The sequence below is a fragment of the Alosa sapidissima genome, chromosome 1, assembly GCF_018492685.1.
Source record: "Alosa sapidissima isolate fAloSap1 chromosome 1, fAloSap1.pri, whole genome shotgun sequence".
NCBI lineage: Eukaryota > Metazoa > Chordata > Actinopteri > Clupeiformes > Clupeidae > Alosa > Alosa sapidissima.
This window is the reverse complement of record NC_055957.1, coordinates 31,974,300-32,043,902: the sequence shown is the minus strand read 5'-3', so window position 1 is coordinate 32,043,902 and position 69,603 is coordinate 31,974,300. Positions and strand designations below refer to the sequence as shown.

At 42.1% G+C, this 69,603-nt stretch overlaps 7 protein-coding genes and 1 pseudogene across 14 annotated transcripts in view; 2 read left to right on the top strand and 6 right to left on the bottom strand.

Annotated features, from left to right (window-relative positions):
• The window catches only part of march6 (membrane-associated ring finger (C3HC4) 6), a 27,533-nt gene extending 26,766 nt beyond the window's left edge, over positions 1-767 (bottom strand). For all 4 annotated transcript variants that reach the window (XM_042057997.1, XM_042057925.1, XM_042057759.1 and 1 more), the window contains exon 1: positions 353-767. In XM_042057997.1, coding sequence (XP_041913931.1) covers positions 353-371 — 19 coding nt within the window. In that variant the 5' untranslated portion in view covers positions 372-767. The remainder of the gene's footprint in view (positions 1-352) is intronic.
• Positions 768-939: 172 nt separating this feature from the next.
• Positions 940-2,401, bottom strand: atpsckmt (fATP synthase c subunit lysine N-methyltransferase). Of its 2 annotated transcripts, XM_042058252.1 has the most exons (4): positions 1,779-2,399; positions 1,491-1,628; positions 1,330-1,380; positions 940-1,220 (listed from the first exon to the last, which is right to left on the bottom strand). In XM_042058252.1, exons 1-4 carry the CDS (start codon positions 2,058-2,060, stop codon positions 1,035-1,037), a joined length of 657 nt encoding a protein of 218 aa, XP_041914186.1. In that variant the 5' UTR covers positions 2,061-2,399; the 3' UTR covers positions 940-1,034. The 2 variants fall into 2 exon arrangements, with proteins under 2 accessions (XP_041914186.1, XP_041914194.1); XM_042058260.1 differs by lacking the exon at positions 1,330-1,380 and having other exon boundaries at positions 1,779-2,401.
• Positions 2,402-5,555: 3,154 nt separating this feature from the next.
• LOC121678481 (neuropilin and tolloid-like protein 1) lies at positions 5,556-14,308 on the bottom strand. 2 transcript variants are annotated; one of them, XM_042058116.1, is made up of 9 exons: positions 14,013-14,308; positions 13,466-13,519; positions 13,042-13,176; positions 12,701-12,949; positions 10,560-10,601; positions 10,350-10,477; positions 9,631-9,859; positions 7,384-7,497; positions 5,556-6,477 (listed from the first exon to the last, which is right to left on the bottom strand). In XM_042058116.1, the coding sequence occupies exons 1-9, from the start codon at positions 14,035-14,037 to the stop codon at positions 5,873-5,875; spliced, it is 1,581 nt and encodes a 526-aa protein (XP_041914050.1). In that variant the 5' UTR covers positions 14,038-14,308; the 3' UTR covers positions 5,556-5,872. The 2 variants fall into 2 exon arrangements, with proteins under 2 accessions (XP_041914050.1, XP_041914124.1); XM_042058190.1 differs by having other exon boundaries at positions 5,556-6,378.
• A 3,890-nt stretch (positions 14,309-18,198) lies between these two features.
• cbln2a (cerebellin 2a precursor) lies at positions 18,199-19,793 on the top strand. Its single transcript, XM_042058272.1, has 3 exons — positions 18,199-18,606; positions 18,834-18,953; positions 19,064-19,793. The coding sequence occupies exons 1-3, from the start codon at positions 18,316-18,318 to the stop codon at positions 19,259-19,261; spliced, it is 609 nt and encodes a 202-aa protein (XP_041914206.1). The 5' UTR covers positions 18,199-18,315; the 3' UTR covers positions 19,262-19,793.
• A 10,129-nt stretch (positions 19,794-29,922) lies between these two features.
• Positions 29,923-35,947, bottom strand: socs6b (suppressor of cytokine signaling 6b). Its single transcript, XM_042103804.1, has 2 exons — positions 35,539-35,947; positions 29,923-34,645 (listed from the first exon to the last, which is right to left on the bottom strand). The coding sequence occupies exon 2, from the start codon at positions 34,526-34,528 to the stop codon at positions 32,957-32,959; it is 1,572 nt and encodes a 523-aa protein (XP_041959738.1). The 5' UTR covers positions 34,529-34,645; positions 35,539-35,947; the 3' UTR covers positions 29,923-32,956.
• On the top strand, positions 35,933-38,248 carry LOC121689844 (annotated as a pseudogene).
• Positions 38,249-49,606: 11,358 nt separating this feature from the next.
• crispld1b (cysteine-rich secretory protein LCCL domain containing 1b) lies at positions 49,607-58,723 on the bottom strand. Of its 2 annotated transcripts, none has more exons than XM_042095447.1 (15): positions 58,453-58,723; positions 57,314-57,618; positions 54,988-55,106; positions 54,421-54,553; positions 54,088-54,203; positions 53,832-53,932; positions 53,482-53,643; positions 52,664-52,724; positions 52,448-52,514; positions 51,829-51,959; positions 51,663-51,706; positions 51,450-51,522; positions 50,629-50,698; positions 50,373-50,506; positions 49,607-50,127 (listed from the first exon to the last, which is right to left on the bottom strand). In XM_042095447.1, exons 2-15 carry the CDS (start codon positions 57,569-57,571, stop codon positions 50,076-50,078), a joined length of 1,521 nt encoding a protein of 506 aa, XP_041951381.1. In that variant the 5' UTR covers positions 57,572-57,618; positions 58,453-58,723; the 3' UTR covers positions 49,607-50,075. The 2 variants fall into 2 exon arrangements, with proteins under 2 accessions (XP_041951381.1, XP_041951373.1); XM_042095439.1 differs by having other exon boundaries at positions 57,314-57,602; positions 58,453-58,722.
• Positions 58,724-62,215: 3,492 nt separating this feature from the next.
• On the bottom strand, positions 62,216-66,470 carry pi15b (peptidase inhibitor 15b). 2 transcript variants are annotated; one of them, XM_042100237.1, is made up of 7 exons: positions 66,300-66,470; positions 65,818-66,125; positions 64,571-64,689; positions 63,897-64,029; positions 63,693-63,808; positions 63,480-63,580; positions 62,216-63,115 (listed from the first exon to the last, which is right to left on the bottom strand). In XM_042100237.1, exons 2-7 carry the CDS (start codon positions 66,091-66,093, stop codon positions 63,072-63,074), a joined length of 789 nt encoding a protein of 262 aa, XP_041956171.1. In that variant the 5' UTR covers positions 66,094-66,125; positions 66,300-66,470; the 3' UTR covers positions 62,216-63,071. The 2 variants fall into 2 exon arrangements, with proteins under 2 accessions (XP_041956171.1, XP_041956179.1); XM_042100245.1 differs by having other exon boundaries at positions 62,216-63,580; positions 65,818-66,470.
• Positions 66,471-69,603: the final 3,133 nt, after the last annotated feature.

Below are 69,603 nucleotides of genomic sequence, written 5' to 3'. Positions count from 1 at the left end.
TACTGGCGATTGTGGAGATTCATCGTCTTACAATTTCCAGCAAATGAGGATGACAGAAAGCCTTCAATGAGCTGTTGTCAGTTTGGGTAGATTTGTTATGTTAGATCACATAATAGGCATGCTAGTTAGCACGCTATCGAAGCACACTTGCAGTGATAGTCAGAGTTCGATAGCTAGCAAGATGTCCAACAGCCTTCAGCCAGTATTACCCACCACATACACACACTTCTAGCGTTGCATTAAAGGACTTTTGAATAGTGTAAAACATAAAAAAACGTAACAATATGAAGTGGAAAAAATATTTCTGCTTGATGTGTTATTCAAGTGGTTAGGGTTTATTCGGGTAAATTACCTTCTTCGGCAGTGTCCATCTTGAATGGTGACGCACTGTCCTTCCAGTCAACACATAGCGTGTTAGCTAAGCTAACTAGCTAACGACGTCTGACACAGATCAAGAAAATAATGCAATCGGAAAGAAAAGAAAATATCTATACATTTCGGAGTAGGTGTTTCAGCGCAACACCTGGTACGTTTCAGTATGCTTTAACTCATTTCAGTTTTTTGTGAATATGAATCAAATGGACGAATTACAATCACTATAGTTTGTGAACTAATGTAACGGCTAGGCTTTCAGTGTTGAATGCTGTGTGTTTGGCAAGAGCCGTGCACTTGCATTTGCGTCAGATGTTCGCGCAAGCGCATGAAGTCACGCTAAGTGGTTCCAAGACAAAAACAAAAGATAAGTCGGGTCATAATTTCTAGAATATTATGCAATGTCACAACCTTACCGTATCCATGTTTTGCAAAGCTGTACCTTAAACAATGAGCGATTATCATTTAAATATATTATGGCTTTAAGAATATGGACCAAAATGAAAGGTCTAGGCCCATCATCGCCTTGCAAAATCCTTTATCAGTAGAAATATATTAATACGTGTATTGTTTTTTACACATTTATTAGACTTTACAAACAATTTTGAATTCACACAACTAGCAGAATACATTCCGCCAAGAAATAGAAAGCCCAGGTCAGTTTACTTTTCAGTTGCCTGGTTTATCTGTGCTTGGGATTGAAATGTCTTTGCATTATACACCCACACAGAGTCTATCCCCTCGCCGACTGAGTCATCAGGAACCCATGAGGGGAAAGGGAAGCGGCAGGCAACCACCCTGGCAGAGTTTTGCAGTTCCTTCCCCAACTTGTCTTCAAGCTGCTCCATCTGTGACAAATGACAGAGATAATGTCATTTATAAGACATTATAAACAAAATGGGTAGGTTAGAGCAAGTACATAATTGATTGATGACCCAGAGGCCAAATTATGCTTACCATCTGTGGAACTCCAAAAACCACAACATTGGAATACTGAGCAAAACTAACCTGGTAAAGAAGATACACTATCAGTATTACTGTAGATACTATCTTTCCTCGTGTATTTTCAGTTCACTTATTTGCTTCTGTTGAAATATAATCTTGATTAATCTGTTTACCTTCCATAGATCTGATATGTAGAATGAGGTAGAGTGATGAACCCCTTCCCTCCATGCTTTGTAACGTGAATACCAAACCAGCCATGGGTTGAGCTCAAATCCTACAGCTCTAAAGCCCTTTTTGGCAGCTGCAATCACCTACAAACAACAAATTAGGTGTGCATTAGTGAGTGCTGCATCACATTTGTGAGTAAGAACCTAATTAAACGTGAGCAAATAGGAATCCGAGGAATATACTGCCTTTCGTTAACATCGTTACAACAAGAAACACCGCTATCATGTACTTACTATTCTTCCATCTCCACTCCCGATGTCCACAAGTGAGCCTGATCTGCATCGAAGCACCTTCAGCACATTTTCAACCTGAACCGAAGTTGCCGGAACATATGGGAGGCATATTTTTCTTAGGGCTGGGGCAACAAATGGTCCTGCCACAGCATAGAGGGCAACCAGTGACCCTCCAACAACACAAGTCGCGATTATACCCAAGCGCTTCCCAATGCTGTTGCCTTTTACTGCACCGTTTATTGTTTCTTCCACCGCACTCTCATGAGCGTTGTAATTAGACATAACGTTGACTTAATGGTAAACTTATCATACCTTGTCCTATCCTCCGTCCTGCCCGAATGTTCAACACATGCTATATAAAATCGGAGGTTAGCGCCACTAAGATATGATAAGAAAATGACAACTAATAGCCATGTCGCAGTGGATTTTTGCCTTACGCGCTGGTGTTTTAATGGTGTGGATTTTATTCCAAATGGGCAGTGAGCCCCATTTAAAATAACATCTAAATGGCTAGATATTACACAGAGGACAAATTCATTCAGTAGCACCAGAGCCCGTCTACGGACATTCTCTGGTAACACACCGACGTTGTGGCTGACGCACCGATTTTGTCCGTCAGAAAAAATCCCCCGACTCTGTAGCCATGATTATTTTCGTTCCGCGAAACAGAACCTGAAGTAGGCTATGCTGGCAGATTGACCTAAGAGTTTATAATTAATGCCGTATTACGGGCTAATCAACACACACTAATAACAGTGTAATTCTACATATGGGCAATTGAAGGATTCTGTCTGTCTATCTATATCTATCTATCTAGCTACTGTATACCTACCTAACGTATTTGGACACCAGGGGCCTCATGTACAAAGACTTGCGTGGATTTCATACTAAAACATTGCGTACGCGCAAACCTAAAAAGTAGTGTACGCACAAAAAAATCCTGATGTATGAAACTGTGCGTACGCAGCATTCCACGCAGCTTTTCTTTGTACATCCCAATTAACGTGAAATTAAGCGTACATGCACGAGCATTAGGCCTACACTCCTCCCTCAATCACACTCATTTTTAATATGCTCACTAGAAGGACATTTGAGAGCGCAGACCTCTGCGAAGACAAAATGGCCTATCCCGCAATATTAATAACAATGAAAACTCATCTGTGAATCCATTCATACTCAAACCTGTTGCAATTTGCAAAGTTTAATAATTGAAATCATCAAATGAATAAAAAAGTTTAGCCTATTTCCAGCGAATGCGAGGTAGAAGTGCTTATCTGACGAAATGGCAAGAATCTTATGTCTTTATCATCTGTAATTAATTAATAACAGAACAAAAAGAGTAGTGGCAGAGCGTGGCAGTGGCTAGGCTGAGACCGTGGCAGAATTATTGGTCAGTCTGCAAGTAGGTGACAGGGTTCGCATAACTGGGTTTGCATTTGGACCATGACAACATAACTGCATTTATTAAAAAATCATTAAATAAATCGTGTCCAAGTACCACGCATCGTGCACCCGAATGGAATGAACTCAGTTGATCCAGGCCACCTCGCCACAACATTACGATTTCTGGATCATATCCCTATATTTGCACACAAGTGTGACAATAATGCAAATGCTTACTCAAGGAAAGTCAAAGTAGCCATGCAGTCAATCAGGGAAATATCTTATATTCGCACTTATTAGTCAGCCTTTCTATTCACATGCATGATCCTGGCCCATATGTATTTCTTTTAAAATGAAAACTATCGGAGATATGAAGGGGAAACACTCGGCAAATGTTAAGGCATGGGCAAATGCGTGAAGCCGACCCCATTTTTCACAGGTTTTGTGGAAAGCTCTTCAGAATCTGAAATGTTTGATAACCAGTCATCAACAATCGTGTAACCAAATATCGGTGCTGTGTAGGCTGTTTCACATTCCCTTTTAATTCTTATCCTCTAATAAGTCTACAGTTGTCATCATAGATAGGTTGTTGCATAACTTAGTAGAATTTGCGCATGTTGCATGTCCAAATTTAGAAACATAGGCCTATTTTCGAAGTGTTATCATTTTTAATAACCCACGTTTCACAATATACTGTGCAAATAAAGGCCTAGACTCGCGATCATATAATGTTGTTGCGCTGCATTGCCTCTAAGTGTCGCCAACTGACGATACACATTAGAAATTTGCGTACGCCAGACATGAAGTTTGCGTGGAGAACCGCACATTCTCACGTTCAAGTCAGTCTTTGTACATCCGGACGTGAGCGTGAGAAATGGCGTACGCAGCATTTTTGTGCGTACGCAAGCTTTGTACATGAGGCCCCAGGCCATTACACTTACAGGAACTTAAATGACATCCCATTCCAAGTTTGTAGGCATAGGACAACAGCTTCCACTCCTATCACTCCAACTTCAACTGGGAAGGCTTTCCACACGATATTGGACTGTGTCTGGGATGTTTTGCTCATTCATCCAGAAGAGGATTTGTGAGATCAGACACTGATGTTGGATGAGAAGGCCTCACAATCTCTTAGTTCATCCCAAAGTTGATCCAAAAATGATCCACTATTTCACAATTGTTTGTGAATACAGGCTGCGTGACGAGGTGCTTAATTTGATACATCTGTGGCAATGGTTCTGAATGAACACAGAGATTGGTTTGGAGCCTATGTAAACTTACATGTGCATCCATGACTGAAGAAAGTAGCTACAAGTCCCAAAATCTCCACAAGGGGGCACAACGCCCCCATAGCTTGGCAGATTGGCCTTAAACTGATAGTGTATTACCAGAGACTTTATAGAGGACCAAATGACTGTCATTATCTGACTGCAGGAATATTAACAAAAGATCTCATTATAATGCGGTAGGCCTATTTATTAATGACTGATGAAAAATGTTACAATTTGCAATGACTCAGCCATTTTAAGATGGTTGGTATTATATGAGACAGTGACCATGCAATGAGAGGTATGCATTGTCATATATAATAACAACATGGGGATGAAGGCCATTAACAAATCCAAGATTTTTTCAAAATTTTATATAAAAAACACAATAACAACAAACATGCATGAGTCACATCAAATGAAAGGGACAAAAAGAGAGACAATATGTCAATAATTCATTAACTTCAGAGCTCAACATAAATGTAATAATAATAATAATAATAATAATAACACAAGTAAATCAGCTTGACAGTGAAAGCATACATGGCTAAACAATAAAATAAAATAATGCAATAATGTAAACATAATGAAATCATATATTTTACTGTATCTACAATACTGAATGGCTGTAACCCTATTACCTCAACCTATTTATGCACTGATATAGTTTTTATATTACCTTGTCTACATTATACATTACTCTCTTATTTGTCCATATTTAGACCTTATTCTTGCACTGTTGCACTGTTGTACTACTGCTGGACTACTTTTTGCACCTTCACCATGACACTCACTCTCTTAGAGCACCTTACCATGCACACAGAATTACAGGCCCAGTCCCGGCCCTGTCACTGCAAGCGCCTCATGCTTGATCATCCTTAAGCACACTGTGGATTTTTTTAATTTCATTTATATAGTATATTTAGTATTTATTTTTTAGTTTTCTTATCTTCTACTGTCTCTATTGTACAGTGGAGTCTTGTTATATGTACTTATATTTACTCTTTCTGCTGTAAGTGCATGTTGTGTGTGATGTCTGTACTACTGAGACCTTGAATTTCCCCTTGGGGATCAATAAAGTATCTATCTATCTATCTATCTATCTATCTATCTATCTATCTATCTATCTATCTATCTATCTCCAACCCTGACTTAGTGTCATGGAATATCCACAAGCATAGTATAACCATCTCTCTCTACTGATATGCTCATGTTCTCTACACATGACATGACATGATTTTATGGAAGGCGATGACGAAACAAAATAAATGAATCAAATGCTGGTATAACAAAAAGAGAAACATAAAGCACCACATTATAAATAAATGAATCAAATGCTAGTACATAAAGAAAAGAGAAACATAAAAACACCACATTCACAACTGGGGTTTCCATGCAAGTCCCCACACACCACCTGTCAAACACAGCGTGCCACCACAGGCCTCAGAAATCGTTGGATACTGACCGGTGCACAGCTCTCTCCAGTCTCGCCCTGCCGTGGCTGGGCCCTTCGTCCAGCTCGTCGTCCTCTGGGTCACAGTCCTCGGCGCCGTCGTGCGAGTAGCTGTGCTTCATGACTAGGATGCTGCGGCGGCCGCTGGGCGTGGTGATGGTGTGGTGCAGGGGGGGGTGGAGGGGCAGGTGAGGGAGCATGGCCTGGCTGTCAGCGTGGGCGGCGGCAGCGGCAGCCTCGCGCAGGCTCAGGTCAGTGCGGCTGCCGTGGGCGCTGGAGGCATGCGAGCCACAGTGGTGGTCGCGGATGCACTTGGACGAGGAGCGGCGCAGCTTCTGGAAGTCCTGTGGCAGCTCGTCCATCTCAGCGGAGTTGTCACGGCGCAGTGTGCACAGTTCGTAGTGTGGCGGCTCGAAAGCCTCGTGGAACAGGTTGGGGTCAAAATCATCCTGGCGCACAATGTACTTTTTGCGTGGCTGCTTCATCTGGATAATGCCTGACACAATGAGAAGGATGACCACTACACCACATGTCAAGCCGATGATGGTAACGTTCACATGGTCCAGTTGGTCCAGGACACTTGGTTTCTTCTTTTCTAGAAGAGACCAAGATGAACCCACTTACTAGTGATAGTAAACTCCTTACAACTGGCTTAACAAATCATGGGCAAAACAACAAACAATTTGGAGAGTGGGTGTCCACTCCAAAGAAAAGTTTTCTGCAGGTGCCAGACAATAATGTCAGACAGTGGAAGAAGTGTGGTCTGCACACTGCAATTGCTCCAAAAATATCAACTTTATTACTTTAAAAACATAGCAACGTTTCAATCACCCTGGATCTTCGTCAGGCATGTTGACCTATATTTCTTATGACAAAAGACGTATTTGTGTTAAGATTTCAAATATTCAAAAAACACAAAACCTTTTAGAGCTTTTTAGAGGTCAAATAAAATGTGTCAAGGGGTCCTTCGGAGTGAAAGTGGCCTTTGATGTTGCCTAAGTGTACTATTTTCAGGAATGTGTGACAGTTCAAAGTTACAATTGGACAAAAAGTGAGGACACAACTGTGAACATGTCATTAGGAAAACATTCTTGCTCATATGGCATATTTTATAATGTTGCTTTCATGGAAAAAGTCTCTTTTTAATCAGTTTATATCATTGTTTTATTTATAAATTATGGAACCCTTCTCTGTTTCAGTCGTAGTTAAGAAGTGCAAAGTGTCATAAATTGGATATCATAATGACCATATGAAATGAGGAAGAGGTGTTACATACACACTATCTTCATATTATTTACAGAGTTAATTATTAAACCCGATAACTGTTACAATGTTTTGTCCTGTTTCTCAAAAACTTGGGATATAGGCTAGTCCAATCACTCACAATCTTAAAAGGCATTGCTCTATACATGTATATGATCCATCGATAATGTCTATAATGTGCTTAGTCCAACATGGACGTCATACAATCAAGAATGGTTTATTCAAACGGAAAAGTTACCTTTGCAGCCATTTTCATCCCATGGGTAGACACAGTTCTGTATTCCATTGCAGACAAGGGTGTTATTGATGCACATGTTACTGTGGCAGAAAAATGTGTCTCCTTCACACGGCGCTGGAAAAGGAAGAGTATTGGTGGTTAATTAAGTGTCATTTCAGGTCAAAACGGTGCAATAATTTCCCCAGTAGTGCTAAAACTGTTAGGCACAACAAAAGTTTCAAGCTACAGTGCAAATAAAAGACTTGAGACCAATAATAAATGCTTCAACATACAATACCTATAACCAGAGGATGATGGTGTGTACCAGAGAGATAGTAGATAATCTCCTATTACCACAAATGTGAGCAAAAAACTCTATTCTCTACATTTGCTACCTTTTATGGTTTTAAACATAATTGTACTTCAATTGTAAGTGCAGGTCAGGCATATTAGGTTTGTTTAGGATCGACACACCCATTATTTAGAGGAGTCTCTCTGGAATCTGCAAATTAGGAAATAGTTTTTCCCTTTAGATACCTTGTGAATATAGGCGCTTGTCTCCAATTACCACAAATGTGAGCATATTAAACTTCATTCTCTACATTTGCTACCTTTTGTGGTTTTAAACATCTTTGTGTAAATGGTAAGTGTGAGTCGGGCATGTTGGGTTTATGAGGACAGGAGGCACTCTCGGAAGAGCTTGTCCAACTACTATAGTCTGAGCAAATTAGGGTTGAAGGTGGAAGTAAATACAGCAAAAGGATATTTGGTATCAATCGAACCGTAATTTAATGTAGATTAAGAGTTTCAGGTGCCTAAAGCACAGATTTGTACCAGAAAAAAGATATACAGCTTTGAATGGACCATGGTATAATGATTATTGGGCCAAAATCGTATATTATCACATATAGATATTAGATCAGATTGATATCTCCCATACTGGTAAAAGGATCTTTACCAAACTTGGTGTACTTACTCACCATAAGTTCTTGATGAAATTAGTAGGTGTTTAATGTCTTGGGGTCAAAGGTCCAAATACTGCATGTGAGTTATTTGTGTGTCCCCTTGTAACCTTGACATTTGACCTTAAGACCTAAATTGTCTTGCCAGCTCTTTGACAACTTATAGTGGGTAAGTAGACCAAGTTTGATGAATATCTTTCAATTGGCTTAGGAGATATCAGCTAATATCAAGATGTACTAACATTCGTTTTTGGCCCAAAAATCATTGTACCATGCTCCATTCAAAGCCCTTTTTATTTTTTTCAGTACAAATCTGCGCTGTAGGCACCACAAATTCTTAATCTACAGAAAATTACGATTCAAATGATACCAAATATACTTTTGCTGTATTTACTTCCACTTTTGACTCTTTTCTATGCTAATTCGCTCAGACTACTAGCATTCATCATGTCGTCAAATGGACTACATTAAATAGGAACTTATACATCACAACAAAAAAAGGCAGTAACACCTCTAGGCCCATATTCACCAAGCATTTTATTTACTGCTCCTAGTCACGATTAATGTTGGCTATTAACATCTCATGTCATGAGCAATGGTTACTTGATCCACATTAACCCTTCATTCTGCCAATTCAAACCAAGCCAGTCAACATGGTTCTCAGGTCGTGGCAATAAAGAACAGAGGTCACACCTAGGTCACATCTCAGCAGAGAGACAAGAATTAATACTTAATACGGACCCGTGTCCAACCTATGTGGAGAGTCACCAAGATCTTGCTCACGATATAAGCCACCATTCATATGTGGTTCCTTGATACAGTCTTCTTCATCATAAATACTACAGACCTTTAACAACTTGAACCTATACTCTCACACCAAGGTGATCACTGATACAATGAGAAATGCATGTCCATATTTTTATATAGACTTTGACTTTGCATCACTCCTATCTACTCAATTCCAACTACACAAGTAGTACAACCAGCAGATTTGGAGGTCAAAACGGTGACTTCCTTGTGACTTGTCTGCGTTCATCTCCAAATGGTTGTTGGTGATTTCACACTTCCTCACCTGCTCTTGCAGGACTGTGTTATAATTTTCCAAAAATGCCTACTGCTGCCACTTCACAATTGGTGACTGAAAAGCCATTCAATCTAAAAGGCCCATACTGTCATCTGGTTAACAACCATATTTGTTGTGGAATCACATAATTCGATTGATTGATTGATTGATTGATTGACTGACTACCAGCTTTGGATGGGAATGTCTGCCATATCAATATAGCAAATAACAGCACCAACTCACGTTCTTGAAAGGTGGTGAAAAGGATGCGAAAGCGACTCTTTCGACTCCTCTCATCGGCCCATAACCGCACAACGCCAACCTCAGTGTTTAGCATCACGTCAATTGCCACAGTGCTGCAGAACTTGTTCTTCAGGTGCTCCACTGAGCTACTTCCATCATACACAGCCACAAAGTTACGCTTGCACTCATTCGAGTTCTGCATCTCATATTCCAGGAAGCGCAAGAAGATCTGTGGGGCAGATATAAAAAACAAACCAACAAAAAAAATAATCTTTTCAAAAATAATAACTTTGCAATGTGTTTTTTTATGTTCCTGTATGGATTGGTTGTCCTCAAAACCTAAAATAAAGCACACCAAATTAAATGATAACAAAAAAAATCTAAAACGGAACAGCTAAGGGGGATTTTAGGCACTCTGCTTTACGTCGTGCCTAACAACACCCCTTAGCTATTCTAAAATCACTGGAAACTACATTCTCTTGGGGCTTATTGCTAATAGATAATATAAGTCTTTTAGAAATCTTTGTAATTTTGTTTAAATAATACTACTTGCACTGAAGGACTGTATATACCTGATTCTGCCAGTCCATGTATGTCAGTGTACAAGCATTATATTCATCTATGCCAAATGTGCGAGCCATCAGTAACAAAGGATACAGTAACACATTGAGAGGTAGGGGACAGTTACAGTGAGTTATGTAAGAGCATGCTGAACTGACCTTAGAGTTGGGTGGGGCCCGTATAAACCACCTACAATCCACAGCTTGTGTGTCTAAGGCTTTGGACTCCTTGGATACCTGGATAGATTCCACAATGCCCTCTGGCCCCCCCATCTCAAAGTCACAGTCTGCAAAAAGAAAGATTCTGTGAGTTGGGAATGTTGTCTGTGTGTGACTCAGATGGCCATGTGAATTAAAAATGAAACCTACTAGGTAAGGGTGGCAAGGTTCCCATGTCTTTGAAATCAGGATCTGTAAAAAGAGGACACTTTTAAATTTCATGGCAAAATAGCAGATGTTTTCCGGTGATAATCAGGATGAGTATAAGTATAAGTATACTCTTTTGATCCCGTAAGGGAAATTTGGTCTCTGCATTTATCCCAATCCGTGAATTAGTGAAACACACACAGTGAGGTGAAGCACACACTAATCCCAGCGCAGTGAGCTGCCTGCAACAACAGCGGCGCTCGGGGAGCAGTGAGGGGTTAGGTGCCTTGCTCAAGGGAACTTCAGCCGTGCCTGCTGGTCGGGCTGAGTGGTGAGCATGCCTAGTGCAGGAGAAGCACAACACTCTTGTTAGCTGAGCTAGTGCAGGAGAAGCACAACACTCTTGTTAGCTGAGCTAGTGCAGGAGAAGCACCACACTCTTAGGTGAGCTACAGTAGTGCAGGAGAAGCACAACACTCTTGTTAGGTGAGCTAGTGCAGGAGAAGCACAACACTCTTGTTAACTCTCTGTAACACTCTGTAACAGAAGGAGGATGACGTGATTAAAAATCATAGATGTGACAAGATTAACCACTGGGACAGAATTGGGAGCTGCATGATTATTTGCAGCCTTTGTGATTGCATTCATTCTAATTGTGATCTTGATTAAAAATTAATTGTGCTACCCTAATGAATAACACAAGCACAAATGTGTTATGACCATATTTATCTACAGTGAAAGTACTTGCCTTTACAGTGTATTCCACAATGTGTAATAGATTTCTGTTGAAATGATGTTACTACTCTTAATGTTATTTCACAAACCCGAGAGCTGTTCATGAGAGTTATTTGGTAACTACCTTTGACCTTATCACTATCCTCAACATTGGTGCAATCATCCACTTTCTCCTAATAACTGCAACATGGAGGATTAGAGATTCTCCTGAAGCCTCACAATTGAGATTGTATGTGGATTAATAATCCTTGTACCAGCTTCATACAGATTAAACCGCTTCATCCTAGACATGCAAGACAAGATCATTGACTTCAATTCCTCTTCATGATGTGGAATAGTCATTCATTAGTGAATTTCCGTTTGTTATTAATTAAAATGGCTATGTGAAGTCTGATGTGCAATAAAAAATATATATTTCTAAAAAGAAGTGGATAAATGCTTTGAGGTTTCAATCTAAAAATCATTCACGAATCCTTTCTAATCCTCTCATGTTTTCTTACCTCTGGTTCAGCTCAAAGTGGATTATTCTCAGGGCTGCAGGGATTGGGAGCTTGCATGGTTGTGGAATTTTGAGTTTAGGTAAATTCTAGTGTTTGTCATTTCAAACATTCTGCCAAACACTTTATTATTATAATTATTATTGTTGATGCTATTGACATTGTTATTATTATTATTATTATTATTATTACTACTACTAGGATTGTTGTTATTGTTGTTGTTGTTGTTGCTGCTGCTGTTTCTCTTGCTCTTGTTGAGTCATTACTCTCCAGTAAAATTCTGAAATGACTATGTTTTTATTCCAATGTTTTGGTGTCCGATGGTGTGCCTGTGTGACGAAGAGCTGAGCAGCATTAAACTAGCACGAGGAACTGACTTCATTCCACATCTCTAGTGCACACTGGCATAACCAGCCTTTCCTTCCTCCAGTGTGCTGACCGGTGGGTGAGATGAAGCCACTGTAGCCAGTAAGAGAAATGTGAGCGTGCTAAATGGTGCACAGAGAGTGGACATAGAGTTCTCTCCCAAAGACAAGCTTTCATTAAGTGGGATGAAGAGAGATGACGCTGACCTCCCCCTCAGCTGGTGCACGTGTGCCTGCACTACAAATGCAGACCCTGCACACCAGAGTCCAACACACACACACACACACACACACACACACACACAGAGAGAGAGAGAGACACACACACACACACACACACACACACACACACACACACACACACACACACACACACATACACACACACTAACAGAGACACACACATGGTGGAGGTCTGCAAAACACTACTACATCAGGCCTATGCCATTCATCAGCACAACATGGAGCTTTTAAACTGTAATTTAAAGATCACTTTTTCCAGATGACCAATGCAGACGTTACTTTTATAAGTCACCTGCTGACTTACCTTGGGTGAAGTTGTATCTTGCAGAAAATCCAATTGCCTCCAGTTCGCTGTCAGCAACAAATTTTATCCAAAGGTAGCGTCCTGAGGATCTGACATACATGGGGCTCTCCTGTCCACAGTAGCGGCCGATAATAGGGGAGAAACTGAATGGTCCATCCCGTATTTCAATGTGATCAAATTTACATTCCCAAGAAGGTTCTATAGAATATTTGTCATCAAAGAATAGGTCGATACATTGCCTTGGTGAAGCTAAAAACAAAAAGGCAGATAAGAAATCAGCACATCACACTGCAATGAAGTTGCATTACTATAATTAAGAGGGTTGGAAAGAAGTAGCCTACCCTCAATGATGTAGACACACTCCCTCTCCGCTGGGTACTTCTCTGGGTAGTTGGGGGAGGTGAACTGGCCTCCATCAGCCTCTTTGACCCAGGTGCCACACAGACCCGCTGGAGTCACCCCAGAATTATTTTTCACTGCAACAGACATCAAACTCTCAGCTCTCACGATATTACTATAAAATGCTGTCCTTATGAGCCAGCATGACAGTTAAAGACAAACTTTGTGTTATGTTTTACTTTTTTTTTTTAAACTTCGTGTTTATGTGTTACTTTAACTTCGACTAGTGGCACCAGAGACTACATTAACAGTATGTTCATTTCCATTCACCCATGCAGTAAAGGTGAGAAATACTTCATGTATTAATGAAGGCCAGCAGTTGATTATTTTAGTGAGATGTATGCAGAACTAGAAACATTAGCTTACCCGCAGCTCTTTTTGTCTTTCCAGTAAAGCCCAGTTTGATCAGGCTGACAATCACTAACATTGCAGAGGAAGAGAAGGGTATGTTATGAACTAGGCTAGTAATGTAACAATTACCTAAATAGAACATTTTAATTTGGAAGTTGTTTACTTCCCTGAGCGTTGAAAGAAAAAATCATACTAAGTTCTAGATGGCTCCTCGCTCATCTAGATTTAAATCTGGATATAAATTCAAGTATTCTGTTAACTATGACCTCCACCAAAATATAACCATCTGCGTTTCAGGCAAAACATGATTATTTTTCGGATTACGTCTGAAACTGTATTTTCAATCTTGTGACAAGGGAATTGCTAGCATGTACTGGACATGTACGCCTTGTAAAATAATCGAAATAAATAAATATTTTTTGCGCATATAAAGTTAAATGAACGCCAGTCAGTTTTCACAAAGAATCGCATTGCTTTGTCGAGGTTGATAGTGTAGGCTAATAATATTATATATAGGTCTAATATACTATATTATGCATGTGGTCATGAGAAATTAACTTACCAATCAACAGTTTGAGCCTGTACATGATCTCTCTCGGCAAAGGTTCCCCACCTTGGCTGTTTCCATGAAACTTTGGCAAAAAAATACGTCACTGGTGAATCCAGACATTTACTTTTCCATTTTGCGCTGCAAACGTAACAGCTTGAAAGCTGAAAGACATGGGAGAAAAAAAATCAACGAAGTGAAAGGTACCACTCTATAAAATCGACTGACGAGGAGTGTCGGTATGGTTGTCTGATCTCCATGCCTGTGGAAACCTGTGGTAGGGAAGAGCGGATTAACAAATCCGTCATCATACCGCCTTCGCGCCGCCCTTGAGAGCCTGTCCAGGACAACAGGAAGAAACGAGATGGGCGAGTGGTCAGTTCTGCAATTAGAGCGAATGAGTGGCTCTTGCTTTTGCATGCCGTAATGACCCTCGTGTTGGAGATGCATAAGAATGTAAGAGTTCAAATGGGAGTCTGCCCACTCCTCCCAAAACTCCAGTGGGAGAGTTTTGAGAGTGAGCAAGGAAATCTACAGTGTTGAGGAAACTGTTATCTTAATCTGTATTGCATATGGTCAGCAAAAACTCAGACTGATGTTTTTAATTAGCCTATTTCCATTTGCACCTTTTGACCTCTTTTGTTCTCCAAGAAAGAATTCAAAGGAGCTGACATTTGATATCATGGATCAAAGATCATCAAAGATCTACTCACTCATTCTGATTTAAGACAGAACAAAGTGTGTGATGCTGTGTCCATGTGTGGTGGTGAAGAGACATATACCTTTGACTTTGCAGTCTCTTCCTGACATGGGAATTTTTCAGATTAGAGATGGGTAAACAATCAGGTCATGCAGAACAGCTGAGAGAGAAAGAGAAAGGTATCTGGTCCCAGATGTCCATCTGCAGCACAGAGGGTGCTGTAATTTAGTCTGAGATTAGACTGACCACCCTATGTTACATCATATGTCAGATCTGAAAAGATACCCATGTGGATGTTTACATGAATGCATCCGCTGTATTCTCTCATATGTACTGATCAACTTCCAATGCTGCCTGCTATGGGGTGTCAAGCCATTTCCATACATTGCATTTATTTCACGCATGTATTGATATAGGGAAATCAAATCAACATCTGCACAATGTAACCTAAAAAATCCAGTCTTGAGGTGGACTGAGGTGGAGCGTGTCACCAGCTTCAAGTTTCTGGGTGTCCACATCTCTGAGGACCTCTCTTGGACCCTCAACACCTCTACTCTGATCAAGAAGGCTCACCAGTGTCTCTTCTTCCTGAGGAGACGGTTCACCTGTCTCCTCAGATTCTGGTGAACTTCATGGATTGAGAGCACCATCGAGAGCATCCTCACAAACTGTGTCACAGTTTGGTATGGCAACTGCTCTGCCTACGACTGAAAAGCACTGCAGAGGATGGTAAAAACTGCCCAGCGCATCACCGGTTCCTCACTCCACTCCATCGAGGCCATCCAGGGCAAGCGATGCTTGCGTAAGGCACTCAGAATCATTAAAGATTACCCAACCCCAACCACAGACTGTTCACCCCACTCCCCTCCTGGAGGCGTTACAGGTCTCTCTGCGCCCGAACCAGCATCTTTCCTGTGGCTGTCACCCTACTGAACTCTAGCTCTGCATCCCGGTGACAACCAACCAACTAAGCCTCCAACCCCCTGCCCCGCAAATCAAAGGAATACGTCGCCCTCCAGTTGGTGGGTCAGCAGTGATGTCCAGTCACTGTCCATCTTCTCCCGATTCCCACAGCCTGTTCCAGAGCCAACCAGAAGCTCTAGCTGCCTCCTCTTACTTGTAAGTACCAGTCTTCCTCTCCCTCCCTACTAATCCCATAGTGGTAGCCTAAGCATTTTCCACAACAACTGTTCTGGGAAACCCATGTTGCCAACCTTCACTGAGAATAGCCAGGCCTGCCACCCTTGTCCGCCTGCACTGCAGGACCAGGCCCTGGTACTTTGTGGCTTCCCACTATCAGGCTTCTTTGTATCCGCCTTCCCCCAGGAGTTCTCACAGGAGGATCTTCTTTGCCTTCTCTGACCACATGACTATGTCTGGCCTCAGGGATGTTTGAATAACACAGGGCAAGTGTAACTTTGTTCCCAAGTCCACTCTCATCTTTGATGACTGAGCCAGCTGCAGCAGGCTCTTCTTGGTCTTCTTGGAGGAAGGTGTCTCTTCCCCCTCCCTGATGAACTGGATGGATGATGAGGCTGGTCTCTCGTGGGTCCACTGCATTCTCAGTCTTTCCTGTTCCAAGATGTCAGCCAGTGTTCTGAGGACCTCGTCATGGCGCCATCTGTATCTTCCCTGGCAAAGTTTCTCTCTCCACACGTGGGTCCTCTGTCAATTCCCACCTGTGCAGGTTTGCTGGTTTTGGTGGAGTTTCACACACTGAGCTGAGAGAGAAATATGCTGAAGGGTTCCAGTCTCACAATTCCAGGACACTTGATGGTTCACTTTGGCAGTTGACATATGCCCTTCCTCTTCCATGTGTTGGACCTTGGCTTTACATGTATCTCCTCTGCTTCTGCCTTGGGTCTGCTCTGACATATGCCACTGTTGTCCCATTACTCCCTGATATAGGATTTCAGTTGCTCAACAGTATGGTGTATTCTTCATGTTTTTCATTCCATTATGCAGCTAATTTGACAAATCTGGACTACATACAGGCCATTTTTGCACCTTGACTCTTCCTCTATTGAGAATTACTTTTCTTTTTAAATATGTGCAGAATTAATTTTGCCATTGTTTTTCTGAAATGTTCAAGTTCTTCCCTGGAAAAGACATTGCCTGGAATCATGGTTGTTAAAAACCAGTATATATCATTCAGAATTGATTGTGCTTTGCCAAATGTGCAAGATGCCCATGCTGTAGGCACTAATGCTCCTCGACACCGCCATAAATGTTGGTTTCGAACTGAGCACTAAAACAAGTTGGATAGTTGTGATATTTGGATAGGCCCTCTCCTCTTTAGCCCAGATGAGTCCATGATTTCCAAAAAGAATGACACATTTTGATTGGTCTAACCGCAGGACCCTTTTCCACGTTTCCTCAGTTCATTTTGGGCTAAGATAAGACTGTATCATGTCTAAATACAATTTTGGCTGTTTTGGCTGTTACAATTTTGGCTGTAGTTTTTGAATTAAGTATCAAACTGTGCACAGAGAAAATAGTTATCAGAGGTTTTCCATACAATGTCAGGTCTGGAAACAGGTCTGGTGTTGATGCAGGGCCATCTGAGGTCCAAAAGACCATGGCCATCCAATTTGTTTTTCAGCTCTTTCCCTTGTTTGCAAAGATTTGTCTGGATTCTCTGATTTTTTTAAATAATATTATGTCCTGTAGATGATGAACTCCCCAGATACTTTACAGTTTCATGTTAAGCAATAGAATTACATTGTGCTCACAGGTTTACACAGAGTGATGAATACATCTTTACTTCTAAGAGACCCTGCCTCTCTGGGATGCTATTTTTCATACCCAGTTATGTTCCCAGTTACCCTGATTAGTTGTGAAACATTCCTCCTTTTGTTTTCTTTATCATTACACATTACTTTTCCAGCATTTTGTTACCCCCGTCCCAACTTTTATTGAAACATGTTGCTGGTATCAAATTCAAAATTAACATATATTTTCCATGAAATAGTCAAATTTGTCTTTTTCAACATCTGATACGTTGTCTGTGTCCGTTTTGCTAATATGAGTTTAAGAGATGTGCATATTATTGCATTCTGTTTTTATTTTGAAGATCTGAAGACAGTGTTTGGTTTGAGCACAGGTACAACTGTTTTGAGATTGGGATTTGTGTTTATAGTTTTGAGAAAAGGGTGGCAGGTTTCAAAAAGTGTTTTGGCAATTGTGAAAAACTGTAAGTACAATGTTTGAGGGAACACAACAACACCTCATGCAGACGGTACTGAAAACCACTAGATGGGGCAAGCGCTGTTTATGATCACCTGACAAGAGACAACTTTACTGTCATCTTTTGGGACAGATCAGGTCTATGCAACAAATGAATTGTGGTATCTTAAAACAATACACTTTTTAAAAGATGTTTTACCAATTGCTATAATTTTCACTAATACGCAAATAAGAGAGGGCAGTATAGGTGCTACAGTGTTAAAGGGCGAGCGAGAGAGAGCGAGAGAGAGAGAGAGAGAGAGAGAGAGAGAGAGAGAGAGAGAGAGAGAGAGAGAGAGAGAGAGAGTAGTTGGTTGCAGCAGGTGCTTGCGCTGTTACTTGTCTCCGAAGACTGGTCGTTACACATTTTGAGCAAAACGCTGTTCCTTCACTATGATGGAAGGTCACGATACTGGATTGTTTCCGTTGTGGTTGGCATCCTCTCTGCTTCTGGGATGTGGTGTTAGTCTTTCTTTGGGGCAGAATGAAACCGAACCAGTGGTTTTGGAGGGAAAATGTTTGGTGGTATGTGACTCGAACCCCTCCGCAGAAGGAGGGGTAACATCATCCTTCGGAATATCTGTTCGGGCTGCCGGAGCCAAAGTGGCGTTTTCTGCGGTCAGAGGAACGAACCATGAACCTTCAGATATGAGCAACCAATCTATGACCATCTACTTCGATCAGGTTATTATCCTCCGGCAACCTTTCTTGTGTTGTTTATTCTACAAATGAAGCATCTCCAGCTCCAAAATGTATTGTTTCCAGTAGGGTTGTATATGTTTAATTATGTCTTCATCTTGTTTAGCTACTTTTTACGTAAGTGGTGAATGTTGATTTCCAAAACCACACTCGCCTAACATGGACAGGCGATGGTGAGAGTAACACAGACATGCTCTTTCACACCATTACAGGTACTTGTCAACATTGGTAATCATTTCGACCTCAGGTCCAGCGTATTCCTGGCACCAAGAAGAGGGATATACAGTTTTAGTTTCCACGTTGTGAAGGTTTACAATCGACAGACTATACAGGTGGGTACAGGACAGGACGCGATTGATCTTAGCCTACTTAGGTCTATACAGTGTAAACTCAAGTCCAGTAGATTCAACTGAAAGTTAACACTTTCCCCTCAAATACCTAGGTGAATCTGATGCACAACGAGTACCCAATTATCTCAGCGTTTGCTGGCGATCAGGACGTGACTCGTGAAGCGGCCAGCAACGGAGTTCTCCTTCATTTGGAGCGCGAAGACAAGCTGTACCTGAAACTGGAACGAGGGAATCTGATGGGTGGATGGAAATACTCTACATTCTCTGGTTTCCTCGTATTTCCACTCTAATTTCACAATCTGTTATAACATTTCTGTTGTGCAACTCTCTCTCTGAGCCCTCCGTGTGAATTCGGATAACGTCTAAGGATTTTATTATATTGAATGACTTTGCTTTTCCATAATGAAGACATCCTCTGAAACACCAACATATTTAAGACACAGTGAAAGCTCATGTAATGCTGAAAAACTTGCTTAAATACAAGTTGGTAGGCAGATATGGGATGATTACGAGTCGTGTTTATTTTGATCCTGTTAAATTCTGTTTCATTCTGTTTTTAGACCTATATTTTGATGTTTTTTTGTTTTTGTTTGTTTGTTTAATAACACGGTAGGGTACAGGTTATTTTTACAGTCTCGGTTGATTCGTAGTCTTAACCTATTCAGTGTCAGTCAGTATTCAAAACACATGCATTTTATACTTGAATGTAATTATGAAAAGTAGCATTAGGAATGTAAAGAGTTGTTTTATTGCTTGATGTTACCAATGTTTTACATAGCCTAATCGTAAGCCAAAGTCATTAAAAACAAATAATTAGCTAAAGCCCTGTCCATGGTGCTGAAAGCGCCCGTGATATTTTCAGTTTAAAAACCCGTGTTGCAAACAACATTACACACTTGAGGCCATTTAAAATAATCTCTAGTCTACTTCAGCAAAGTATCGCCTGCAAAGAGCTGTTAGTATGACCACAACTGAGTTATCTAGGCCTATGCTGGAAAAAATCTGAGCATGATGTCTTAAAAAAAGAATTAGTTTCCAACTATTTTGTGTAAATATGTGTAAGACAACCTATATTCTGTAGCAACTACATCTACTCTCAAGGTAGAGGACAGGTATCTCTAACAGTCTTACTGTATAAGTTGGATGGATGCCAAAACTGGGGTTGGCCCTTGCATGCGCACCAATCAGGCTCCTCATAATTGAAAATTCAAACCTCAGGCAAAGTTCATTATGGATTCGATGGGATATTGTACTCTTGGAACTCAGCATGGTTTCAGACAAGCACATATCCTGTCTGTTGTGTGTGTTACAGTAATAATGAGGTAAATAGTATGACTACAGGCAATCAAAGGTGTTCAAAACATGCTGAAAGTGATTGAGGCTGTCCTCCTGCGGTGATGATCAGGTCTGCAGGAGTGCTACTTACTTCACAATTACAATCGATTCCTTGAAAACACTCAACTTTAAGGACAAGCTTTGTTCAAAACAGTATTTTTTAAATTATTTAATTGTATTGTTAGTCATAATGGTATCCTTTTCCTGTGTAATGTAGTCACTTCAAAAATGCGTGGATGAACCTCCCATAACTATATTTTTTTGGTAAATGGATGAGAGATGTCATGGAAGCTGTCACCGATACTTTGAGTAAGAGTGAGACACTGACACTGGTGCAGCTACAGCATCATCATAAATATCTACTGCGAGCAGAGCTTAGATAGAGTCTAAAAGCAGGTCAGACAGAATCTGGTGTGTCTCTCAAGCAGTTGTTTTAAAGACAAACACACACACACACACACACACACAAATATTATCACTTACATACAGACAGATATGAAAACACACACACATTCACACAAATGTTCCTACACAAGCTCTAAGACTCTCCCTCTCTCTCTCTCTCTCTCTCTCTCTCTCTCACTCACACACACACACACACACACATGCTTCAACGAAATGCAACAAGATCAAGTGAAAAACAGAAATAATTTTCCACCTGCAGAGTGTGCATAGAGTGGAAAGGAGTGCCCAACATTCTCCTCCAGGGATTGGCAGATGCACACAATGAGCCTTGGGTTGTGCTGTGACACAGTAGCATCTGAGCATCTTCTGACAGGAGGACTATCAATGAGTCTACGCACCTCTGAACACCAAGGATATTCCCAGATTTATTTTCTACTGGCATAGGAGGACAAGGCGCAGAACAAGGAGAGTTATTACCATGGGCACAATTAAAAACTGTATAGACAGCACTCCTGGAGATAAAATGCAAATTTGATGAGGCTTGGTAACAACGTAGGCGTTCGGTGTTAAATTGCGCAAGGAACATTGCAAGGGAGGCTCTTGAGAGAAGACGCAAACACATTTCTTCTGTTATGATGATGTGGACTATGGACCCAATCACACCTGTGAAACTATCTTTACGCTCCTCAGTTGTCTGTATTATCCAAATCACATTCCTGTCCCTTTGTTTGCTGTGTTAAAGCAGAGTGTTGTTTTCCAGCTTGTTGATTTTTCTCTATCAGCTCTGATCGTGTGTGCTCCATCGCCACTGTAAACGATCTGTGTCCCCTGACAGTCTCCTGGTCTGGTTCAAGTAAAGATGGCCCAAAGGCTAAAAGCTGTCTGAATCTCTTTACTGACCTTTCTTTTTCAGGAGGATGATTAAAACTGAACACATGAGTCAAGCAGACACGTTGGTGCCAGGTCACTTCACATGACTTTGAATTGGGGGGAGAAAATGCAGATTGCTCTGGTTCAAACTTTCTGTTCTCTTTCTCCTCAGCCAGAGGAAACGCTCCCTCTGCCCTTGCTTCTTTCTGTGGTTTGTCTTTAGACTGTTTGACCTTATTTTTCACAATGCACTGTGGTCCTACATTATTATTATTATTATTATTATTATTAGTAGTAGTAGTAGTACTGTAGTAGTAGTAGTAGTAGTAGTAGTAGTAGTAGTAATATTAATATTATTATTATTATTATTATTATTATTATTATTTTCAGAACACAAAATATCAGTTCAAGAGACATTTAGACATTGCTTAATATCTTTATAGTTGTAGTGATACTTTTGGGAAGCAGAGTAATTACAAGTTTATTATCACTCTACACCTCACCCCTCTCAATCCTTATTCTCATTCTACATGTGTGTCTAGTAGTGTCAAGTTTCCATGGCGGTACAGAATGGCCTCACGTTCACATATATTATCATAGAATACAGTGCATTTGGCCTCAGGTTCACATACATTATCATAGAATACAGTGCATTTGGCATATATCAACTGATCAACTGCCCTGGAATGTGAGCCCCTTCCTCTGAGTGGATGCAAGAAAAAGGTGTTGTTGTGCAGTGTGCTGCCTCTCTATCTGGATGCATTCTGCCATGCTCCCTCTGTGTTGTACTCCTGTGTACTACCTGTGTACTGCAGCATGTGTTGCACTGAGGAATTTAAGTCCAATCAGCACGGCCTCCCACAGAGCTGGCTCCCGTGAGGAAGAGACACTGCTTATTAAGAGAAATAGAAATGAGAGGAGACACTCAAAATAGACCTACTGTACTGGATTCCAGTTTTGTTCTTTTCTGGGGCCTTCTTGGACTTGCAGTGTTCCGACGCTTTAACATAGTTTAGAAAATGCTGATTGCATCTTTGAAAATGGATCACGATAACATGCTTGAACACAGTGATATGCTGATATAAAGCTTGGCACATGCTACTGATGAAAAAACAAAGCTAACTTTAGGCTTCAGCTGCTGTTGTGCAAAAAGCAGTACTTTCTCTTTTGCCAGACAGACATCTTTCGCCTTCTTTAGCCAAGTGGCCCACAGTCAATTAAAAATAAAAAAAATAAAATAGATAAATCCCTTTTGCCAAGATAACTCCTGACTAGTAATGACTATAAAAAATGTTCCCATTCCCGCGGCTCAAAATAACTTCAAAATGACAAAGTAACTGAACAAAGCTAGGGTGTGAACTTATATATAATGCCAACAGACTTTTGAATTCATCTACAAATATTTTTCATCATCTCAAGGTGTCACTCTGGCACACCCACGCACACACACACATATACTCCCCCCCCCCTCCCCCCAAACACACACACACACACACACACACACACACACACTGTGTGCTGTGCTTCCGTGCTCAGATGGTGAAAGCGATAGCATACTCCCCCATGTGCACTCAGCTGAGGGCCTTTGATGTCCGCCCTCTCTGCGGGACACCTGCCGGGAGATGGGCAGTGAGTGAGCACAGGCCCAATCTGTGACCCACTGACACCTGGCACTCGCTGGCCCGTAATCATCCTGAAGCCTGGACATGGGTGCAGATCCGCCCCGTTGCCCGGCGAGAGGGGAAGTGTCCTCTCCAGAAGCCCTGACTGATCTCTCACCAGAGCGACCTCCTCTCTGCACGCTGCGCTTAGAGCCGGCTGTTGGTTGATGGCCATTAATATTCAAGGCGCACTAGAATATTAAGATTTAGAAGAGGCTCAGAGCACACATGTGCAAATGTTTTGCTAACCCAAACACCCCCATGAGTATCTTTGTAATAGATACTAGTGTCAGAGCAGTAATGGTTGCTATAGGGTTTGCGCAATCACCAGTTAACAGTAACACTGAACTGGCTCAAGGTGCACCTGAAAAAGCTACCATTAATCTTCAGTCCTGTGAAGAGACACATTATCCATTAAGTAAACATCCAGTGGTGAGGTAAGAAAGTACATTTAAGCAGTGTGCTGTTATAATTATATAATTATAATTCTAAAGGTTTTCAGTAATATCAGTTGTAACAGGTGAACATTTTGGTCTGTAGATGGATTAAATTGTAGATAATAATAGTAGTAAAGAGATGAAATTGGTCACACTTTACTTTGATGGTCTCCTAAACTATTTACAGAGTCTCCGATTGTCTCCTAAACTATCTGATTATAAACAAGGTATTTGTTGACACTCTAAGCAGACTATACTAGTAAAGTGTTTTTCTAGCAAACAAGTCTTTGGCATGCACCATATAACACAACCAAGCCATCAAGTTAGCCAAAGCCAAAGACCAAAAGAGACAGCCTGTCTCTCCTAAAAAGCAATTATGTATACCTCATTATCACAGATCAATTCAGTGCCTGTAGTGTAGAGGTATCCATAATATTCACAAAATATTTTTTTCTTGCAACTTCAATTATAAAACTGGTAGAATTTGTTATCTCTGAATGGGAGAGTCAGTGAAACTCAATGACAGTAAAATCTCTCAGATAATACTCTGATCTAAATTACCTTTCTTAGTTCAGAGATGTCTATAATCCAATCCCTTTCAATCCATGTTTAATGTGAATTTAAAGTCACCATTTTTTCTGTGCTTATCAAAGTTGATTGGAAGATTTTGAGCACAAGCCAATAACCTGATACATGCTTCTATTTTTATATTTCTTTAATCTTTTTTACATTTAGTGGTCCAGGTCACTTCACAAATTGTAAGCACAGTCATCAACTGTTTATTCAGTGAGGTGAGAGGGTCTTGTGGTGCATGCCGCAAGCACATGCAAACCCAGAGCGGTTTAGTGTGAGTAATGCTTTGTGCATTGCTAAATCAAGTGGTGTGTTTGCATCTTTACTGTATGAAAGATGATAGACTTGATGAATATATTCAAGTAGAACACATTTTTTAAATAGCATACAAACACAGCAAAAGTACATAGTAAAACATAGTAAAACACAGCAATCCTTTATCTCATATATTTTATTCAGTCTTTGTAGTGTTCAGCTTCCTGTGATGCTCATGTGCTATTAGCTCATTACACTGTAATAGATACTAGTGAGAAAAGCACCATTTCAATGCAGGCATGACTACCTGCAAGTTCTTTAGAAACACTGGTTGCCATGTGATTTTGTGAATGCGTTTTATCATGTGATGCATTTAACACAGTAGTACAAAAGCTCTTAGTCTGCACATCATTGTGTCTTCATTAAAAAAAACCCACTTAGGCTGTTCTTTAATCGGGGGAGCATACGCATCGTTTATTTTACAGTCAGGACAACACATTTGCCTGCTGATGAACAGCTTGAGAGTGGAGAAGATGTCGCCACACTGTGTCTATGATAGTGGGTTTTTATGGCACTTTATGGATATCCTGGAGGTTGTTAGCATTCCGTTAGGCCTATGCAATTTGCATAGGCATGGACAAGACAATGTTGTTTTGATGAAGTTGGCCAGCTTATTTTAAATGCATTAGGTGCTACGTTCTGGATCCCATCTGTTTAATTACTTGTTTGAGAATCAGCTCTAATTCAATCAATTTCATTGCAAACAATTTCAAATTTATGGGCGGAGCGCAAGTCGTACGTCTTCTTAATGGCCTAGAATTACTTTTTGACACTTTTGGAAAAACAAAAAAGTTCTTCAACAAAGGGAAAGATTTCTACAAGGCAATGTACTAGTAGTAAATGTAGCAGCACGACCTTGTCTGCATTAACATGTCAGTGTGCCATGTCTCCAGAAGTGTGCCATGTCTCGAGAAGTGTGCAGAAGTGTGCAATGTCTCCATAAGTGTGCCATGTCTCCAGAAGTGTGCAGAAGTGTGCCATGTCTCCATAAGTGTGCCATGTCTCCATAAGTGTGCCATGTCTCCAGAAGTGTGCAGAAGTGTGCCATGTCTCCATAAGTGTGCCATGTCTCCATACATCTGGTTGTCTGCTCATCATGTCATTCTTTGACACCACACTTTATGCTCTTTGCCAGTGATTATTTGCAATAGTATGCATTTGTGTGAACATTCACAACCTGAGTAACTACTAAGTAAACAGTCTCTTCATAGGCGGCCAGTGAGTGCCCATAATCACTCAGAGCACAATCTAATTGCTCCCTGGTTTTCTTAACTGGAGATGGAGAGATCTCCTTCGGGAGCAATTGGCTGGTTCTCCTCAGACTTGGATGCCAGCAGTTATGATATTTTCACTTTGAGAGTTGTCAGTGGCTGCCTGTAAATAATAAATAGGAGCATCTGTTGGATCCCATTATTTAGCCTTTACCTTCTTCTCATTAATTCTGCCAGTTCAGTCCTCAAAGTTGTTTGCTTTCCTATAGAGAAGCAGGCCCAGAGGGCTGTGGGACTGGTGAGATATGTAAACAACATTTCACACAAGAAGTGGAGAGGATTTAATGGAATTAAATTGTGTCTTTGCCAAACTACTGTACTTGTGAGTGTTGAGATTGTTGTTGTTGTTGTTGTTGTTGTTTGCATGTGGGGAGCACAAACAGGAGAATAACAGAGACAGAAAATGTTGCCTGATCTGCTCTATGCCAAACAGAGCTCTCAAATGTGGCTTTGCCATAGTTAAGCAGAAAATGTCATAATTTGTTATGAAACAACCTTTTTTGCTCATGAAAGGTAAATGTAGCCTTTCTTGGATTCGACCTATGCTCTTCTGAAATTTGTAGATTCTGGATTTTACATTCAATGTCAAATGGTAACAAAATTATACATTTATACTCTTAACTAACCAAGATACAGATTTTACCTAGATGGCATTGGTGCATTCATAAAAATCATTATCTCTTTTTCATTGAACACAAATAATGTGGAGCTCACATTTGAATTTCATGAAGCCCGAAGGCAAGGCCTCAGCAAATACTGATGAAGTGCTGAAAGATTAAAGAGGGCTGACTGCTTAATCAACTGTAATGACATCCACAAACATTTCATACCAATACACACATTCATACCTGTACACATATTAAAAACAGCAAAGACCATGAGTGATGCTGAAAAAATACCTAAAGATTCCATTTTCATGCTATATTACACCAGGGCCTCATCAGCATCTTTGATCACTGAATGATCTCTATTATACTGATCGTTTTGATGCTATTCAAACATCCCATCAGGGAAGATGTGTCCCAAAACTGATCCGTAAATTCTAGAGTCTTTCTCAGATGGAGTTATTCAACAAACAGGGCAACAGACAGGGCAGCAGAATCCAATTGTAAGTAAGTGTCGCATCAAAAGGGAGTCTGAAGCTGTACATTGAGTTACTTTAAGACCACAGGTGCTCTCTGTCCTGAAGACAGAGAGGAAGAGCATAGAGGAGAAGAGAACAGAGAAGAGAGAAGAGAGGAGATGAGAGGAGAGGAGAGGAGAGGAATGGAGAAGTGAGGAGAGGAGGACAGAAAAACAGGACGAGAACAAATAACTCCTGAGATAAAATATCAGCCATCTAGCTCATTACATTACATTACATTTAGCAGACACTTCTTGACCAAAGTGACTTACATATGTCAGCTATATTGGCTGAAGCTGGGAATTGAACCGACTACTTTCAGGCTACTGCACGCTAGCCCAGCTCCTTAACCACTACACTACCACCACCCCACAATGCTCAGGAACCAGGGTCAGCTTCCTAGTGGCTGGCCAGTAAAGCTTCAGGTGCTATTCACATGCAGGTATTCTGGTGACACACCAGAATCAACAGCACACACCCAGACTTGTGTTATACCAGGAAACACCACACCCTGGTGTTATCAGTGCACTTCACAACCACTGCCATGTTATATACTTAAAACAACATATAGGCTAATGAAACCACGTGCTAAAATCCTTTGATATTTTCTATGATTACAAATGTTTGAGCTTCAACGTTGTGAGAGATTTGAGTACATCAGATTGTTTTGGCTGAATACATCATTAAACATAATCTCTGCCTTGCTGGATTTTATGCAGACACCTGAAAAATTATTCATCTTTTTCTAAAAACATTTTATGAAAAATGTATCGCTTGCCCTGATCTTGTGTGTGTGTGTGTGTGTGTGTGTGTTTGTGTGAAATGTCAGGCTAATTAGAAACAAGCGAACAATGCTCCAAGAGAACAGACTCATCTCTTCTCTGTGACCCCCAGGTCTGCTCCTGCGCCGGGAGTCATAAAGCTCTCAGGGCTCGCCTGGGGCCTTCTCCGACGCTGCCAGCCCCTCACCCTACTCCAGAGGCAGCAGCCACACAGCACATTATTAATACATGGCCTGTCTGCTCCCTCTGCTTCACATACAGGATACACGCTTATCGCTTATCTCTTGTGCACCGCCAGTTTAGACATTCATTCATTTCTCCTCGAAATGAGTACTTGGCATTGGCATCATTTTTGAAACTCTTGTTTTCATAGCTTTCCTTATCCCCCCCCCTTTTTTTTCTCTCTTCACCTTAATCATGGGGATACATTCATTTCTGAGTCGTATGAGGATGCAGGCTATCCAGGGCCACATATGAGCACCTCTTCACTGGCCTCGCAAGCCTAATCTGGTCCGGTGATGAAGCCGAGGTGGGGAGAGGCACGGTGCTTGGCGGTACCGCCTGCTTAAGCCTGCCTTTTATGTGGAGACACATGGTGCACCCGGAGAGAGGTCTTCTGGGGATGCTGGCAGATGGCGTGGCTCTCAGATAAAGGCAGCATCAGTGTGACAAGCGGTGCGGCGCAGCTCCACAGGCCTCTGCGCAAGAGCCCCCGCCGAAGCATCAGGGTGTGTGTGTGTGTGTGTGATGCCTGCCCGGCTGCCACCGCTGCAGTGCGAAGTCCCAGTCTTGAACACAAAAGGCGAATCAGTGCTCACTTGTGGAGACACTAACACTTTTTTTTGAAGGGGGGGGGGGGGGGTGCAGTGACAAGCTTGAAGGCAACAGAGTTATTGTAGCAGAGCTTTGGTTTTGGGTTGGTACCCCACCTCCCTTTCATCCTCATAGGTGATTAATCTTGTGAAAAATATTTTTTTGTAATCATGATCAAATCGCTTTGGGAAGTGCTGATGCCATGACAGAAAAAAACAAACATCCAGATTTGAAGGGATATTGACACTCAAGGCTAAGCAATTGTTTCTATCAGAAATGAAAGGCAAGATCATTCAAAAGAAATATTCCAGCACAAGCATGCAAAACACACACACAATACTTTTACAATACTCTCAAGTTATTGAAATTCAGGTAATTCATCCTCTTGATGCTTTTTTTGTGAAAACAAGACAATCTTTCTTCATACGTCATCCAACCCACTGTAGACTACTTACATCATTTGTATTTTACTCCTTTCTGCTAAACAAATGACACCATCTTTATGATGTGGCTGTGCTAGAAGAGATGGAGGACACAGCAGCACATAATTCCATTCCAGCACCACACATGGAGGAATAAAATAATTATTAAAGCTTTAGAAGGAAAAATGTAATTCGAGCTGCTTTTCTCTCAAACTTTAAGCTCCTATAGGCTCCCCTGTTCTGATCTTTGGTAGAAAAGAACATGCACGCTCATTTATCAATTAAGATCTAAAGAGGGCATTTGCTGTGGAAAAGGGCTGTGAGAGACATGTTGGGCTTTTAAGTGACCCTTAGAGAAATATATAGTGGATGGGAGCCTCCTTAGAAACCAATTAAATCTGACTCGGAGGTGCTGGCGTGGTATGCTTATGATCAGTCACCCTGGGTAATAAATTACACTCCGGGGCCGGCGAGGTGTGGTGTTTGGGGGAGACACCGAGGCCCAAGCACGCCTCAAGGTAACCAGCTGGACATGAGATATGGGGGCCATGCACGAGGATGGCCCTGACTGGGGCTTAATTTTCTAAAAAAAAAAAAAAGAGGTCCAATGCAAATCAGAAACATTGTTGTGTTGGAGACAGCCTCTCTCAAGTCTCTAATGCAATGTTAAAGCTTATTTGAAAATCCTATATGACAGATGCTCTGCAGCGATACAGTTAGTAAATATATACCGTATTTTCCGGACTATAAGTCGCACCGGAGTATAAGTCGCACCAGTCAAAAAATGTGTCATAAAGAGGAAAAAAACATATATATAAATATATATATATGTTGCACCTGAGTCGCAGGACCAGCCAAACTATGAAAAAAAAGTGCGACTTATAGTCCGGAAAATACGGTACATGAGAATTGTACCGTGGAGGTAACATACAAGACCACACATATCAGAATAAGTCATTTTATTTACATGGTGTATCTGCAGATACAAAAAACCTTTTACACTGTATTCAAAATGTGCAATAAGTTGGTATACAGCCTGCCCCTTCAAAAACAACAAGCATGTCAGAGCTTACACTGCATTCTTGAAGGGCATACTAAACCTGGAACAAACCACAACCGAAAAAAATCACTGCAGCCATAGGAGTCCATAATCACCCATTGTGTTACCACTTCAGCTCTACTTCTAGTGGACAGACGCTCAATCCTAAGTGACAAGCCCAGTCATTCTAACCACGGTGAAACAACATTCGATGTATTCATATTTCTGTATAATCAGAAAGGCCATCAGTAATCATTATGGAGAAATGAGAATTACAACGTACCAAACGTGTGGATAATGAGGATATACTTCTATAAAGATCTGAATAAACTAAGGCCCGAAGCAACTTAAAATGATTAGTATGAACAAATGTAAACTTCCCTAAGGTAACACCTAAGGATAAAGAAATGGACAGCATTGGCTGGATATGCTAGATATTTGAAGATAAAATACTGACTTAACCAGCAATTTAAATGAAAAAGGGATGACAGGTCTATCACTATGAAGGACTGGGAAAACACTATGAAGGGTGTTTCTGTGCTTAAGCGACAAAGTGTTAGCATCAAATGACATGTTTATCGTTTACACTTGATTCACGCCTCAGCTCTGTGGGAAGGATTTTTAATACGCTGAAGGCCAATAATTTGACAAAGTCTTTCCCCAATGGAATGACACGCCAAGCCAGTACCATTTCATGTACATACATATTTTCTTTAGCCAATTGGGGGCTTGATAATGAGAACAAGTCCCATTGTTGTTTTCCTATTTACTGCCAACAGCAGGAAGATGATTAGCAGTCCATCTGGTTTAAGGTGTGCTAAGCACTTGGCCCCATAACGCTGTTCAAAATGTACTACTCATTTCTGCCTATACATACATTTCAGAACTATGTCAATTTTAACCCAATGTTTGATCAATGTATCCCAATAACACAACCTAAAATGTGTATCAATTTCCCTTTTAAGTATCACAGGAATGTTTTACTTGTCACAAACCATCGTCCAATGGTCACATGCAGTGCAGAGCAGCAAGTGAAAATTCCTCTAAAACAACCATGCATTTTGCCATCGGGACATGAATAAAACAGGTATGACAAATAGGTACCTGAACAATCCAACACTTTTGTTTTGATATGTTTCTGAACCGGATGATACAGTAAAGCCAAGGTTTGCAGATCTTTGACCAAGTGCTCCATATTCATGCTTTACGAGCCATGGTTTTCCTCAAGTTTCAAAACTCTAGACTAGAGACACAAAATGAAACAATGTACTACCCTCTTACAATGCCCAAATTATTGCCTCACTGCCTTCACACCAAATAACACCGTTATTTAAAGGAAATAACACGATGGCACCATAATGCCATCAAGACCATAAGAAATTATAACCGTTCACAACTTTGGCAGAAATGTATTAAGAAAAAAATGAATGGTAATGGCTGCATATACTGTAATGTTTTGGCAAGGTCTTCCAAGCTGTAATATTGAGCATTTAACATAATGTTCAACTTTTGTGAATCTGTGTGCGGGGAAGGGTGTCCCTAGGTTTGTTTGGCAACTGAATTCTAACCTAAAGTACATCAATCTCCCAAATAAAAACAATGAATACACATCATAAGGCAGAATTTGTTTCCCTTTTCATAAGAACTGTTTAAAAATGACCTGGCATCCATTCTGTCACCTGTGTGTCAACATTTTTGAAGTGTGCCTCCATGTTACACAGTCTATGAATTACACAATGAAATACTTCACAAACTTGCAATGGGAAGAGTCATTTCTGAGGTTATCGAAGCGCCAGAAGCTTCTGGGGAGCTTCTGATACTTTACATAACATCCAATAATACTTGAACCCTAGAAATGTGGAATTCCTTACAAACAAAATGAAATGACAACTGTCAACAAATTAGAACAATGTATCGTAGACCAATATCAGAGTGAAAGATTATTGTCAAACACACAAAATAAGTACCGTTCATGGAGAAACTTTCACATACAAAAAAACAAACAAAAAAAAAAAAAAACGATAACAGGTTCAAAGGGATTATAAGTCATTAGGATCACATTCACTGAAATGGTTGGAATAAGGGAAGCTGAAAAATAAAAATAGCCAAATCATTACAAAACAAAAAGGAAAGGAACATTTTCTTCAGATGTCCTTACTCTAAAAAAAGTTAACGTGATTGGACATAGTAGTGTACTGCCTGTGCGGCTAGCTAATGTAGCTTATAAGTATGGCTCTCTGGAACAGCATACTACACAGGTGGAGTATCAATGGAAAACGCTCAGGCTAAAAGCAGTAAGAACAACAGTGTGGCAATCACTGAGCCAGAAGGGTGGAGGGCAGCGGGAATTACATGATGACTCACTGCCTCTCGTGTCAAATTGTGCACAAAAAATGGAGTCAAGAGTTTCAGAAAAATACAAGCAACCCTAAACAACATTAAGACATTTCCCTGTGTGTATCCACAACTGATGACATTTCTTCAATGTTACTAAAGCTTGGGGGGGTTGGGGGTTCTTCTCATGTGCTTCTCGAGTTTCCTTATTTGGGATATGTATGTGTTTATGCATACAAAAAATAAAGAGATAACTTTGTCCAAAGACTACTGATCCTTTACAACCAAAGAACAACACAATACGCTTCCCTTGTCATGAACATGCAGAAAATATTCCAGTATATGTTAATCCTCTAAATCACATTCTTTGCACTTGATATGCCCAACAACATAATGACTATCTAATCTAGTATGAGGGAGACACTGGAACCCACTAACACAAACACACATCACCTCTCATCTTTTCCTCGGGAAAAAAAAGAAAATAAGCAATGGCACCAGAACATGTTTAAAAGTTGTTAAAACCTGCTTTGTTGTTTCATCTATCCCAAAAGTGCAAGTAGCAAGCAAAGTCTTCTGAAGTTCCAAAACTATTTTAACCATTTTCAATAGTGCTTTTCCTGCAAGTAATCTTTCATCTTATTCGGTAAAGGCAATTTCTGGATCAGGTCTATCCGTGTGTACTGGCGAATGACAAACCGGCAGAGATACTGCAGAGACCGCACTTGCATAAACCGGGACACGGGATTGGTCAGTCTGACGGGGTAGGTCGCAGATCCGGGTAGGCGTGACCTGGAGTAGCAGAAGGCTCCGCTCTCAGAATCCTTTATCGAGTGTTCAATGAGATCCACAATGGACGTGTGTCCCTCTACATCCGGCTGCTCATAGAAGCTGAAACTGCCGTTGGAGTGTTCTATTCTGGTGTGGAGTGTCTTTCCTTGGGAGCGGAAGCTCAGGCTAAGCAGGTAGCGGTCGTCCGAGCTGTCCCGCACCAAGAAGGACCCATCGATCAAGTTGGTCAGCTTCTCCTCCGCCTCCCACCGGGTGATCGGTCCCCAGTACCAACCCTGTTTGGCCAGCTTCTTCAGCTCAACGGTCAAACTCGTCACCACCATGTGCCCGCTGTTCTGAACGGCATCGTAGACCCGCCGCACGCCTGGGGCTGAGTTGGGGTCAAAGTTGAGGTGGTGCATGACCCGCTCAGCAACCTGAGCATGGGTGCCCCCAAATGCGGGTAAGGTCCTTTGGAGGAGACTGCCCGACAGTGGAGGTAGAGGAGGTGAGAGGGGGGCTTCGAGTTGCGAGCCTTGCAGCAGAACGTTGGCCGTGTTGAGCAGCAGTCTGTTCACCGACGGTTCCATGAAGAGGTCTGGGGACATCAGCTCCTGGTCGATGGGGTCCTCATCCGCATCAAGAGAGCATCTATCTGACTGTGGCCCTACCTCCATAGGTGACATGCCATCCAGGCAGAAAGAGCGAGAGCCATCTTCAGAGTACAGTCCATCATCTAAAGGCATTGTGTACTGGATATAGTCCTGAGCTGCAAGGCCGATGACTACAGGCACATTTTCATCAATATCTAGATGAAGGTCTCCATTCTGAGGTTCTGGATCCTTCAACGAGTCACTTGACTCTTTAAAGAGTCCATCCCTAGGAAATTCCAGGTAGTCTTTCCGAACACCATTAAGTGCAGGGCTCGCGCCGGATGAATGGATCAATGCGTTCACCGTGGCTTCCATTTTCATACACGTCTCTTCAGAGTTTGCTGGTCTAAGAGGCCAAGGGGTCGGGCTGTAATGGTGGTTTCGGACAGAGGACCGCAATGAGGGCTGGGATTTTAAGTCACTAAATGTAATGGGTGCGGAGGATGATGAGAATGTGTCGTCATCTACAGAACTTACAGACGGTGAACTCCCTTTGACTTTGACCTTCTGTTTTGTAGACAGTCTCCTTTTCAGGGTGCCCATTAGGCTCTCACTCTTGGAGCGATTCTTGGGCCCTTTCTCCTCTTCATTATCAAAGTCACTATTAACAAGATCTTTGCTGTAACAGCCTCCAAACAGGGAGTCTTCCACTGCAAAACTGGCTGCCAGTGTTGACGGTGCAGCAAACTCATTTTCATCTTTGCCTTTTAAATTTAGTGACTTTCTTATGGTCTTAAGGCTTATCTTCTTCATTCTGATAGTTCCTCCCAAATTTAGGCAAGGGGGTGACTCAGGCAATGCTTTACAGATGACCAAGTTGCCTGTCCCTCTGCTTGCTCATCGCTTATCAGGTGAACACCTCTGCCATTCCTGGAAAAGAAATGACTGCTTAGTATTCACTTATTAAGTATGATACATAACTACAACTCACATAACTCAAGATTGAAACACACAGACACACACTTACAAACATATTCTTAATTATATTATAGTAACCAACATTCATAAATAGGCTAGGGCCTACCTAAAAATAGGGGATCAAAAGCAGATAATCTATTTACACATGTATTACAAACGTAGTTCTCCTTTACATTGAAGAAAAGTTTGAATAAACATACATAGCGTAACTTAAGTCAAAAGTCTAAAGCAATACAGTTAGTAATATCTGGTTAACAATACATTTCCCCCTTCAGATTTCATCCTGTTTAGAATGCAATAGTAAAGCTATTATAGGGCTTATGATGTTATGAGCAGCCCAATCACTCATACAATTAACCCTTGCGAATGTCGATTCTAAACAGCTTAAATGTCTGATTAAGGGAATCTGACGGTGACGTTAAATTGTCTGCGAGAGAGGAAGCCAGGAAATGTAATGCCAAACAACAATGTGTTGAAAGTTAACGTTAGCAAGCTATCTGGCTTGAGCTGATATTGAAGATAGCCAGCTAGCCAAGTTGTTCTTATGTTTCTATTACACACTAACTAAATAAAGGAGACCTGGCTACGATAACCATCATTCTCATCCAAATTCAAGTCCTTATATTAGTTTACAGTCACAACATGACTCATTTAAGACCATTCGGTATTAGGAAACGGTGGGCCTAATTCACGAGCCTAGTGACTGCCAAGATATCCTAAATAGTTAGTTAGCATGCTGGCTAATGCTAACTTGACAAGGTATCATTGTTGGACAAATACAAAGAAAGCCATTTTATCCAAATATTTACGTTTCACATCAATCTAGATGGAATGTGTATATTTACCTGTTGTGTTTCATCCGAAAGACAAGAACTGGTGTATTTCCGAACTATGTCCAAAAGATCTGACTCACATACTGAAATAAAACAAGAAGCTAATATCGCTAACGTTTAGCCCAAAGGCTGTACAACCTCTACAACTCTCACTGATGATGGTTAGCTTTAGCGTTGGCTAACGTTACTGCTAACTAGCTTCCAATGCTAAATAATAAAAAATCGCTTTGCCGTGTTCTGAATATGCGATTTACAGCATAAAACACAATTCAACGGGATATACGTTTGAATGCGCGACATTTGCTTAAGGTTTAAACATATCTACAATCACGATGTTTAGCATTTAAAACTTTTCTCCCCCTTTTCAATCGTCCTCTTGCTCTACCCCTTTGTTTGCTGTTGCATCATGGGAGAAAGAGGTAGGTGGTGTTGAAGGGAGAACCTGGGGTCGCTGCTTTACACCAGTCTATGCTTCACACACGAATGGGCTACAAGAAAATCATACAAATCTGTAGTAGCCTAAGGTTACTCAATAATAATAAGCCTAAGGTTACGCATCATTTTACTCAATGTTTAGTAGTGTTTTATGTTTCATAATGTTTCATATGTTTCATGTTTTATTTATGTTTCATTTCAGGAAACACTAATTCCAGAATACAATATGATTTATTTGTAAAAAATCAGTCTGAACTTTAGCCTAACCTTTTTTTTTTCCAGTTCACCAAAAACATTGTGGACATCAGATTCAAATAATAGCCTATCAGCATCCTGCCCCGATACCAGCATAGGCTATTTTCCAAATGCCATGAATTGAGTTGACACATGTAGGCTAGCCTTTTATAGGTGTGTAGGGCTACCTTGAATCATTGTGAAATATAACAAACCTGAGGATAGGCTGCTTATCAATCCATTGCTGGATGAGGATGAAGTAGGCTAATCAACCCATTGTTGGAACTGTTGTCAGATTGATTAGGCCATATGCATATCAGGTTAGGTATAGGTTTTTTTGTCCAGGCACATACTTATTGATCAGATGGACTGTGTGTATCTGTACATTTTAAACACACACACAAACACACCCTCACTCCCCATCTTTGCTTCTATGCCAGCCCCACTGAACGTTTCCCCAATAAAATCTTCCCCTTTCTGATTTGCATGAGCTCAGGTCAATGAGGCCTGCAGGCCATAAATAGCAAATGGAACTTGGAAGTTCAAAACTTGTTATATCCAATAGAACATACGTTCTCACTGGCCATGAACATGATTGTCATGTCGGCCGAGGTGGAATGCAGAGGGTCCAAGTCAAGATCTGGGACCCGTCAGCCCCCCATAAGAGCCTTCATGGATGACTTAACAGTGATGACAACATCTGTTCCAGGGTGCAGGTGGCTCCTCAGGGGCGCCATCGGCTCATCTCCTGGGCAAGGATGAGCTTCAAGCCTGCTAAGTCCAGGTCTCTGGTCCTAAAGAAGGGTAAAGTGTCCGATCGTTTCAGCTTTGCCCTGGGAAAGACCATAATTCCATCGGTGACTGAAAAACTTGTCAAGAGCCTGGGGAAGATCTTTGATAGCTCCCTGAAGGACTCAGCTGCCATAAAACAAACCAAGCGCGACCTGACTACGTGGCTCATAGCGATTGACAGATCTGGCCTCCTTGGGAAATTGAAAGCCTGGATCTACCAGCACGGAGTCTTGCCAAGAATACTCTGGCCCCTGTTAGTCTACGAGGTACCAACATCAACAGTCGAGGCTCTAGAGAAGTCTATCAGCCAGCTCCTCAGGAAATGGCTGGGACTCCCTCGGTCCTTGAGCAGCATTACCCTGTACGGCCATTCCACCAAGCTGCATCTTCCTTTGAGTGGACTAACAGAGGTGTCACCCGCTCCAGAGAGGTGTTAATGTACAGGGACTCCAGAGACACAAAAGTTGCAGCAGCAGGAATCCTCGTGAAGACCGGGAGGAAGTGGCAGGCGCAAGAAGCTGTCACTAGAGCTGAGGCGCGACTAAGACACAAAACGCTGGTGGGCTCCGTGGCAACGGGACGGGCAGGTCTTGGTTGTTTTCCCAAGCCACGTTACGATCTGGCTCGTGGAAAAGAGAGGCGCAGACTGATTCAAGATGAAATACGAGCAGAGGTGGAAGACATCTTAGCAGCTGCTCAAAAGCGCTAGGGGAGGGGCGGTACCGCTGGCGCCACGACCAGGTGCTAAAGGCTTTGGCGGACTCCATCTGCTCAGCGATTAAGCACAGCAAGACCCAGGCAGCCCCCAAACAATCAATCACCTTCATTAGAACTGGGCAGAAGAAACAACACCACCGGCAACACCAGGGGGGCTCCTCACCACCGCCCGTGACTGGCAGCTTCAAGTCGACCTAGGAAGACATCTCAAGTCCTCAAGTTCCCAGGCAACATCACAGCCACTTCTCTCTGCCCAGACATGGTGCTAACATCTGAGTCTACCAAGCAAGTGGTTATCCTGGAACTGACTGTCCCCTGGGAAGACCGTATTGAAGAGGCCCACGAGCGCAAGAGGGCTAAGTATGCAGAGCTCAGCTCGGAGTGCCGGAACAGCGGCTGGAAAGCTCGCTGTGAGCCAGTCGAGGTCGGGTGCCGAGGCTTCGCTGGCCGCTCACTGCTGCGAACCCTCAAACTCCTTGGAGTGAAAGGACTACAATTGAAAAAAGCCACCACAAACATCTTAGAGGCCGCAGAGAGGACCTGATGGGACTGATCACCCCCGGCTGGGTCACCCGGGTGAGGGTGTATGAAGATTAAAGACCCGAAACACCCTATGACCCCGGGTTCTTGACTGATGACGTGTCCAAGTAGCACCAGAAGGTGTATTCAAACTCTAAGGGGCCGTTTATACGAGAACGATTGCAAAGGAAGACGACAAAATATTTTATCATAAGTGCCTTTTGTTTACATGGCGACCCCGCCATCGGGGCTTGAAGACGCAAAAATCTGAAGACTCAGAGTTTTGAAGATGACCCGGGTTGCGTCTCCGTCTAAACGGCTAAACCAAAGATCCTTGATTACCTCTCTGGCTAAACTGTCAAATTAGAATGTCTGCGCGTGACGTACCGGGGTTCTATCACACCACCACCCAGCGGTCTGGAATGCATATCCAATCGAATATCACATACTCTTGCGTCTTCATATAAACAAAGATTTCCCCCTGAGAATGCTCATCTAAACGCGAATAAAAAAATTAAGACGAGACGCCACTTCTGCGTCTTCTCTTTTCATCGTCACCGTATAAACGTAGCCTAATACAGAGGTCTATCACAACATTAGATGATAATGTGTGACAATGGATTTATAACAATAATGCAGCGGCCATTTTTGACCGGGAACACAAAACTAGTAAACATGAAACACAACAGGAGGGTTAAAATGCACGAGATGAGAAAGTCAAGAGTATACTGGCAGGAAGCCTAAATGGCTTTTTTGAAGCCTTCACCTAATCCTCGGTTTCCTTGTCCCCACATTAGAGTTTGATATTCTTGGGCCTCCTCACTGGGTGCCTAGGCCTATGTGCAGTGGTACGTTCGTCAAACCAGTCATAGGTCCAGTTCTGTTTTGCTACAGTTTAGTTGTAATCAGAACTGTACTGTTGTGATATTGTGAATCTTGGACTTTTAGAGCCATAGCACAGTGGGAAAACAATGTCATGGTCACCTGAATAAATACACATACACATCAACCATAATGGTCTGTTATTTTTTGTTCCTTGAGAAATTGGGACTCATAATAGGGACTCATAATTAACATCAACTTTTGTCGAACAAGCACCTCATTCTGAAATATTTTATGTCAGGATAAAGTGGATAATTGTCCCTAGCGTTGCCTAATCAGTGTCATAAACTATTCTTATTGTTCTCTCTCTTTCTCTCTCTCTCTCTCTCTGTCTGTGTGTGTGTTTGTGTTTGTCTGTGTGTCTGAGCCTGTTGCGGTGCGGATTCCTGAATGCTGCATGAGAGCAGGAGTTCTGTGAAGAGACATTAATTAGCCTTACCAATTAAAGCTGATCAGTTTGCCTTTTCATAGGCCTCGGAGACAACAAACCTGCTAATGGTCCTGTCTGGCCTCATGGCACATCCAGTAAAATTACTCACGAACATCTGTTTTGAACTAAACAAAACAGTGAATGTGTAGATGAAAGTTGCCAGCGTGTATCTACTATTTCAATGTTACAACCTGATCAAAATCAGCACCCAAAGCACAGGTAACATACACATTCGTTGGAATGACTGTTGCTGACCACATACTTGTTATTACGTTTTAAAAGAATCAATTATGCATTCCAATTTTAGATTAAATGTGCCATCACTTTAAAATAATGGCAATCATCAACTGAAGCAGCTCTTGTTAGAGTGACACTTATGGCTGTAAAATATGGTGTAAAATATCACTCTGAACAACGTAAAAATGTTAAAAGAGACAATCTAAATTTAGCGTAATTGATGAAGTCCTGTTGAACAGGCACATCATCACATCTCCTTCCGTGTGGGGCTCACAGCTCACCTGATCCATGTTCTCTCTCAACCTCATCAAACGGTCAGGCCAGATGGACAATGGCCATCACGAGCGACTAACGGCGTCCAGAGGTCGTATCTCAGTTATGACAGGTCGTCCACGACACCACACATTTAACAGGTGTGCACAGGAGGCGAGGGCTTGATGGACATAAGAGGGTGACTTGGGGAGAGCCGAGCCCCAGGCCCAGAGCCCATCGGGCTGACTCACACGACAAGCTGTTTTTGGACCAGACAGATGGTTCCTGCCCATGACATGAGTGGCAGCTACCAAGTATGGTCAATCAGGGGAACATTGGAGCTCTTGTCTGGTGTCCTAGATACATATTTATACATTTAGACATTTTAGGAAGATTTTCTAGAGATTTTCCTTCTGGAAATCAATGAGGAAAATGTCCAACAATGTCTCAGCCTGACCCTGACAGTGTTGGAGTCCTAGGTGAGATTTAACAGATTTTGAGAATCATGCTCACCAAATGAATGCCACATCAATGCCTTTCGAAAAAGAAAAAGAAAAGAAAAACATTTTTGTAGAGGAGCATCTGATCATTGGCCTTACATTGATTGGGAAGTGGAGAAATTAACCAATTTACTGTCCAGTGTTTCTCAGGAGAAATAATACATTGCTGATTACTTATTACTCCTTTTAAAAGTAATCTTATTTCTTTACTTATTTCTTGGTATCAAAAGTTATTAGTTACATTGCAAATTATGTTACTACCTTACTTTCACACCCTCTTCTTTTTAGATCATTAATGATATAATATATGCATCCAGTATACAGTATAACCCTCACATCCGCACACTTTAGAACATAATATTATCATTGCACTTTTCAAAGCCCTGTGACCCCCAACTTACTGATAGATGTCATGTTATATTACTATCTATTACTGAGTAATACATTACTTCCCAACACTGCCTCTATCAGAGGACACCAAAGATCTAAGCCAGTGCTCTACCCATGTTTTCAGTTAAACACACTGCAGCCTTTCATATTGTTCAGCATTTAGATCTGCAACATCAATCTTTTTTTATATTTTAGTCTGCCAGAGTTGTGATGCCTGAAGAGAAGATCTAAAGCAGAAGAGTTTGTGTCTGTATTACAGCATCTCATGGGACCCACACACAAGGATGCAGGCTTTAGCGGTGCCATCCACAGGAACCGTGACGACGATACAATTTTGTATCTCCACACTCCACACAAGATCCCCAAGGCCAGCTGAAGCATTGTAATATGAAAGATGTGTTCACTTTCTATGCATTTTGGTGTTTATTTTGTTGAGGCTGTGGTAGAATACATTTCCATGCATTAGCAGTCTACTGTAGATGCAGCTGAAATAGAAGTCATCTGTCATGGGCGTATGAACCACCCTTCCATGCCTTTGCACCGAGGACACATTGCCAAATCCCCCACCCAATACTTCCATGAAGAAGAGCAATCCAGACACACCAAACTGGGTGAGGATGAGGAAGGATGCGTTTAAAAAGCCTTCATTGTAATGGCTACATACAGATTACAAAGCCAACATGTTTCCACCAAACTGGTCGTCTTCAGGGCTAAGCATTCAAACCTTCTACAAGGTAGGCTTCACCTTTTACAACCTAGGTTGACAGGTCATGAACTTAACACCAGCCAATAGGAAAATCACATCCCCCGCCCAATAACTCTGCAGGTTCTCCTTTTTCCTGATATCTTGGTTTCTTTAGCACCTAAAAGGTGCTTCCCTTTTCCTATCTCCACTCTCCATATCATGGTGGGATGAGGATCTCTTCTTACAACTCCCACATCCCTCTCCCAAGCCCTTCTCAGCTGTCTGCTCTGCGCTGCCTCCCTCCCCTTCTCTTTCTCCATGCTGAAGTCCCCCCACTGTGGTCAGTGTTAATTGGGACGCTTTGAAATGCTTTGGAGGGGGGCTTTGTTGAAAGTCAGCCTCACAGCTTCCTCTACCAGTCACAGTTTGTTTGCTTTTTTTGCCCCCACTCATGCATCCGCTTCCTGGTGACTGGGGCGGCACGCTGGTCAGGCCGGTCTCCCACTGGTAGAGCGGAGCATCCGGGGAAAGTAGATGCTGCCATCCAGAGGTCTGATTGCATCTCTGCGTGTGAGCTAAGCCATGTGAGAAGCATGCAATAAGTTTTGCTCTAGATCATGCCACCACCCAACTTTTAAAATTGTTCCTATTTTGTGAGCCATTTACAGCTTATCTACTGTACAGTTTAGTGAATATAATTATATATATTTTCCAAGTTCTTGAAAATAATTTTCAGGAAATGTTAATCTTTCTACTGTTCCCACCCAAGCCTTGAGGGTTTCAAGATTCCGTTAGAATTGAAACAACAAAGGAACTCAATTTTTCTTTTGTTTTTTAGGCCAAGGCAACATGCATGCTATTGTGGAGTACATACTGAGAAGTTGATTAACATAGACTTTGATGTGTACAGGAAGTGTGTTCAGGTTGGGTTTTGCTAGTGTTGGCGTCCGTTCAGCCTCTGAGTTGGAGGAAAACATGTCGATCACATAACGTGGGCCTCTCTCCCGAGGTTTTCCCCAGGTTCATGGGGCACGCTGGCAAAGAGCAGCAGGCCTCAGGGTCTCACATTTCCTCCTGCAGTCACTGCAAGGGCACATGTGATTACATTAACCACATTTAATGGACTGTAATTCCATTCAAGGAATTCAAAGTAACCTTGTAAAATACCTTTGTACTGTATGTGTAAGATGCAGAAAAATGAGAGCTAAATAATGATAAATAGTGTGAACATTCCAATAAAACTAAAACAGCAGTGAACCATATGCATGTATGGGGGTGTATTGAGTGAAGCCTGAGTGCTAAAAACTGTTAAAAGTTAGTTTTAGGGAAAAGAATCAAGATCAACAAAGAGATAAGCAGTGTACACAGACAGCCCAGGAACACAATATGAACTGGATCTGTTTACTTATCTTGATCACACATGACAAATTGCCTCAGGTTTTGGAAAAAAACTGAAATAGCCGACAAACTTCTTCAAGGAGAAGATGGGAAAGCGCCACAGAGAGAGCACAGGGCCAAACAAGTCCAGTGTGATGAATTTTGGGTTTATTTTCTTTCTGCTTAGCTGAACTCCAGCGGTTCCCTGTGGTCTACACACACACACACGCGCGCGTGCGCGCGGTTCTGCTGCATTGGCTGTTTCTTTGATAATCAGGAAGAAAGCATTATAAATTGTGCCAAACTTCCCTGAAGCGAGACAAAATTTGGGCTTCTTCCACGTACCCCTGCTTTGACTGGTCCCCTTGTGTCCCCTTATGAAGGGGTCCCTTGTTATCCCAGACTTGATGAGACTGAATTTAAAATGCTGAAAAACAGGAATCGAAAAAAGCAGCAAGAAAGAAAATAATGTTTACCGAAGCATGTAATAGAAGCAGAAAAAAATTAACCTCTTGCATCACATTCCATTGTGGAAGCAGGCGTGAATGTGATTAAACAAGAAGGCGACCGAAAAAAAAAAAAAAAAACGCCTGGAGATATTCCAACGTCAATTATTTCTGCAAAGTGCAAAATACTTTTTATGCTTGAAGATTGGTCTATCCTTACAAAACCGTTGTACGTACAGCTTGAAACCATGCAGTGACTGTGCTGTCAGGGCATAACAAGGACAATACAGGAATAACAAAATATTTTATTGATGCCATACAGTATATATCCACTGTTAATTGCCTGTGATGAATCCGGGTCAGCAATGCAAGCACATTTCTGTCTGTTTATCTGTTATCGGTGCGATACATTGGGTTGGGCTGCTCCATCATCACATTTCTTCAAAAGGTCATCTGCCGTGGGGAGGCCTTGAGTGACCGTGCTGACCAGAACTGCCATTGTGGGCCTGCGGGGGGCAGTGCTATGTTGGACTGTACAGTAGCCTATCAGTTCTGAGTGTCCAGCAAAGATACTTCAGTTTGGTATTGGAAAGCCAGTGTGTGTGTGTGTGTGTTTGTGTGTGTGTGTGTCTATATTTTCACTGTTTATAGTTGCAGAGGTGTCATTTCAATTTGTAGTTGACGAGCTCCAAGTTGATCTTACAGATGCCAAGACTCAAATTGTAATGAGAAATGGGAACTAGCTTAGGGATTGAACACATCCAAAGAGTTACTTCATACCTGTAAGTTGCTCTTTTACAGCACTCATCGGCAAAAAAGCAAACCAAGTAAAAGTCATTAATGGAAAAACACATTCGTAAGAATGTTTCACACATTTTTAGGTGTTGAAATAGAAAAAGAGCAACTAGTAATTTGAAACAGTTTGCCCTGTATTCACACAGCTGTCACTCCGCATGCTCTTTCATAACTCCTAACCCGGTGACAGGTTCCAGAGGGGAAATGCATACACCTGAAAATGCTTTATCAAATGAATGTTAATGCCCATTTGATTTAATCTGACAGCCCTTAATATATCCCAGCTGAGGAGTGTGTGTGACTGTGGAGGCTCTGCTGGTCCTGTGCCATTCTTTCACGGCTTGGCTGCGAACCCACCGGCCCAATCTACCATCACTGGATCAGGACTAAGCCACCATTTCATACCCACGCGCATCCCACAATGGCTTATGTGTGAATGCTGTAAAAAATAGGGGAAATCAAATACCTTGTCCAAACAGAGAAAGGTCAGAGATGACGTAGGCTCCGAGGCCCAGCCCCCCTGATGGCTACATTATTACTTTGAGTGGCCCAGTTCTATAAGTAGCTCCTGCTGTTGTTTACACTCGACGCAAGAAACCCCAGTTCCTAAATAAACACGGGAGGCTTGGATGAAATCTTATGTCACTACAGTAGTATTTCTGTGCCAATTTGCATTGCGGTCGATGCTCTCAAAGTTACTGAGAGGCAATATATGCAGACTGGTGTTTGCATCCACAACAGCTCTCTTGCTTTTAAAACAAGTGGGTTTAGATTAAAGGAGTGATTGCTTGATTGGACATTCACACATGTGCATGCATGCGCACGCATACATATACCACACATATGTAGACAGCACAAATATATATTTGGCAGTATTTGCAGGTCAGCAAAAAAGCTACTTTTGTGAATGTGATCTGAACAAACATTCAGTGTTGCTGAGTTGCCACAGTCTACACTTCAAGAGGACAGAGAGAGAATGTAATATTTCCATCTTTTCTAAAGTTTAATTTCTGCAGCAATATTTGTCAACCTTGACCTTCATATACACATATACACCATATACACCATAAAAGTACTTTGCTTACAGATTACTGTCAGTTGTACAGAGGATGTATGGTATTATATGAATGCAAAAGATTATCTATAATTGCAAAATGCAAAACTTTAGAATGCTGATATACAGTATATATACAGTACACCTCAAAGACATGCATCACATGCATGTTTCTTTCTGATTACAAGGCATTTTCTTGTGTTTAGGACGCCTGGTTTATGCAAGGGACCAAATAAACGCTGAAGGGTGTACATAAGCACTAATGCTGAATGTGTTTGGTGTTTGGCATGGCACATGTGTGTGCACTTTCATCAGTGCCAGTCCATCGGTGTGGTCAAAATAAAACGGGCTGAGGAGGTGGGCGCTGGTTGTGGAGGTCAGTTTTACGTAAGCAATCTAAATTGAATGCTGCGGTGATTTCAAAACACAGAGTGTACTTTCAGCCCTGGGAAATAGACTGCTTAATGAATTTTATATATATTGCGATGAAAATAGTACCATTGGTTGTGTATTTATGTGTGTGTTCATGTGTGTGGCTGTGTCTACGTGTGTGTGTGTGTGTGTGTGTGTGTGTGTGTGTGTGTGCTCTCGTCCGGTTAGCGACATAGGGGCACCAGGGGCCTTTGCCAGCTTTCTCCAGGTACTATTTCTGTTGCTGCGGAAAATTTCCCCCCAGGTTCTTTGGGGACATACGATGAGTCCATGAAAAGAGCAGCATGGTTTACTACAGCGGTGTGAGCTCTGGGCCAGGGTGGGGGGATTACACACTTACCGCACTGGCATGGGTCGGCCCTGTGTGGGATCCCAACAAACACAACCAGTGGAGGGGCCAGCACGGACTGGACCAGGCTGCCAACATCACAGCTAGGTGAATGAGAAAGACACACAGAGAGACTGAAAGAGTGAGTGAGAGAGAGAGAGAGAGGGAGTGATAGAGAGAGAGAGGGAATGATAGAGAGAGAGGGGGGAGGGAGGGGAGAGAAAGAGATAGAGAGAGAGAGGTGGGAGGGAGACCATGTGTGGGCTGGTCAGCACAAACCACACTTAGAGATTGATAGCTCTTTCATACCTGTATATTTCTATTTAATGATTATGTGCTGCACTATTAAAATGCATGTTCATGTGAAATATTTCAAGGCGGAAAATGATTTTGTCATTGTTTATCAAACTGGATTTTCTTGTTTCTGTGGGTTTGAATTAGAGTGTTGGTGAAATGAAAATTGTCCGTTGTAAAGCTCTTTTATGAGCCTCTACTTAGTATAAATATGTGTCAGACAGTTCAGACTGTAGGCTACAGACTACCATACACATAATGTTACACTGTCCTTCTACACTACTTGATATGTAAGTAAGTAACTAAGTAAGTTTAATTTATAAAGCACATTTAAACACACCATAAACTGACCAAAGTGCTGTACAGCAGATAACTAAAGATAAAGACTAAGACAAATAATACAGAAAAACACATTGGACCAATAGTCATAAGAACATAAAAACATAAATAAAAGTAAACCTTCAATATCAGGGCACATAACACAGACATACATAGGATGAGCAGGAGTACAGGGTACATATGCATGGACAATGTTTGTATTCAAGAGCATATAGTCTGTATGTTGCTTGTTTGATGGGTCTCATGTCTTTATGTGCATTGTCTGTATACTGTATGCATCATCTGTTTTGATCATTGCCTATTGTGTACATTGTTAGAGTGACACCAACGACCAGAATTACATTTTGTGTATGTGCGAACAAACTTGGCCAATAAAGTCTGACTCTCTCTCTAGTTCAGATTTGAATTACATCACTGCAATTTGCATCACTGCTCAAACTGTAGTTCACTGTAACTTCATCTTGCAAATTCAGAATGCTTTGTTGCAATGTCTGCTGCCCATTCTCCTGACAAATTCCCCTAAGACTTCTCATATTCAAATAAGAACATATTTAGACAAACCTCCAAATCTATACATAAACCTGCTTTTGTGTGGTCTGGGATCTTGCACGTAAAGATATTTATGTTTATGCCTAAAATATCCCATTATCATTAAACAACCGAAAACTCAAACATGGCCTTACTGTGACTGAGTAAGTATGTTAGAATAATAATGATTAAATCTCGGCGGTAGCAAAGACAAATACAGTGAGGGCTTCTGTGCCTGGGAACATGGTGTTTGGTGGTCCATACATAAGCCATATATATTGTACATCCACCCAGCAATCCCACTCCTGAACATACACCAAAACAGTAAAAACATATTTAAAGACGGCCAGTTGCTCACATACTAATGGTGACACAGACGGTGGTTGGCAGGCCAGAAATTTCCAACATTTTTCAGCAACCGTGTAATCAGAAACTGGAGGTTTTGCGTGGGCACAGTATTTATAGAGCCACAGATGGAGGGCAAACGGGAATCATCATGGGAGAATCAGAGCATTGGCGTGGCTCACCATTAGAGTTCGACTTCTGTCCTGTTGCACATGGGAGTAGACTCGGCCAAAGCCACAATACCATGCACTTGTTCTACAGTGGCTTGGTGCTGATAAAGCACTCTGATGTGACAAAGAATTAATTTAACCTGCATGCTTTCTTTTCTTTTTATATTTTTGGGTTTGTTATGCCCCTAATCCAGTAGGACAGTGAAGAGTGACTGAAAGCTAGTGGGTGATAGGGATGGGATGCATCGGGAAATGACCTGCGTCGGATTCAAACCCGGATCCCCGTGGGCACATGGAACCGAATGTGGTATGGGAGATGTAGCCAGATGTGCCACAACACTCCCTCAGTATGCACCTTTTCAAAGGCAATAGACATGTTATCAGAGCTTGTATAGGCTCCTCTTCAACTGATGGCTCAAAAACAGCCCTGGATCTGCTGTCATTGCATGTGCATGAAGTGAAAACACTGTGCCAGAAGGTTAACATATACTGTATATTTACCAGGTCAATGTGAACCTCGCTTGATCTCACTCAAACTGAGTTTCAAGCCGAAATCCGAAATCCATCAAAAAACCCTCCACATTTCCCCCACAGCGTCTAACATGTGTGACCCGTAGTGTTCTCCTGGCGCCATTTTTGTCTGCAGTTACCACAATGCCTCCTCTGAGCCAAGTTCATCAGTCCTGCATGTCCAGCGTATCTCCTGATGCAGCACATAGAGGAGGCTGGACACTCATATCCTTATGTCTCCTCTCCATATCCCACTGTGGCACTCCCGTGTGAATTCTGACAGTACTCTGATGCATGCCTCTTCCCTTTAGAGAGTACCGCAGAGCCCACCCACCCAACCCAGGCTCTTGATATGTGACCTCTCTTGGCGATAGGTCATCCACTAATACTGTACTGTTCAAATAAAGAGTTTTTGAAACCCTGGTGTCAGCCAAGTTGCTAAAGCTATATCTTGTACAGTGTTGGTTGGAAATGTAACATTTTCTGATTGTATGGGGGAAATCAAAACAACTTTGGAACCTTCATTGGTCATTTAAACGAAATATTGAAACTGTTGAACAGGCAGCCCATTCTGTTTTAGGCTTGGTTCATGGGTATTCAGTTAAGAGTGTTTTAAATATCCAGAGTAGTCTGGAAAATCACTGTATAAAACACCAATTGATATTGACAGAGTTTGCTAGAAATGCATCCACCACATCTGTGCCAAGCCTGTGGAGGAAATACAACAGAGGGAAGCAAGATGAAAATCTAAACACACACACACAAACACACACACACACACACACACACACACACACACACACTGTGTTCCTTTGTCTGCTGCTGCAGCGGTGCCAGCCTTGAGTGCTTTAACATGAGGTGAGTTCAGCTTTCATTTCTCCCTTATAGGAAGTGGATGTTGGTGCCTTTCAAAGTCGTCCAGCCAGAGGTCTCTATTAAAGCAATCTTTAGAAAACTTCTAACTAAAAACATACTGAAGTCCAAGTAAGAAACTTAACTAAACTAAAAACGTAAACCAAAAGCAAGTCGTCAAAGATAAATTACATGGGCCTCATGTCTGAAATCCACCATGGGAACATGGTTAAAGTGAAAACAAAAAGACCGCATACAGAACACATATAGTAATCAGTCCCAGTATGTTCCACTGATACAGTTTATTTATTGGTTTTGGTTTGTAATAATAAATAGCACATTTTAGGGATGCTTAAACACTCTCAACATGCATTTCTAGTAACCTGTGGAGCTTTTCTCATTTTTTTCCCCTTTCTGGAACATTTCATGATTTCCTGGCCTGCCAGGTACTTACAGTATCAAATTCCAAACAAAAATTAAAATAGAAAAAAATTTAACTATGAAATACAACATATTCACCAGCAGCATTTTGACCTTTAGGTACCTATAAAAAATAAACATATAAAAATATAACCATTGCATACTGTCTTGAGCTCTGAGAATACCAAATGAAGATTTGTTTGTGCAGGCTCAGGACTATTTCCATATCATTATAATAAGGATCTTTATGTGCTTGCCTTAAGATGACCAGATTTTTCCTGTTGCTTACCTTATCCATAAAAAAGATGAGAGACAACAAATAAAGCATTAATATATTTACAGAGTAAAATTGTATATACACCAAATGTACAGTTACACAAAATAGCTTGTTGATACAGGTTAAGACCCCATATTTCACATGCTTGACAGGACCAAGGCCAGCACTTTTTCCTCCGCTGAGAAGACCTGTCGTGACAGCGTTGGCCTCAAGCACAGCTCAGTGTGAGCCGAAAAACCAAACACACCGTAATTACAGGCTGGTTGTAACCAAGTGCTCTATTTCATTGCTCGTCCTTGGAGCAGGGCTTCAAATGACCGCAAACACTCTGAAAGCTTTTCCTCCTGTGGGATTCCTCAGGCTGAGAGAGAGAGGGGGAAGAAGAAGATGAAGAAGAATGGCCCATATTAGTGGGTAAAGAGAAACACATTACGCACTGTGCTGCACATGCCATGACCCTCGCCGGCCAAAACGTCAAGGGTGGCCTAAAACCCAAAGGCCATTTGTCATACCCAGCTCGCTGAACAGTTAATACCCCCTAATAGCCCACAAAACAGAGCCCCCTCGTTTCCCAAGCATCTCTCAGGCTTCCTTTTTGCAGCCTACCTCTCGGAAGTGATCCCATTCTGGTAGGAACCGCTGTACTGTCTCCTCCGGTCCACGGGCATGATGTCCAGGTAGCCTCCTGACTCACTCTGGATCACCCCAGCATGGATGGCAGCGCGGCATATGCTGGATTTCTGGAACAGTATGGGAGACTATCTATAGGTCTTGCGTCTATAATATGCCTTGCATTAACACAATCAAGTTTGAAGTTTGGTGTTTGGTGGGTGGATAAGGGTGCATAAGGGTAAGAGCTTACGTCAGCATAATAGCGGGATCCTACGACCCTGGCGTAGCTGCTGTGCAAGCAGTTGCGTGGGCAGTACAACCTGTATGACGTAGAATTTGAGTATGATTTGACATGTCCATCCATTTACTTGGCATATAAGGCATTTCTAACAGCATCAGACTGCATAGCATTAAAGGGGCCATGTATAGAATTTGAATTTTGTGTATTTGATACAGTGCCTCTTGAGGTGCAAAGTGGTATGAGACAGTATGACTTGAAGCTAGCTGGTTGGTATGCCAACATTTGTAGATATCTTAGCAACTTAGAGCATAGGCATTTTTGACATTACATCAGTGGTTATTTCCTCACATTCTGGTGCAAGCTCTAGGTCATCTCTGAACGTTTTAGTCTAAAAATCTTAAACATGGCCCTTTTGACTTAACCTGACCCTAGCCAGATGAATTTCGTTCCGCTTAGCTCCGCCTAACTTCACTCACATCCATCTGGGACCTCTTTCATTGAGAGTGATTTCTGCAACCGATTTTATGGTACAGCCAATCAGGACGCAGGGCGGGAGTTTCATAGATGTGACATAGCGTAGAAGCGACTGTGAGACTGTTATCAGCGTGACGGGTTGGCTTCGATGTGAGTGGTTGAAGTAGCACGCCAATAGATGACGGACAAGTGGCTTATTCAATCATATGCAAGCATTTTTTGATTAGGCCCAGCCTTCTGAAGCAACACTTCAATGGATCAGTTCCAGATGGATGAGTGGAGCTAGGCGGAGCGAAATTCATCTGGCTAGGGTCAGGTTACTTTTGACTGTCTTCCTGGGGAAAATGAATATTTACCTTGGGCAATGCCTAACAGGCTTTTTGAATGGGCAAAACTGTGCCACTGTGGTCTCACATGAAACTGCTTTCACTAGAAGGAGAGAGAGAGAGAGAGAGAGAGAGAGAGAGAGAGAGAGAGAGAGAGAGAGAGAGAGAGAGATGCTTAGATCACAGAAGTCTGGCTCTGCTCAACACACCAGAATTCCCAGGCAGATAATAAATAGCACGCACCTGGCACTTTTGATACGGTGAAGGCATTGGCACTCTGATTTTTCCTGAAGGTGTGAAATTTAAGATGTCATGTGGGGCAATGGCAATAAAAGCAACACAGAGGTGTGTGTGTGTGTGTGTGTGTGTGTGTGTGTGTGTGTGTGTGAAAGATGGCACGAGGCCTCACCCATGGGTCTGAATTCCGTTTTTATTGGACTTTGAGAAGCGCTCCTTCCTGCCCTGCCTGGTGATATCCAGCCAGCCTCCATCATTATCTATGATCCCTGCATGCAGGGCAGCTCCACACACACTGGATTGCTGACAAATGGGAAGACATGAATAACACAGCTGGTACAATGTAACAGTGTAAAGGGTGATACACGGATGACCTCAAATCAACATCACTATTATTTCAAACCTTTTACGATTAGTGAATGATTGAACTATTTATCCCTTTGGTTCTCTGACAAGGTACTGTTATAAAACAAAACAGCTGACACAGCATTTGTTTAGGTCTAAACTGCAGGGGTTGAGACTTGCTGAGTCAGAGTTTGCTCACATGTCATATACACCACCAGCTTGCCTGAGTGAACTCAGACTGACGTTAGTTGAAACTGTAATTTTTGAAGGAGACAGCTCATGAAGTCATGCACTGAGGAAAGGGTGAACTGATAAATTGACAAAATCAAGACAAGTCAAGAAGACATTCTAAATGTCGGATTCAATAAAATTTTGGCGAATTGTCCAACTCTAATTCATTGCCTCTGTGAGCAATCAGTAACTGTACACGTCTTGGTTGTCCTCACCATGTCATAATATCCTGTCCCAATGACCTTCCCACAGGTGTAAAGACAACCAGGTGGACACTCATACCTGGGGCATCAAGCAGAACATGTTAAATGTATGAATACACACGCTTGTGCAAAAATAACACTGCAATACAGTGAACAAATACACACTTCTGTGTACAAAAAAACCCACTAATGTTACAGTAAAACAGACAAATGTGAAATAGCCCTCACCTATTACAAGTTGTTCCTTTGCACTGATCCCTCAGCTTTGTGTCACATTCGACTTGCTGCGCTGTATAATGGATGAAGAGTTGTAAACATTCTTTTGATTAGGGTGGGGAAGGCATTGACACAGCCAGGCATCTTAGTGGTCTAACGGAATCTCTCTTGTCATAACACAACTTAGAAGTAGTTCGGAGTAAGTATCCATGTAAGTATGAAACTTAAACGGTGAACATTTTGAAGAGTGCAATCTATAATTGGGGAGGCCATCAGTTAGGCCTGACCTTGATTTCAAGCAGGGCCTCTTAGAGAGAAAGAAACCCTTTTCTTCTGCTAAGTCTAGCCATGGCTGAACCCACATGTGGGGCTTAGAGAAACACAAGACAGCCATGTCAAATACACTTCACCCTAAATCTCTTGAACATGAACCAGGAACAACCAAAGTACTTTTGATCCCGTGAGGGAAATTTGGTCTCTGCATTTATCCCAATCCGTGAACTAGTGAAACACACTCAGCACACAGTGAGGTGAAGCACACACTAATCCCGGCGCAGTGAGCTGCCTGCAACAACAGCGGCGCTCCGGGAGCAGTGAGGAGTTAGGTACCTTGCTTCAAACCGCCAACCCTCCGTTACAAGTCCGAAGCGCTAACCAGTAGGCCACGGCTGCCCCAAAGAGCACAATCACACACACACACACACACACACACACACACACACACACACACACACACACACACACATACACGTAAAACGCACACGTGTGTGTTGCAGTGGATCATCTTCATCTTCAGATTACAGTGATTGAAACATGCAGAGCCTTCTTACACATCTGTTCTGTGCTGGTGACCTCATTCCTCTCCACATTCTCATTGGGCGATGGGCTTGGGGACTGTGCTCTTGGGCGGGGCTCTTGAGCCAACGGCGCTTCCGGCTCGATGTAGTTGGTCTCTTCTGGCTCAGGCACATAATGCCTGTCCGTGCCATCGTCTGGAACAACACAAAAAGCAGCTTTTTGACCAGTGGCCAGAGGAAAACTTTCGACTTTTGTAAGTAAGCCAGGTACTTCTTTATTGTCACTAGGCAGAAAAAAACACCATTTTGTTGGCAGGTATCAGCACACGGGTACACACGTGAGGTGAGCGGAACTGATGTCTCCAAAGACATCTTCATGGTACCTTTGTAACAGAGGTTGTTTCTGCAGCCTCCTCCATAGCTGGATGGACAGGCAGAGCAGGGGCTGCCATATTTGTATGGTGCGTGTCCCCACCAGTTACCCCTGAGAAGGCCAAAGAAAATAAAGGCACCTGGAGTAGCATCAACTGCAGTCAAGATTCACTTACATAATTCAATTACATTCAATTCAATTACAAGCATGTATATTAGTAATGTCCAGATGGACCGACCGAGTTGCAGGAAGGAACGTTGACTTACGGTGGCGAGTAGTTGCACACCAGATAGACGGCTTTGGTCCAGATCATGCCCCATACATTCATGTTGTAGCACACGTTGATGGCGCAGCCGATTCGACTGCTCGTTGCCCAGACCAGCTGCGAAATAAATAAAATGTGAAAGAGTCTTTGTAGAGGAGTCTATGGAGCACTCGGGGCAGATGATGTCAACACACATATATTTGGTTTCCAAAGGCAAACAAACAGCCTGGGCTCAGTCCTCCCACTCCAGCCAAATATAATGTGGTTCCACGGATCGCCCCATTAAAGCGTCCATTTGCACTGCGTGTGGACATCACCTGTGCTCAGCGCTTACCTGAGTGTAATGGGTGCAGACAGGCCCTGAACAGCGGTATGGGCAGTGTGGGTTGCAGTCCTGGGCATAGGGGTAACTGAAGTCTCGGACCTCGTCATACCACGCCTGGACATGGAACGTTGGAGGTCTATCCCTGTGGAGGCATTAGTGCAATAGAACAGAAACGTTTGATCCACACAGCATGGCTCGTCATGGAAGAGTTCAAGTACTCATTCAAGTACTGTGTCAGCATTTAGATATTTCTACAAATCAAGTCTGTATGAGGGTCCATTTAACCTGTCAGGCCCAGTACACTATGTCCCTGTCTCTGTCCTTGTGTAAACATCATGAAGCTCTCTCTCTCCCCATTTATCTCTCTGTCTTTCTCCCTGTCTCTCTCTTTCCTTCCCTCCCTCGCTCTCTCTACCCCCACCCCTCTTTCTTTTGTCTTTCTTTCTTTCTTTCTCCATCCCTCATCTTTCTCTCTCTCTGCCCCCATCTCATTTCTCTCTTTCTCTTTCTCTCTCTCCACCTCTCTCTCCATTCCTCACCCCCCCCCACCCACCTTTCCCCCACAGAGCCCCATACCTTCCCCAGTGGGCTCCTAGGTTCTGGCCGATCTGGGTCAGTAGATGGGACGGTCCATGTTCCCACAGACACGTATGCGCCCAGTCCTCTGCACTCCTCTCCAGCTCTGTGTCCCAAACCTTCACAACAAAATGACCCAATCTTAGCTTGTGACTTGGAACTGGTGCACTCACTGATCCAGAGGGTTGTGTGTGTGTGTGTGTGTGTGTGTGTGTGTGTGTGTGTGTGTGTGTGTGTGTGTGTGTGTGTGTGTGAGTAGAAGGGCAAAAGCCCATGGAAAGTGTCTAATTGACTTAAAAACGGTGCCAAATTATGTGTGAATTCCAGTCAAGACTTACTAATGCTAGTAAACTAATGTTAGATAATACTCTTGCAGTTGGAATTCTAGCTAAGTGTGCCCAAATTCTTTGATGCAAAAAACAACGTTTACCCTCTGTGCGTCAATTAATGGCTATAGGTCATTCAGGGCAATCAGATAAGAGCTATGCACTGCATAAACTGCAGGTTAACCACTGCTATTCATTTACGGATGACTTAGTTCTAACAAAGAATGCCTTAAAAACGGCAACATACAGCTGTTTTGCTTTTACCCAAAACAGTTGTATAATAGCCGAGTGATAAAAGAAAAGTAGCAGTATGTAGCAGCGCTGCTTTGCCGAGTTTGGCGTGTTTCAGACAGGGATCAGGCGTCATTGGAAAACCCAAATGTAAAGGTGGCTGGCCACAGAGAACTCCTTCCACATGTTAGTGCAGGCAGCCCACTGCTTCCTGCTGTCTGTCAGAGCCTCAGTGCTGACTCAAGGGCGCAAAATGATACTTCCACTCTTAAATAACCTGACTCACATTCACCCACTTACATACACAACGTTCATTTTTACCTCATGACACACACGAATTCACATGAAATAAGGAGGAGTGGGAATGGCGAAGAATACAAATGTAAGAACTGTGGGAACGGATTTGGGATTGGACTTTTGAGTGGCACCTGTGAGTAGAGCCTGGGAAAAAAAGAACTCTCTAAACTCCAACTCTGCTGGTTTTTGATTTGCTGACATTAATACATGACTCAGAATAAAGGTGGCCTACTTCTGTCTACTCCGTGGCAGCTAACAGTCAATCTTTCAGGGGAGCGCCACAGGCTCAGCTCACAGAACACAGCAGGCGCTCTCACACTCTCACCCGGCTACACGGGGAGGACAAAACTGGCCTCAGAATTCCACCTGGTAGTTGTTTATTTGCTTTAACACCTCATTTGCGGTTATGCCAACCATCTGGGCACATTCCAGGGGAGATATGAATCCTCTGTGACCTCCCGGCTTCCTGCCCCTAGTAATTACCCCCAGAACTTAGGCAGAGGAGAGAGTGACTGTGAATGGAGGTGGTCACTGTCCCTTAGCAAGCTCGTGCACACAAAGGCAGCCACTGTTTCGCCTCCATTGAGGATGTGGTTGTTTGAAGTCTGAAATATTACACATAAATGATTTTTACAGTATCCTATGGCCCGAACGGGGAGGCTCTGCACAGAGCACGAGGAGCAGGCAATGACATTCACACATTTCATCTGTTTGCTTTCTGAAACTGCTGTTAACTCTTGTAAACCCTGTAAAGTCACAGCATGGTCCTGTGGCGGACTAATGGTTGCCTTAGTTTGCTGTACACTCACAACAATGATTGCACTAGCAAGAAGATATTATAAATGGAAATGCACTGACTTGGGCTACACGGTCAGCACCTTTTTGCACTTAGGACAGGCCCAGAGAGAAACAGCTTGTGAGACTCTACTTTTGCATTGTGCAAATGCTGACGCTCAACTTTTAATTTTGAACAACCTTTAATGGTAGATTCCAATGCTGGCAGCAGCAGTGGGGCTGTAAGGTGAAATTGGCCTTGAAGATCTCTGATAAGTTAAGTCATTTATTTGGCTAAACTAAAGGCTGTTCACATACCACAAGAAGGGAGTACTGGCTGCCTGCCATGCACAAAGTGAGCCTGGGTTTGTGGCCAGTGGGGGAGACTGAGGGAGGTCCTTCTGGTTTGGCTGATGAACTAAGTTGTTTGCACTAGACCACAGACCTGTCTGTAGTTGGGTGTTTACAAATCCATTTGTGCAGTATACACTCTACAAATCATAGCATAAACCTTTTCATGACGATATCTCAAGCACTGGAGTGACTGCTGTCAGTTTGCACAAGAAAACCTTAAAATAGTTCAATCCTGTGACACTGGATTTTATTTAACCCAAGGACAAAAATAATTACCCTGTCTTGTATAAAGCAAACAAATGTGTGTGTGTTGAACAACTGCAGTGATATGAGTGTATACTTACCATATACTCCATATTCGATGCAGGAGGGTAAACCTGGCCCCTCAGCTTGTTGTGAAGGTCAAGGATGAGCTGCATATCACTCTGTGAAATGGCTCTCTTTCCCCTTGCGTTGGGCTTCCATGAACTCTCATTCAAGTCCAGGTACTTTTCTAGCATGTCTTCCAATTGTGTGGCATTTGGGATCACCATGGAAACCACTGTTTGGACAATCAGCAGCAACGCTACACCTCTCAGCAGATCCTGCACACCGAGTCTCATGGCTGACAGACTCCACGACTGAGGCACCCTCCTTAAAGGTTCAAAGGCTTCGGTTAACATGTGAGGGAGCAGGGAAACACATCAGTAAGGGTAGCAGGGTTAGATCAGTGTCTGACAGGACAAAGTGTACCTGCAGTTAAGCAAATGAAAGTTGACATGAAACTTATGAGCATTACTCTACACATTCATTTTAAAGCTATAATGTATTTGATTCAACCCACTCTCTTGAAAGAAAGAAAGAAAGAAAGAAAGAAAGAAAGAATTATATTAAGAGTAAATTATTTACATTTCAGAGAGGTTTTAAACAAACAGGTGCATGACCCAGAGGTACAATGTGTAGGCTTGATAGTTTAGATATGTGGTAGCCTATACAACTATTTATTTATTAATTTGACAATTTCCTGCTGATGAGCCATAATAATTTTCCACCTTGATGGCATTCATTAAACAAGTCTGTGCAAGCTGAATATGATCATTTGAGCAGCTGCACATTTTTCATCACTACGTTGAAAAGTAGGCCAATTTCCAACAAGGAACAAACTTCAGGATGATTTTGTCGTGCAATATCTGTCATGCGCACGCAATATTTCATAACTTGACACCTATTGGGGAGGGGGGGGGGTAGGCTGCTTTTAAACACATGTTGAAGTGTCATTAGCCTATGTGTTATTCTACAGCTACCCAGAATAGCTACCTAGAACAGTTAACTTCATTATGTCACGCCATTATATGGTCCAGGCAATAACAATATTGCAAAGCGTTAACACACTCGGTTGTCACGAGAATGCCGGAAGCATCAGATGATGCAGAGTCCATCAACCAGGAGTAAAGACTAGGTGAGACAAAAAAAGATCGGCGTACAACGGTTAAGGTGAAATTACCTTTTGACGATGTGTGCGGTTCCTCTACGTTATGGCAAATATAAATGCTTCAGATGTGCATATTCCACATTCTAAGTCGCCTTGGTTAAAAGGATGATAGCATGAAGACAGGACGCAGGGACTGATGGAGTCGATGAGTGTCCAAGTCAATGCGTTTCAGATGGACTGATGACACAAAAAAACTATTTTACGCTTGTTACCGATGTCTCACCGATTTCGACCATTCTCAAGTAGCCTAGGTGTGGGCGCCCACCGCGCTTATATCCAAAAATGTAGGTTCAACAGAGCGTGACGTTTATAACCACTCCTCTCCCTAAGGTCTTTGAGAGTGCTGTCCAAGATGAATTTTGGTGCAACCAACGTGCAGCCCACACGTTCAGACTTGGCTTTAGTTAAGCGATATAATGAATGCCAAGTTTCTTTTGGTTAAGTCATATTTTCCTTACACCAGCGCTGTAGGTTGTTAGGTTGGGTGAATGCAATGTTTTCCTCATAAAATAGATCATTGCAGTGATGTAACAAGTGTGTAGGCTGGTCTATCCACATGATATAATGCATGGTAATGGCTGCCACATGCTACTTATTTAGAGATTGATAGATTACACTAATTGCAATTCATAATGAGTGTGTTTCTTCTGCAATGATGATTGGGTGATGACAAGCTGCTGTATCAAAGTTAAACAAGAAATGAGGGAACTGGTTGTTTAAAGCAGGTTAGCTCAACATTTAGAGATGACTCCAGTATAACTTATGCGATCAGGAATCAGTGCTGTAGGCTACTTTTTGTACTACCACATATGGCCATCTTAAAACATTGAACACCTTGTAAAAACATAAGAACAATATGTGTCAGGCAATAGAGTAGGAAATGACCAAAAATCAACTATACTGCCTTTAAAAGGAAGTATTATTCCTACATCTTTTGTGGCAGTCAGCCATTGGGCCTTGACTATCTCTTGGTGAAGTTAAAGGATATATAATGATGACCCGCTGCATCATAGCAGTACAATGTGCACAGAGGATATTAGATATGTCAGAGAAACATAAGGGACCAAGTTCAATACTGGTTTAACAGGGAAGCAGTTCACAGATCTACAATGGCAGATACAGTTTATAGTGATGAAGAAAATACATCAGTTATTATAAATAGTCAGTTCAATTTGTGTATTAGTATATGTATTATGGGGATGGAGGTTTAATCAATTTGTCAGATATCTCAAGACCTCAACAGATAACCCAGAAACAAAGTTTGCTTGTGTGTCCCCCCCCCCCAAAAAAAGTTTCTTGTAACGTTTCAGCTAAAAAGGATGTGTTGCATTAATCTCAAGTACAGGATGCCCAAGTAATGTCAGGGCTTGTAGACAAAGCAGTGTTGTAGGCTCGCCCCCTAGTGTTCATTTTGCCTCATAACAGATATTATACAAAACGTCACATAACAAAATTACACAATTTCAACTAATCCAATGATTTTAAGATCCTCCCTGGCCTGTGAGGACTAACATCCTCTCGTGTCTGTGCAAAATGTCTTGATGTATTTAATGTTTTCTTTAATAGAAAAAAAACTTGATTCACCTCTTGACAGAGCGGGCTCATATTTGAGGTTTGAAAAAGATAGAACAGTCACACTAGAGGGCTGTGTCAATAGTTTTAAGCCATCAAACAGTCTATCTGTCTACCTATCTATCTTGTTCATAGTAAAATGGTAGCCTACCCCATATCCTATTGTTACTGTAATTTTAGCTATAGCCTTTCATTATTCCTGCAAATATTTGACCAACATTTTGCTGGGATTTCCAAGCTAATATATATGTTTATTCATCAGAGTTTGTTTTCTCAGATCAAGTTGCTTTAGATGTTTTGCCAAAACTGGTTGTCCACAGAACTACAACAATAAGAGGACTTGTGTCAGCCAGAACAAACATACTCCTGGCTAACCCTCTCAGGGTCCACTACGAGGAGCACCCTGAAGTACAGAACACATTATCCCAAGATCTTTACCATCTCACTTTGAAGCCTTTGGCGGGGAATACTGGCTGTGGTATAACATCATTAAATGTGCTCTAAGTGATGTCATATGTTTTTTTAGGCTAAACATTTTTTTGTCACTTACAGCAAACATCACCTCACCATCTGCTAGCTGCTTGTGTCCTGAATACACTGTAAAAAATGCAATCTCTGTTGACAACCCAGGCTCCAAAAACGGCCACAAAACAATTTGGGCAAACCTTGCCCATAAAAATATAACAAACTGTTCCAGAAAATCACTGACGAGATGCGCATTTAGGAGAGTTTCAATTGCACGGGAGGGAGGGGGGGAGGAAGTAGCGAGCTAGCTTTCTGTTTTGTTTGAACATCAACAGAAGTGACGTTACCCAGCATCGCTTAGAGCGCCTTTAATTGTCCTGGGTAAACAACAAGTGAAGAAAAGGCATTTGTAGGGGGAGGGATGGACAGGGGAGGATGAGAGGATGAAGGGAGAGGATGAGAGGGTAAAGGGAGAGGATGAGAGGATGAAAGGATGAGAGGGTGAAGGGAAAGAATGAGAGGGTGAAGGGAGAGGATGAAAGGATGAAAGGGTAAAGGGAAAGAATGAGAGGATGAGAGGGTGAAGGGAGAGGATGAAAGGATGAGAGGGTGAAAAGATGAGAGTGAAGGGAGAGGATGAGAGGGTGAAGGGAAAGAATGAGAGGATGAGAGGGTGAAGGGAGAGGATGAAAGGATGAGATGGTGAAGGGAGAGGATGAGAAGGTAAAGGGAGAGGATGAAAGGATGAGAGGGTGAAAAGATGAGAGGGTGAAGGGAGAGGATGAAAGGATGAGAGGGTGAAAAGATGAGAGTGAAGGGAGAGGATGAGAGGGTGAAGGGAAAGAATGAGAGGATGAGAGGGTGAAGGGAAAGAATGAGAGGATGAGAGGCTGAAGGGAGAGGATGAAAGGATGAGAGGGTGAAGGGAGAGGATGAGAGGGTGAAGGGAGAGGATGAAAGGATGAGAGGGTGAAAAGATGAGTGAATGGAGAGGATGAGAGAGTGAAGGGAAAGAATGAGAGGATGAGAGGGTGAAGGGAGAGGATGAAAGGATGAGAGGGTGAAGGGAGAGGATGAGAGGGTAAAGGGAGAGGATGAAAGGATGAGAGGGTGAAGGGAGAGGATGAGAGGATGAGAGGGTGAAGGGAGAGGATGAGAGGGTGAAAAGATGAGAGTGAAGGGAGAGGATGAGAGGGTGAAGGGAGAGGATGAAAGGATGAAAGGGTAAAGGGAAGGGCAAGTGAAGGGTGTGACCATGAAGATGTTTCCAGGAAAAGCTCAGCTGCTAGAGTGGAAACACAGACTCACACTTCCGCTGTGCTGTGTAATATACTTTGAGGAGGAGTGAGCCAGGAATAGTTGGCAGATCAAGTGTGAGCAAATGCACGCTGACAGTTTGTCGAATGTAACAACCAAGTAAAGAGGGGGCCTTCTGATTATAACAGACATTTTGAATGAGTGGGGCTCTTCTGTAGATTAAGGGTAAATTCATCCCTTCTGTCTCCTAAACCTAAACGCATGTCATCAGGCATGCACTCCTGCAACTTGACACAGTATTTGCTCTCGTGGTGCGGACAAAACACCACAGGCCATGCACTCTGATGACTGGATTTGATAAACAATGTCAATGTAACAAGGACATTTTCCTTCCATGTAAGTATACAATTATTAAAAAATTATGCTGTGGAACTGGAGAGAGAAACCAAGACATCTCATATTGATGACAACAACCTCAAAATACAAGTAATGAGTCCCTTTATTCAACTTCATTCTACACAATGGCATTATGTAGAGGTTGATGCTTACACAACTAGCAAAGTTACATCACAAAATATAAATATAATCTGTTATTAGCCTTGGTACACAGTATGCAGTAGAATGTCTGTCAGTGCATGTAATGTGTCATTACATGGGTATCTTTCATAATTTAATGAGTTAATTTGAATACAATATCAAGGATATGCCATTTTTCTATACACTTTTGCCCAGTGCCTTCAAATATTTAAAGATAGTAATCTGCTCCCAATTGATGGGAGGTTTGTTAAAGATTGTAAGCCAATCAAAGAAATATGTTACCCTGTTCGATAAACATGATCAGTTTTGCTGGTTGAAGGCTATGAAAGCTTGTAGAGTTTTCACCTTTGAATTTTAGGACAGGTAACATTCAATCATGTTTTAATTAGCTTATAAGATCTTTCATTAGCTTATAGCTGACAATCAGCTTATAATAAAATGTTTTGGTATTTCTGAAAAACAATAAAACCACAAAAAATCTGCAATAACAATATGTGCTATACAATGTGCATAATTGAGGAAGAAAAGTAGCTATCCAATAAGCAGTTGTACACCCCTTTTCATGTGACATAACACTCCTCTTGGTCCTATTTCTAACTCATTTCCAAATTCTTCCCTTCCCGGATCTACACAGCATGACAGAGGTACTAGGCAGCCAACATACACAAAGCACTCATATTTTACTAAAGTATGCCATTGATCAAGCCAGAGATATCATGGGGATACCGCACATGCTCCATCACAGATTTTGGAGCAAATGTCAAACTCCCCTTTGAATATTTTGCCATTCTGAGCAACTATCAGTGATTTGGTGTATGTAATATTTGAGCACCGTCAGAACACCCTGAAATGATATACATGAGTATCACAGTTTGAATGTAATGTAAGCTACTCCAGACAACAAGGACAATGACATCAACCTGACCTTGAGTCGTGTATTGCTAGAATGGTCAAAACACAGTAATGTAATGAATGAGTGCCTTTTACGTATACGTAACATATTAGCACCTTTGAAAAACTGACATAATGTAAACAATATTAAACAGATTTTGAACTTAAATCCTAAGTGTATTGACAGTGGAGAAGCAAGATCAATGCGTTGAGTAAGGCAGCATCAATGCGTTGATGCTCATGGGCAGCACTTAAATAATATTTTAACGTTTCCTTTTCCGTTTACTTGAACCAATAAAGGTAGTTTGAGCTCACACCTGGGTAGCACTGGTTGTTGCTGCACGCTCCTCCATAGCTGGGAGGACACGCTGAGCAGGGCACCCCCACCCTGTATGGAGCCTCACCAATCCAATTCCCCCTGGAGGGTGAAGCATCAGTTAGTGGCAGCCTGGTGTTTGTGTTTTTATTATATATATATATTATATAATTTGATTTGTTAAATGCCATGAACATAATCAGAGAGAGCTTACTTTGGTGAATAATTGCAGACCAGGTACGTTGCTTGTCTCCATACGGCACCCCATACCAGCATGTTATAACAAGTTTGAATAGCACAGCCAACTCTGTTTGATGTGGCCCACACCATCTTTGAAGTATGAACAGACAGCAGTCAGTGTAGAACTTGGTTGAGGTGATTTGGTCTGTGCATTTTGAAATCACAGAAGTTCACATACCTGTGTGTAATGAGTGCACATAGGCCCATAGCATCGCAAAGGACACCTGGGGTTGCAGTCCCGGGGGTAGGGAAAGACGTAGTCATTCACCTCATCATACCAAGGTTTTACAAGCTGGAGGATAGACCTGTAGCTGATGACAATATAAATACATGGATTACATTATGGAACACCCCCAAAGAGATTTCATACGGATGGATAACTGTGCAAGAGTTTTGCAAAGCATAGAGTTAAAGGAGAATTTCAACGATTTTTCACATAGAGGCCTCGAGGTCACCAAATACTGTTGGTACGTAAAAAACTGCTACACTCTGTGGGCATGGTCATGAGCCCACATGTTCATGTCCCCAGAGTGTAGCACTGTAGCTGCCTGGAGGCTCTAGCTGTTGGCTGCAGCAACTCAAGCTAGGTAGAACAGATTGTTTTTGTTTTTTTCATACAGTACTCTGTAACCTCAAGAAACAGATCTATGCGAAAAATCGCCAGAATTCTCCTTTAATTAAACCAGATGCTTATCAGGTGGGAGTCAATGAAATCAGACAACAGACATCAACATTTGTTCTGTTTGAGAGGAAATTGAGCAGTAGATAAAATCTGAAAATGTATTAAAGAGAGAGAGAGAGAGAGATATTCTGTGTGCACTACATGCTCCTACTCAAGTCTTTACCACTTACTTGCCAGTTCTGACAGAGAGATTCTGACCCAGGTATCTCAGGAGGTACTGTGGTCCATGGTCCCAGATACAGGTGGCAGCCCAGGCCTCAGCAGATCTGGCCAGACCATCATCCCAAAGCTGGACAAAACAAAGACGTGTCAGCGTGCATGACATAATGCATACTTTTTCTCAGCAAGGAAAGACATAACCCCAACATTTACTTTGCCTCTCAGAGGAGAGGACATTTCCCTTGTACAGTCAATCAGTCACCATGAGCAGGGTTTGTCACTACTGCCCTCCTTAGGCAACAATGCCACAGTGCAACACAGGAGCAGGTAGCGGAACTGCATCCTCACAATAACGGCTTTACACTTGTGTGCGAAATAACTGTAGTGTAAGGGAAGGGGGGGGGGGGGGGTTGAGATGCTGCAGCAGCCTTAATCTCACTCTATCCAACAACAGTTCAAGGCAATCTTCAAGCTTCCATGCATAAACCCGACATCCGACAGAGGAATTATTCACGTTTCTCAAATAATACAAAAAAAGTTCTAAAAGGATAGCTGTGACGCGTTTGATCCCAACTCAGAATTCAGTGGAGGTTTATTATTAGAAGTAGGTAATGTTTATTATATAAACACGCTTCTTAGTGTGAGTATAAGGCCGGATGAGATCAATTTAATAAAGCGATGGGTGTACATGCTTTTTAGATAGTGCTTGAGTAGCCTACAGCGTTCAGGGTATACTTTGGCCACTATTCCTCGCCAGAGGCTATTTATCTATCTCAATTGTTTTGCTGCACAAAGTCTGTCCATTCTTGTCCATACATATGCAAAGTTGAAATAGCCTACAGTGCGTTGTGTAAAAGCTGTAGCTGGTGTTTCAGTCCACTCTGCAGTGAGAAACGTGCGTTAAGGTGACCCATGACACATGATGTCAACATTCAGTGGTCGATGTCGACTATCCTTATCTTGACTATTTAACATCTCTTCCCGGTCAAACCAGGCAAGGTTGACGAAAAAGCGACGCAAGAAATAGGCTAACCACAATGACCTTATCAGCTCCATCAAAGGAAAGCTCTACCAGGCTGCGCCAAGAAGCACCATAACTTCTCCGCTATTGATTAATTTAAAACATGTCAAGGATATTGAGAACCGAAATCATAAATTTTCGACAGAGGTAATAAACATGTCATTTGAAACTCAAAAGGCTATTTGGCTCAAGTAAATGTTTGGTTGGTTGGCAGGATTCGTTGAAGAGAAAACTTACCATGTATTCCATGTTGGCTGCAGGTGGAAAGACATTCGCTCTAACTTTGTTGTGGTAGTCTAAAATGGAAATCATGTCGTTATGTGATATATAGCGCTTTCGTCTTGACTTTGGTGCAAACGCTGATAATTGGTCCCGAGAAGATTCCTTTAGCAAAGTGATGTTCGATTTATCTGTGGACGACGTGGTCGAGTTCACAACCACAGCACCTGCCCCACTGGCGATGAAGAACAAAACGACATAGTTTGAAAAGCGGGGATTCTTCATTTTGTCCATCCTGTCGAACACTTCACTGGGCAACGCGGGGTCTGAAATCAAAAAAGCATACAAGGAGAGGCTGCGTGAACCTGTCCCCACTGAATATCGCCTGAGTTAAACTTGCTGGGAGATAGCCTAATATTCAGATGTTCACACAGTACGACAACACTCAACTCAGCGTATGCGTAGAGAGATGCACTCCAGTGTTGTGAACGATTGCTTACCCAACAAAGAATTTATGGCACGATTACGATTTAAAACAATGCCATTTTACAGGACTGGGTAGTTTTTAGTTCCACTTGTATCCGTCTTGTAATTATTGCATTGTATGCCGTCCGGTTTATATTCTGACTTACGACCCTGGAAACGCTTGCTGTGGGAAGGTGCAGACGGCCCCTCCCTGCCACCTGAAACATGACGAAAGGAAGCATCGCCCACGTGCTCTATGGCTCAGCACCCTTGAGATAATAAATTAATATTAATACTCAAGTGTTCTTTTGAGATCTCTTGATTTATTCAAAGAAATAAGAGATGGTACACAACTGCCTTTTACCATTTTGTCAAAGCTGTAAGAGACTGTGATTCAGAGCTGCCTTGAGTAATGCTGAGGAGGGAAGGCTGAAGTTGAGCCAAATTGCCTCATATTTCATATTGTACCTGGTTGGTGTTTGTTTAGCAGGGATAGAGAGGCACCGTTGCCGGGAGAAGTATTTTTTTCTGGTTTATTTTTGCTGTCATTTATTGCACTGAAAAGATTACACTTGTGCAAGATGATTTTTTTCAAGACCTTTGTATGGCTAAATATTGCAAAACTGCTAAAAGGTGCCTTCAACAGCCCCGTCATTTTCTTTGGCAGGTGGAGTGATGGCAGCAACGTGACACGGAATACTGCCCTCTCCCATTCTGTGAGCAGAGACTGTGCCAATGTTTTTGTAAATGATGAGCCCCTGGATGATTTCAGACTTTGACAGTCGGTTGGCTGCAAACTGCACGAGTTTTATCTAGACCCACCATTTCGTTTTGGGTTTTTTTTCTAATGAGAAGCGAGTTTAAGGTAGGTTAGTATATCATTGCGCCAGTCAGATATTTGGATGCACGTGCATAACCGCAAGGAAAACCACACATAAACGTATCTGCCACTGGTAATAGGCTGTATTACTGTATTATAGGCTGTGACAATGTGCTCAGAAAGAAATTTTTGTTGAGTCTGACACTTCAATGATATTTCCTAAACTGCAGTAGAGTCAATGAAGTCAGTTGGCTTAAGAAATAACACAGATATTTACACAGAGTAATTTAAATTATTTAGTAATTACAGAGCATAATGAATCATTTGAAACCTAATGACCTCGCTGGATAAGAAATGTTATTGGAAATATGATGCTATTCACATTCTGGTGCTTAGGAAAAGGTAAGGAAATTATAAAGTGAAGCCCAAGAGCCCCATCGCATAAAACAGTTATTTGATTTATACCCTGCTATGAACTTCAATGACTTGTATTCCTCCTCTCCACTGGATCTTACTCTTAATGGTAGGCTCACCACTTTTCCCCTGCAAGGAAATTAATTTAACAGTGTGTGTGTGTCGGGGGGGGGGGGGGGGGGGGGGGGCAGTTATGGATCAAGAGCCACTCGAAGTGCCAAAGATCACCTTACATCTGCTTGGATTTGAGTTTTTTTACGAGTGTGCAATGAATGTATTGTTTCTGCATACAAAACCTTTAATACAAGGCCCATATGTTTTCATCTTTAATTGATCCTGATTCAGGGCCCAGGGCCACTTTTTGCTAGCTTTAGCAGTAGTGCACTCCACCCAGTAATGTCCTTACAAATTGGCAGGGCAAAGTCACAGCATTGCACACAGTCCTTTCACTGCTCTCCTCAGCTAGGAAGTAAATAGCCTTAGCCTACACTCCCAATCCCTGTAAAACAGCCAAAGGACCAACCTATAATCACTTCAATGAAATGCTTTTATTTTTACCCATTGTTTATTTATATATTTATAGATTCAATGTTTATTATGTCTGAAATATGAAGCCTTTGCAATGGTGAAAATGCCACAGTTGACTAAAGTATATACAAAGCCTGGATATCCATTTTAAATGGCTAAAAAGAAAAAGAACCGTTGGGCACACACGCCACACAAGATGCAGTCCTTCAGACGAGGCCAAGTTACTTACTCCACTATTACAATTACAAAGGTCTTAGGAAAATGGAGTCATTTTGACAGATCCCTTAGTCATCTGTGAACTTACTGGAAGTGAGAATCTTTTTTCACATGGAAGCCTAAGACGATGCACTGGTCAAAACATACCATACTTTTTGCTCAAGTATATCTGAGATTGTAAAGTTGTAAAACTGAATAATGTTTAATTTGTTATTCATCTCAATGTTTGTGCTGTAACTGTGTATAGGATGCTTTCATGCAGTGACCAGACTAACTAAGATTAAACGAGGGCACAATTTACTGTTGTCACATTTCCATGTGCCATGCTCAGATGGCATTTTCACATTGGTTCAACACCATTGCAAATGTGGACATTTCATGTGGACTATCTGATGCCATTTGCTTGCTAAGCCGCATGTTCATGGTCAAGCTCCACTTGTAGTGGAGCTTAGTAAATGACATTTAAACTCATGGATGTGATCCATCACTAACATCCTCCAGCTGGTCACCAAGGGGCAGGGGGCAGCCGTGGCCTGCTGGTTAGCGCTTCGGACTTGTGACCAGAGGGTTGCAGGTTCGAACCCCAGCCAGTAGGCACGGCTGAAGTGCCCTTGAGCAAGGCACCTAACCCCTCACTGCTCCCTGAATGCCGCTGTTGTTGCAGGCAGCTCACTGAGCCGGGATTAGTGTGTTTCCCCATCCTCTGATCAGCGCATAGAGCAATAATATAGCAATGCTGGGGTCACAGAATCATTTTTTTGTTATAGAGAGTGCATAAGCTTGCAATAATGTATGGATTATCTACATTTTTTAAGAGGAACAAAATGGCCTTTTTTGGCCAAAATTTGGTTTGTCTGTGTCCATATCAGATGTACGAATGACACAGTTTAGTGGGGTGGAGGAGTCCCTTCTGTGGCCATTTGTCCAGTAGGGAGGACAGAGAGGGCAGCTTTTTCCCAGCATGGCCAGATGTTCACTTGCACACCATGTAGCGATGGTGTAGTAGTATATCTTAGCAAGTGGTACTGCTCAGTGTTCTGCCTCAGCAGCAGATTGGCTTCACTTCCCCAGTGGCCCGTCCAACAGAAACAGAGCCCATAAATCTACAAAGTCCCACACAACTGTCCCGCACTCCCCTGACTGCTACTCTGCGGTCATTTGACCAAATCATATCTATATTTCCATGTGAAAGTTGTTTGATTGCATGCACATTCTACTCTGTTGTTTGTTTTGCATGCTGCGTTTTCCACAAGGAACTAGACCAAAGTTTGGCCTCTTTCATACAGTGCTGTCTGGCAGGCAGATCCGTTTGGAGCTTGGAAGGGAACATGCAGCGAGTTGGCCATTAACCAAAGATGATG

What these genes read in the sequence shown, in the direction of transcription:
- atpsckmt (XM_042058252.1), bottom strand. Translation starts at nt 2,060, where the DNA reads ATGTCTAATTACAACGCTCATGAGAGTGCGGTGGAAGAAACAATAAAC. An exon ending in ACATATCAGATCTATGGAAG is followed by an intron (nt 1,381 to 1,490) that starts GTAAACAGATTA and finishes CTTCTTTACCAG; the next exon opens with GTTAGTTTTGCTCAGTATTC. An exon ending in TTTTTGGAGTTCCACAGATG is followed by an intron (nt 1,221 to 1,329) that starts GTAAGCATAATT and finishes CATTTGTCACAG; the next exon opens with ATGGAGCAGCTTGAAGACAA.
- LOC121678481 (XM_042058116.1), bottom strand. Translation starts at nt 14,037, where the DNA reads ATGTACAGGCTCAAACTGTTGATTG. An exon ending in AAGATACAACTTCACCCAAG is followed by an intron (nt 10,602 to 12,700) that starts GTAAGTCAGCAG and finishes CTCTTTTTACAG; the next exon opens with ATCCTGATTTCAAAGACATG. An exon ending in GGATGAAAATGGCTGCAAAG is followed by an intron (nt 6,478 to 7,383) that starts GTAACTTTTCCG and finishes GGTCTCTTCTAG; the next exon opens with AAAAGAAGAAACCAAGTGTC.
- cbln2a (XM_042058272.1), top strand. Translation starts at nt 18,316, where the DNA reads ATGATGGAAGGTCACGATACTGGATTGTTTCCGTTGTGGTTGGCATCC. An exon ending in TGACCATCTACTTCGATCAG is followed by an intron (nt 18,607 to 18,833) that starts GTTATTATCCTC and finishes ACACCATTACAG; the next exon opens with GTACTTGTCAACATTGGTAA. An exon ending in ACAATCGACAGACTATACAG is followed by an intron (nt 18,954 to 19,063) that starts GTGGGTACAGGA and finishes TCAAATACCTAG; the next exon opens with GTGAATCTGATGCACAACGA.
- socs6b (XM_042103804.1), bottom strand. Translation starts at nt 34,528, where the DNA reads ATGAAGAAGATAAGCCTTAAGACCATAAGAAAGTCACTAAATTTAAAA.
- crispld1b (XM_042095447.1), bottom strand. Translation starts at nt 57,571, where the DNA reads ATGAGACTCGGTGTGCAGGATCTGCTGAGAGGTGTAGCGTTGCTGCTG. An exon ending in AAACAACCTCTGTTACAAAG is followed by an intron (nt 53,644 to 53,831) that starts GTACCATGAAGA and finishes GTGTTGTTCCAG; the next exon opens with ACGATGGCACGGACAGGCAT. An exon ending in AAAGGAACAACTTGTAATAG is followed by an intron (nt 52,515 to 52,663) that starts GTGAGGGCTATT and finishes TTGATGCCCCAG; the next exon opens with GTATGAGTGTCCACCTGGTT.
- pi15b (XM_042100237.1), bottom strand. Translation starts at nt 66,093, where the DNA reads ATGGACAAAATGAAGAATCCCCGCTTTTCAAACTATGTCGTTTTGTTC. An exon ending in CTCTCTGTCAGAACTGGCAA is followed by an intron (nt 64,030 to 64,570) that starts GTAAGTGGTAAA and finishes TATTGTCATCAG; the next exon opens with CTACAGGTCTATCCTCCAGC. An exon ending in CAACAACCAGTGCTACCCAG is followed by an intron (nt 63,116 to 63,479) that starts GTGTGAGCTCAA and finishes ATATCATTTCAG; the next exon opens with GGTGTTCTGACGGTGCTCAA.